Here is a 71,903-nt window from a genome sequence, read left to right on the forward strand (position 1 = left end):
CCCGTGCAGGACGGCACGCGGTCAGCCCAGAATTAGGACCTAAGGTTGACCCTACAGGTTCCCACAGTACACACATGCAGCACGTGCATGCACATGTATACAGAGGCACATGCACACACAATCATGCCTAGCCATAGAATCACACCCTCCCACTCACACTCACACCCACACACCCTCCTGCAAGCACATGCACACACACCCACACTCACACCCACCCTCCCACAGGCACGGTGCACACCCACACTCATGGTCACGCCCTCCCACAGACACAACCACACCCACACCCTCCCACAGGCACAAGAGCACACACTCCTTTCCCCCCACACTACCTGTACACCCATGGGCACCTGTGCTCTCCTGTGGTCTGGATCTGCCCTCTGTGCGCACAGCCTGCACCTGGCCCCATGTGAGTGACTCATGTGGATGCTCTGCAAGTGAGACCCAAGGTGGGTGTCCTGGCACTGCCCGGCCTGGCTGTCAGGAAGCTCTGCCAGACAGCCGCCTCCTCCCTGATGCAGGCTTCTTCCCAAGGATGAGCTCACTGATGTGTTTTCCACCAGTATTCGGTGTCCCCAGTCACCCAGGCCTGGGGCTGGACAGTGCCAGGGGCAGATGTGCCATGTGGAGAGGCCAGGCAGGGCAGGGGCAGCTTGTCCGCCGGGTGGCACCTAGACAGCTGTGTGGGGCGCAGTGTTCCCACTCTCATCACCAGCCCTCACTTTCAACTGCCTCTGAGTATTCTGTGGCGGCTGCTCTGGCTGGGGCCTCAGGTGTAGCCTGCTGAAAATCTCATGGCGTCCAGGCCCCATCCCCAACTGGCCCAGGGCAACCCTGATTTCCTACTCACCGGAGGGGCCTCCCCGCCGCCTGCCCAGCCAAGAGCCTTGTAGGAGCCCCTCTCCAGCCTCACACTACCAGCCCCTTCAAATTGCAGCACTCAGGTCCTTAGGAAAGGTGTTTTTTATCAAGTTAGCTACTTTTTATACTTATGAAGAAGTTCCATGACATGGAGCAAAGGAGAGTTGATTTTCAGCTGTGATTTCTGCCTGCAGAGCAATGTCTAGTTCCTGCTGTTTTTTTCTGATGGGCGCTGCAGTGACTGGGGGTCCCATGTGCCGTCGGTGGGGGCTTAGCTGGCCTGGTCTGCAAGTTCCTACTGACATCACAACCTGCTCCTTCTCTCTGTCCTTAAGGGTCAGAAGATGGGGAAAGGTTCATGTTTCCACTTCTGTATTCTGTTACGTTCAGGCTTTTGGGGGAGGCTTGTGGGGAAGGGGCTGTGTCCCCACTCCTTCCTTTCTTCTTATGTATATATTTACATCCACTCCGTCACCATCAACATGATTCACGGAACTCTGTCACCACAGAAGCTGTGCTAAGGCCTGGGCATTCGTGTGACATGGAGCCTGCAAGATCTGAAGTCTTAATGAGCTGCTTGCAGGAAAAGATCAAGTTTCACAATCGAGAATTATGGGGCATGATTTCTGCTGTGGCAAGGGGCCAGGGCCGTCTCCTGGAGGAAATCTGGAGAGAACATGACATAGCCAGGCCAGCGTACGCAGAGGCGCTGGCAGGGGCCCCTCCCAACCTGCCCCTGCATGTGCGGGGCTTCGCTCAGGAACAGGGGCACAGCTCCACTTCCAAAATGCGAGGGGTAGGGGCCCCGGTGTTGGACGCCTTCCGAGCCCTGGAGCCCTGGGAGGGGCTCACAAGCCCACCTGCCTGAGTCGGGCGTTGGGCGGGCAGAGTGTCAGGGCCTCTGCCCCTGCTGGCCCAGATAATTCCCTGGCCCTCCTCAAGTGCAGCTCCCATGAAGATAGACCCAGACTCTGAGCCACGCATCGGGCCAAGCATCCCAAGGTGGTGGAACCCAGTCAGGAGTCAAGACCAGAGGCCGGAACTGCCCACACCCATGTTCCTTCCACAGGGCCCGCCTGGCCAGTGGCGACACTGATACCATCCCATGGAAGCTCTGTGAAAATTAAAGGGAATGGTGCATGTTTGGAGGCCACGTGCAGCAAGTGACCGGTAAACACCCACCATTTATGCTTGGTTTTCATCACTGGGCCAGCAGGGGCAGGACCCCAGCAGAGGCCTGAAACTGGGCAGTGCCAAACCTCAGAGCCTTTTCCGACACATACATATCCACCTGTGTGGGTGTGTGGATGTGTGTGGGTGTGTAGGTGTGTGTGTACACCTGTGTGTGTGAAAATATCTGTGTTTGTATTTGTGTGTGTGTCCGTGTCTGTGACTCTGTGGGGGTGTGGGTGTGCAGGTGTGTGTGTACATGTGTGTGTCTGTGAAAATATCTGTGTATTTGTGTGTGTGTCCATAAGTGTCTGTGTCTGTGTGGATGTGTGTGGGTGTGTAGGTGTATGTGTACACCTGTGTGTGTGTGTGTGAAAATATCTGTGTTTGTATTTGTGTGTGTGTCTGTGTCAGTGTCTGTGTGGGTGTGCATGCCCATGAGTGTGAGTGCATGTGTGCGGGTGTGTAGGTGAGTGTGTCTGTGTGTGAGTTTGCAGGTATGTCTGTTTGTGTTGATGTGTGTGTCCATGAGTATGTGAGTGCTTCTGCGTAGGTGTGTGGTGTGAATGTATGTCTGTGTGCCTGTGTGGGTGTGGGTGTCCATGAATGTGTGAATGTGTGTCTGTGTCAGGGTGTGTGTCCGTGTCGGGGTGTGTGTCCATGTGTGAGTGTGTCAGTATGGGTGGGTGTGTCCTCTGTGAACATGTGTGGGAGTGAATGGTGTCTGTGGGAGGGTCATCACCATGGGCCGTGTCTCGAGCACATGTGGCCCTGCCTCGGTGGACCCCACGGGCCTGCTGGGAGACACAGCCCAGGTGCAGGGCATTCCACCGTCCAGGGCAGGCCTTGCTCTCAGCAGGTTTTCTCCCAGATCTTTGTCTCTGACCTTACCTGGGGTGGAAGGTTTTACCCAAGAGAAGCAGAAAGGCGTTCCTTTCCTCCTTGCTGCCCGCCAGCAAGAGGCACTCATTGCTCGTGGCAGCCAGCCGACCACTTGAAAGGGAGCTGGTACAGTCGGGCTGGGGGGAAACTTGGATTACAGCCTCGAGACGGTGCAGGGTCCAGTCACTCTGCCTGGAGCTAGGCACCGTGTCTGACGCACCGTTGCTGCTGGCCACTTCTAGGATTATTATTTCCGCTCTTTCCTTTCCTTCATCACATGCTCCTGGAAGGGGCTCAGAGGTGTCCCCACCTTCCCTGTCCTGGAAAGTCATCTCAGAAGGTCCTGTCCCAGTGGAAAGTGCTGGTGGCTCTGGGTGTCTGGGCCTAAACGGTGGGGTGTGGTCTGCTTTGCTCTGAGCAGAGCCCCTCCATGACAATGCCACAGCGTGCAGGGAAATGGGGGTGGGGGTGGGGGAAGCTGAGGGGTATCCCCACGCCTACTGCCTTGAGCTCAGACCGCTCTCTGCAACTTCTCTGGGGACCCCCACGGCCATGGGCCCTGGTCCAGTGTGGGCTCTGTCAGCCCAAGGGCTTCTGGATCAGAGTGTTACCAGCTTCCTGAGCCCATCCTCACCTCCTGAGCTCGGCCTCGGCCTCGTGAGCTCCTCCCCAACCTCTCGAACTTCTCCCCAGCCTCCCGACCTTCTCCTCAGCCTTCTGAGCTTCTCCCCAGCCTCCTGAGCCCATCCCCAGCCTCCCGAGCTTCTCCCCAGCCTCCTGAGCCAGTCCTCATTCTCCCCAGTTCCTCTTCAGCCTCCTGAGCCCGTCCCCAGCCCTAAGCCCATCCTCATTCTCCTGCACTCTTCCTTGGCCTCCTGAGCTCCTCTCCACCGTCCTGACCTTGTTCCTGGCCTCCCAAGTTCATCTTAGCTCAAGGAGAAGCTCTCGGCTCCTGCCTCCAGCAGCCCTGGACTAGATGCCTGGTTTATCAGCAACCCAGATCTGAGCCTCCTATCTCAGACCCTGAACCACAGAGCTGTGGGTACCAGGGGAAGCTCTGGGGCCTGCTTGGCTTAAGATAGGACCGTCGGCCCCAGTGCTAAGCCTGGCTTGGGGCCACCCAGGGGCGTGTGCCCTTCCTCACTTCCTTCAAGCCAGCATCGCAGTGTCGGGAAGATCTGCTCTGTCCTGGTCACAGCTGCCCCTTCCCGCAGGACCCTCAGAGACACAGGGCAGCAGAGAGACCTGAGCAGGTGGTCCTGGTTCCACGGGGCTCCCCATGTCAACCTGGACCCAGTAATTAGACTCCTCAGGTGGAAAGCCCCAAGGATCAGTGAGGTCTCGCGGGGTGAAGAGGTGAACACCATGATTGCCTTATCTCCCTCAAATACTCGGAGAGTGAACTCCTTCAGCACACATGGGCTGCAGGGCTTTGTGGGCCCCCAGGGCCCCTCTGAATTAGGCTTTTGCTCTGCCGTGGGTAGCAGCTAGTGCTCAGTAGGGGAAGACCAGGTGCCAGTTCATCTGGTCAGTCCCTGTGCAGCCTGTTGGCACAATGGGCAGGTGGCCAGGAGTTTGCCCACGTGTTTCTTTCTGAGTCTTTTGTCCAGCGGGGAATTTCTACTTTATCTGTGCAGGGTCTCTGAGCAAGGCTGACCACGGCCCAGGCCCTGAGTCTGGGCCCACAGAGGCCTCGCTGCCCCAGATGCCACATCTCCAGTGCCCTGAGCTCCACCCCTGGTGTCCATTTAGCTGAAAGCTGTGATCCTTCCCCTCTGCCATTGCTGGCAGAATTCTGGCCAAGGCCCACATTTCTAGCAGGGGCTTGAATGAGGCTTGCCTGGAGCAGTTTTGAGCAGGACCTGAGGAAGCACAGGGCCCCCCACAACACGGGTGCTGGGAGATGCTTCCTCTGGGCGGTGTCCTGATGGGGCCCTGGGGATGCTCTGGCCAGCGGGCACTTCGGAAGGTCCCTCTGCTGCTCTGCTGAGGACGTGACGATTCCTCAGCGTGGCCACTCAGGTCCTTCCCTTTCTCCAGTGCCCAGAGCCGTGTGCTGTCTGGGATTCTGCTCTATTACTTGGGAGCCACCAGTGCCCATGGCAGGAGCTGCAGGCCCAGGGTAGCATGGGCCTTGGGACCTTGAGGAAGTGCTCAGTCACCCACAAGCTGACCCACCTGTCCCAGGGCCATCAAGCCACCAACGGCAGGGAGAGAAGGTGACAGGATGCAGGTGGCTGTCTGGGCCGTGTCTGCCTGGGGTGTAGGAGATGTCAGGGAACACAGGCCCCACTCGGACGCAGACTCAGCTCCTAGACGCGTGGCCGCTGTCCACCAGAGCCTCTCTGTGGGCCCGTGCCTGGGGCACACAGAGCCCAGCATGTGAGCCCACCTGTCGCTGGTGGAGAGGGTACCGCAGGTGTCTAATGGGGGGCAGAGGGTGGATAATAGCTCCCTCCGGAAGTCACTGCCCGTCCAAGTCACGAAGCTTCCGTCAGTCCCCTGCTGCCATTGTAACAGGCATTGTTCAAAGCAGTGCCTTTGCCCTCTCCCGGCTCTGGAGGTGACACGTCTGCAACGGGCCTCACTGGGCTAAAACCCAGGTGTCAGCCAGGCCAGGCCTCCTGGAGGCTCCGGCAGGGTCCCCTGGTCCACTCCTAGAGGCCCCCGCATTCAGTGAGCGTTCCTGGACCCTCCAGCGGCTGCCTTCCTAGTCACGTGGGTCCCCCTGCAGTCAGATCCCTCTCGGGACAGGTCATTGCCTGGGCCTCACTCAATCCTGCAGGACGCTCTCCCCATCCCCAAGCCCTTAATGTATCCCATCTGCACGGATCCCAAGGATTCCGACGTGGACATCTCCAGGGCCATCACCCTCCTACCACAGCATCCCCTGGCCTCAAGGGCTGACCGGCTCAGTGTGGGAGACACCAGGGTCCGGGCCAGCCTTGTGGCCTCCAGGCACCCTCTCCCATCAATTCTCCATCAGGCGCCAGGCTAATCTCAACCCCCAAATCCCTTTTGGTGCCATTGCCGTAAAGATAAAACCCAGGCTGGGCGTGGTCCCCACCTCCGCAGCTGCAGCTCTGCCCTCCCCGCCGGCCATTCCCCTTCCTGCTGCCAAGCCCGGGTCATGGCCTCAGCCCCAGCTTCTCACCATTCCCAGATTTAGTGGACTCTCTGGGGCCCTGTGTCTCACCTGCTTCTCCTAATTCTTATGTGGAGTCATGGAGGATCCCCATATTGGGTTTTAGGGTTCAGAATCAAACCCAACCCAGCAGGCTCCTCTCCTGGGAAGACCCCATCAAGGACCCCTCCCTTCCCACTGCTCTGTGAGCCTGCAGGGCCCACCGTGGCCCTGATCTGACAGTGTCTCAGCCTGGTGGGGAGGGTGCCGCAGGGGAGCAGCCAGCAGCACATATCTCACGACCTCCCCAAGGCGATGTGTGTCGACGTCCACGAGTGTCTGCAGGTGCGTGTGAGCGTGTCTGCATGTGCGCATCTTGTGTAGCTATACATGTCTGTGCATGTCCACGTGTGTCTGCAGGTGCGTGTGAGCGTCTGCATGTGTGCGTCTTGTGTAGATATGTGTGTGTCTGTGTGTGTGTGTGTGTCTATTTCCATGTGTCTCTGCATGTCTGTATGTGTGCATCTCGGTGTAGATATGTGTGTGTCCATGTGTCTGTGTCTGTGTCCATGTGTGTCTGTGTGTCTGTATGTCTGTGTCCATGTGTGTCTGTGTGTCCGCATGTGTACATGCACATCTGCATGTGTCTCTGTGTCACTGTGTGTCACTGTGTATATGTGCATGTGCTTCTGTGTGCGTGTCCATGTGTCTCTGTGTGTCTTTCTGCCTGTGTCTAAGGTTCACAGGACAGAAGCCAGAGCCCCACTTCTCTCAGGGTCACGGGGAGGTCAGTGTCCTGGAAAACACGTCCCCCAGGGGTCTCTGACTCACAGAACCACTTCCTCATGCCCTCCCTGTCCCCACAGCTGGGGAGCACAGGCGCCCACAGCTCAGACCCGCAGCTGTGACTCACCCACCTGCTGGCCTCCAGCTGGGCCACTGCCCAGGAAGGGTAGCTGAGGACAGGGAGGAGCCCACGGGAGGCAGGGTCCCAGGCAGGGTCTCTTTGGGCCTGCACCCAGCTTGCTCAGTGGCACTGGGCAGCCCTTTTCTCACAGGACGGGAGGCCTCCAAAACCCTTTGTGCCTGAAGCCCAAGACCACTGGGAAGGGCCTGTGAGTGGGGCAGCCACGCAGGCCTCTCACCCTGGCCGGTGCTGACCCCCCAGTGAGCGAGACGGCATTTCACTGGGTCTCGATCTGCACACGTCCGAGTTTGCAAACACGGCTTCGCATCTGTTTCTCCCGAGGGAGATGCCCCTTCACGTCTCGGGGTCTTTTCCCCATTCTTACTGATTTGTAGAAATTCCTTACATATTCCCGAGGTCTACCTTTCGTTAGTTATGTCCCCGGTGAGTATCTTCTCATTTTTAGCTTCTCTTTCACTTTCTTTGAGGTTATTTTGACCAATAGTTTTTTTTTAATGTACTCACAGTTTATCAGACTCCTATTTCATAGCCAGGGCTTCCTATAGTGTATTTAAGAAACCCTTCCCTATGCCAAGCTCATAAATTGTCCACCTACATTTTCCAGCCAAAGTTTTAAAGGAAAACTCTGACATAAGTTCTTGCCCCGTCTGGGGCTGGCTTTGTGTATGTTGGGAAATAGGGATCTCATTTCTTTTTCCACACGGAAAATCATTTTCCCACACCCAGTGACTGCTCTGTTCTTGTGGGAAGGGAAACCCCACAGGAGAACAGGGCGGCAGGGCCCAAGGGAAGGACGAGTGAGGCCCAGCCCAGATGCTGCCCCAGGAGTTGTGAAACTCTAGGATGAGTTCAGCCTGGAATGACTTTAATCCACTCTAATCTGAGGATAAAACTCGGAGAAGTCTTTGCTTCAGGTGAGTGTGCAGTTTGCACAATTAGCCAAATGCCGTCAGTACCAGGCTTTGGGGTTTTCTGTTCTCCTCTCACAGAAAAGGGTATGGCAGGCAATGCGGGCACCAAACTGAAGGGGGTGTGCATGTGTGTGCTTCTCTACAGTGTGTCTGTATATATGTCTGTGTGTACATTCAAGCCTGTGTATGTGTCTTTCTGTGTCTGCATGTGCACGCATGTGTCTACGTGTGTGTGCATGTGTGCCTGTGTATATGTGTGCATGTGTGTCTCTGTATGTGTCTGTGTGTCTATATGTGTCTGTGTGTGCACACACATCCCTATACATGTGTGTCTCTGTGTGTGCACGTGTTTGTATGTGTATGTGTGTGCACATGCATGTCTGTATGTGTTTCTGTATGTATGTGTGCACATGTCTGCATATGTGTAGGTAGCTGTGCATGTGCGTGCCTGTATGTGTCTGCATGTCTGTATGTGTCTATATGTGCGCATGTGTGCATGCATGTATGTGTGCATGTGTCTGTGTGGATACTCATGTGTGTCCATGTGTGTGTATATGTGCACATGCATGTCTGTATGTGTGTGCATGTGTTTCTATGTGTGTGCACATGTCTCCATATGTGTATGTAGCTGTGCATGTACATGTCTGTATGTCTGCATGTCTGTATCTATATATGCACATGTATGCATGCATGTGTGTCTGTGCATGTGTATGTGTATACATGTCTGTGTGTATGTACGTGTCTATATGTCTGTATGTAAATGCCTGTGTGTACATGAGTTTGTGTGTCTCTGGGTGTGTGTGGTACAAGAGCAGGTATAGGTATGTGTATGAGTGCATGTCTGTATGTGTGCCTGTGTGTGCGTGTGTGTCTGTGATTGTGTGATGGGCTCACTCGGTGCTGTAAGGATAGGTCTGTGCTCCTCCAGGCCCTATGAGGCCCCACCCCCTGAGCGTAGGGAGACCTGCCCTCACATTGTGTGTGAAGAACAGTGGGTGGGGGCGGGCACTGGAGTGCAGATCGGCGGGGGGGCGGCCTTAGCCCATGGTGTCTGCAGAGGGGATGGGGGCATCTGCTCCCGGAACCACACTCTTTTTCCTTCGGAGGCAGATTCCATATCCTCAGCTGGAGTTCAGTGCTGAGGCTTTAAGTCCAAAACCTCAGTTGTAGGGTCAGGAGCAGGGGCTCCAGGTCTGGGGCCAGAACGTCGGCAGGTGGCTCCCGTCTCGTGCAGATGTGGTGCCTGCATCACCCCATTCTCTGCCAGGACCCTGCAGGTTCAGATGCACATCAGGGACTGTGGCTCCCACCTTCCCTGCTCCTAACTCTTCTGCCCTCCCAGGCACCCCCCACCTCCAGTCCTGGGCTCACCCCAGCCATCACTTCAGGCAGGAGAGTCCCCATTCATTCATTCAGAAAGGCTCTGGCCATCCGCCAGGCTCAGGGCAGAGTGCAGCTCTACCACTTCCAGCCAGGTGATCCTAGTCGCGTTCATGAATCTCCCAGCCTCAGATCCTACCTCTCTCAGTGAGGCAACAGCACCTGGTACCCAGGTGGTGGCCCAGGGTGGCCGTGGAGTGAGTCACTGGGGAGGGCTCCTGGGTCCTGGGCATCTGAATTGGACTCAGAAAATCCAGTGCAAATGGGGCAGAGCAACAGTGCGTTTGCGGCAATGGTCCTGGGTCCACAGCACAGTCCCGGGCATCCACTGAGTTCTCAATTAAATCAAAACCCCCTTCCACAGAAAGCCCCTCTCCACACTCAGAGGAGGTGGAGAGGCTGGAAGTGTCTCTTAATGAACTGTTTACTGCGAAATGCCTTTCACCTTCCAAGCTGCAGTCTTCGAATTAAACCTGGCATTTGAATGCAATAATGAAGAGAGGGGAGCTCCTCTGTCAGCCAGCAGGACACGATGAAAATCCAATTAAGTTGTGCATTTTAATTCCCTTGCCTGCCTGGGCTCATTGCTGGATGAGGGAGAGGGAGCACGCAGTTTTCAGTAGTTTATCTGCACAGCCCAGAGGCAGGTGTTTTACCCGCTGACAATAAAACCCAACAGAGCTGTGACCAAATGGGTGCAAAATAGCGAGTCACTAAAAACGAGCATCGTGAATGCCCGTCTTTCAATACCAGAGACGGAAAGTGCTGGAATAAAGAGATTAAGGAATTAATTGTATTTAGGATGCTCTCACTAGCAGACCCCAGTGCAGGAAAAGTTCCTGGCCACCTGCCAGGACCACACAATGGGATTATGTGGGCCCCAGGAGAAGGAACCTGGCTGGACACCCCTGTTGGTTCAGCAAGGAATCAGCCCAGACGTTTGGAACCTGAAAGCACTGAGGTCTTAAGTCATGAGACTGGGGTTGAAAGAAAGGCACAAAAATAGAAAATAAAAGAGAAAGAAAGAAAAGAGAAGGGAAGAAAGCCAACGCCCTTGCAAGGTTCTTGGTCTTCCAGGGAGAACAGGAAAATCCACCTCGGTTCATTTCTTAGAACTTAATGAGAAAACAGAGGTACTGTCCTCACTTGAATTAATTTTTACATTTAAAATCTGATAGTAAGAAGGAAAGGGTATGTTAGAACTGCAAGAAAATATATGTAGTAACTACAGATTTTATCATCCAGTACCCTGGGGCTTTGAGGGCAGGACACACCTAGGACAGCAGGGTACGAGCACCCTGCAGAGCGAGCTGCCTCCAGAATGGCCACCCACACCAGGCACGGCTTGTGCCCCCACTCCTCCTCGTTCCCTGGGAACTGGCAGGCCCATCGCTGCTCTGGGCCAGGTGCTGGCCTGGCTCCTCATGAAGGCAGCTCTGCGTCCCTCAGACTCTGCTGGAAGCGTCCCGCAGATAAGAGAATTCTGATCTCCGCCTCCAGGGATGGGGTGTCCACGGCATGTCTGCAGGTATGAACACACAGTTTGGCATGAACACGTGCCTTTAGCGTTCTCTGGGACTAGACTGGGCAGATTAACAAGGTACCTTAAAACATGGGTGCCCAACCCCAACCGTGGACAGGTACTGGCCCGTGGCCTGTTAGGGATGGGGTCGCATAGCCTCCCGTCGCATCAGCGGCGGCATTAGATTCTCACAGGAGCATGAACCCTACTGTGAACTGTGCACACGAGGGATCCCAGTTGCGCATCCCTTATGAGAATCTAACTAATGCCTGAGGGTATGAGGTGGAGGAGTTTCATCTCAAACCATCCCCCCAACCCCACCCTCATCCCACAGTCCGTGCAAAAATTGTCTTCCACGAAACTGATGCCAAAATGGTTGGGGATGGCTGCCTTAAAACACAAGACCGATTTATACTAAAGGAGCAACATGCACTGATATTTACACACAGGAGAGGAGCCACCTGACCTAAAGGAACACGGTCCATTCGTCCTGCAGGAAGTGAAATTTACACACAGGAGAGGAGCCATGTGACCTAAAGGAACACAGTCCATTCCATCCGGCAGGAAGTGAAATTTACACACAGGAGAGGAGCCACCTGACCTAAAGGAACAGGTCCATTCCGTCCTGCAGAAAGTGAAATTTACACACAGGAGAGGAGCCACCTGACCTAAAGGAACACGGTCCATCCCGTCCTGCAGGAAGTGAAATTTATACACAGGAGAGGAGCCACCTCACCTAAAGGAACAGGGTCCATCCCGTCCTGCAGGAAGTGAAATTTACACACAGGAGAGGAGCCATGTGACCTAAAGGAACACAGTCCATTCCATCCGGCAGGAAGTGAAATTTACACACAGGAGAGGAGCCACCTGACCTAAAGGAAAATGGTCCATTCCAGTCCTGCAGGAAACAATCAGTGCTTCTTAAATTTGATGCCGTTCTCACCTAGTCCAGTGGCTATTTCTCCTCCTACTTTCCTGGAAGAACACCACTGCTAGGCTCTAGGTTTCTGACAGCTCAGCCACTTTAAAGCAGGAAATCCAGCTGCCTAGGACCCATCTTGGTCTGTCCTTCACTCAGTGTGACCTGGAGGTTCCTTCGTCTTATTATGTGAAGGTTATGATCTCACACCCAGAGTGCAGCAAACATTAAAACCTGGCATTATGAATGTGGATTCTTCCACAGAACAGATTCCTAAATCATGGTATACTATCTGATTAAATGGAATATTAAAATGAATGAGCTAGAATTTATAAATTAACATAGATAATCTAAGAACAAATTAAATACAGGGACACCAGCAAGATTGTGAACTAGGAAGCCCCAGGGAGCCCTCGTTCCCCGACCTAGACACTGGTTAGTAATAATCTATGGGCAGAACAGCCGGTGTAAGAACTCCAGAATCCAATTAGGAAGTTGCAGCACCCGCTGTGAGTGCAAAACCCAGAAGCGCTACATCTGAGCAGGTAAGAAAAAAATGTCACTGCATTTTGTGCACTTGTGCCTACTGCTCCCTGGCATGAGAGGAGCCCTCAATGCCTGGCTTCTCTCTAGAGAGGGAGAGAGAAGAGTGGAACGTGTTCTCGCTTTTCAGGGGGCTTCCCATGGGACTGTATCTGCCTCACCTGACTCAGAGCACTGAGGGGAACTTGCAGAGTTTGAATGTCGGGTGAGGGGCTGCTGAGAGCAAAGATGAGCGCTTTCGTTCAGCACAAAGGAGCCTGCAGAGCCACAGACACCAGAAGACCGAGGCCTCCTGAAAACCAGGGGCAAAATTCTCACTGGGAAGTTACTTACACAAGCCCAAAGAAGATGCATCCCCAGAAAAGGCTGAGAAGTTTCCAGAATCTCTACCTGGGCTGATTAGTGAAGGTACAAAGCCAGTTAATGAAGACAGCGAGAAGTGGCAATTTATTTGAAATGCGAAAATATCAATACAAGATCACAAGGCATACAAAGAAACGGGAAGCCAAGGCCCAGTCAAAGGAACAAAATAATCTCTGGAAATGACCCTAAAGAAACAGAGATGAATTAACTGACCATTCAAGATAACCATCTTAAAGACGCCCAGTGAGCTAAATGAGAACACAGACAACTAATCACTTTCAGAATATGATTTATGAACAAAAATGAGAATATCAACAGAGATAGAAATTATAAAAAGAGAACAAAACAGAAATTCTGAAACTGAAGAATAATTGAATTTTAAAACTCAGTAGAGGAGTTCAACAGCAGACTTGGTCAAGAAGAAAGAATCATCAAATTTGAAGAAAAGTTATCTGAAATTATTGAGTGAGAGGAGGAAAAAAAAGAATTAAGTAGTGAGAGCCTACGAGACTTACAGGAAACCATCAAGCAGAATAATGTGGGTAACCTCAGAAATGTTAAGGGTTTGATCCCAGACCATTGCCATAATGTGAATATCACAGCAAAGTGAATCACACAATATTTTGGTTTCCTGGCGCATATAAAAGTGATGATTATACTATACTGTAGTCTGTTAATTGTGCAATAGCGTTGTGTCTTAAAAAAAAAAGTATATACCTTAATTAAAATCCTTTTTTGTTTTGCTGAAAATGCTAATGATCATCTGAGCCTTCAACAAGTCATACTTTTTTCATGATGGGGGCTCTTACCTCAGTGTTGATGTCTGCTCACTGATCAGCGTGGTAGTTGCTGAAGACTGGGGTAACTGTGAGAATTTCTTAAGACAACAGTGAATTTTGCCTCATCAGCGGACTCTTTCTTTCCCAGAGGACTTATCTGCACTATGTAATGTGGTTTCACAGCATTTGACCCACAGTAGAACTTCTTTCAAATTTGGAGCCAATCCTCTGAAACCCTGCTACTGCTTTACGCAATGTTCTGAATCACTTCTTGTCGCTTCAAGAATGTTTATCTCTACCAGGAGTAGATTCCATCGAAAAAACAACTTTCTTTGCTCATTCATAAGGAGAAACTCTTCATGAAAGTTTTATCCTGAGATTGCAGCAATTCTGCCACATCTTCAGGCTCCTCTTCTCTTTCTAGTTCTCTCACCGTTCCCACCGCATCTGCAGCGGGAAGTCTTGAACCACTCAAAGTCACCTGTGAGGGTTGGGATTAAATCCCTCCAGACTCCTGTTCATGTTGATATTTTGCCTTCTCCCATGAAACAGGAATGTTCTTAATGGCATCTAGAGTGGTGAATTCCTTCCAGGAGGCATTCCATTCGCTTTGTCCAGATCCATCACAGCAATCACTATCTATGGCAGCTGTAGCCTTAAGAAATGTGTTTCTTAAATAATAAAACTGAAAGGCAGAATTACTCCTTGATCTGTGGGCTGCAAAAGGATATTGTGTCAGCAGGCAGGAAAAGAATATGAATTTCCTTGTACATCTCCATCAGAGCTCCTGGGTGACCAGGTGCATTATCAATCACCACAAATATTTTGAAACACATATTTTTTCTGTACATAGGTCTCAACAGGGGGCTTAAAATATTCAGTAAACCACACTGTAACAAATGTGCTGTCATCAAAGCTTCATGTGCCATTTATAGAAGCAAGCAGAGTAGATTTGACATAATTCTGAAGGGCCTTAGAATGTTCAATATGGTAAATAAGCACTGGCTTTGACTTACAATCACCAACTGTGTCAGTAATTAGCAAGACAGTCAGTCTGTCCTTTGAAGAACTGATGCCAGGTATTAACACCTCCTCCTTAGCTCTAAAAGCCGAGATGGCATCTTATTTCAATAGAGGGCTGTTTCATCTACATTGCAAATCTGTTGTTTAGTGTCGCTGCCGTCACCAAGTGGCTTAGCTGGATCTGCCGGAGAACCTGCTGAAGCCTCTGTATTAGCATTTGCTGCTTCACCTTGCACTTTTATGTTATGGAAATGGCTTCTTTTCTTAAGCATCACGAACAGCTAGCTTCAAACTTTTCTTGTGTGCTTCCTTTACCTCTCTCAGCCTTCGCAGAATTGAAGAGAGTTAAGACCTTGCTTTGGGTTGGGCTTTGGCTTAATGGAATTTTGTGGTTGGTTTGATCTTCCACACAGACGCTAAAACTATCTTCATATCAGCAGCAAGGCTATTTTACTTTCCTATTTATGTGTCCACTAGAAGAGCACTTTTAATTTCCTTAAACAACTTTTCCTTTGCATTTATAACATGGCTACTTGGAGCAAGAGGCCTAGCTTTCAGCCTATCTTGGTTATTGACACATCTTCCTCACTAAGCTTCACTAAGGTCACTTCTGGCTTTTGACCTAAAGTGAGAGATGTGTGACTCTTGCTTTCACTTCAACACTTGGGTCATTGTAGGGCTATTAACCTAATTTCAGGATTATTGTGTCTCAGGTACTAGGGAAGCTCAAGGAGAGGGAGAAAGGTGAAGGAATGGCCAGTTGGTGGAGCAGTCAGAACATACGTAACATTTGTCAGTTCACTTCACCATCTTATACGGTATGGGCATGGTGTGTGGCTCTCCAAAACAATTGTAATAGTAACATTAAAGATCACCAATCACAGGTCACTATAACATACAGAACAATATGAAAATTATTGTTATATATGTACCAAATTATTGTTATAAATGTACCAAAATGTGACACAGAGACAAGAAGCGAGCACGTGCTGTTGGAATAATGGTGCTGGTGGACTTGCTGGATGCAGAGTTGCCACAAACTTTCCATTTGCAAAACAAAAACACACTGTCAGTTGGGCACGATGGCTCATGCCTGTAATTCCAGCATTCTGGGAGGCTGAAGCAGGCAGATTGTGTGAGTCCAGGAGTTCAAGACCAGCCTGGACAGCATGGCAAAACACTGTCTCTACAAAAAATAAAAAAAATTAACCAAGCATGGTGGTGCACACCTGTAGTCCCAGCTACTTGGGAGGTTGAGGTGGAAGGATTGCCTGAGCCTGGTAGGAGGAGGTTGCAGTGAGCCGAGATCATGCCACTGCACTCCAGCCTGGGAGACAGAGCAAGACCTCATCTCAAATAATAAACAAAAACAACAACAACAACAAAAACCCCACAATGTCTGTGAAGTGCAATAAAGAAAAGCACAATAATAAAAGATATGCCTGAGCACATATTTGGGAGTTCCAGAATAGGGAGAGAAAGAGGTGAAGGCCTATTTGAAAAAATCATGGCTGGAAACTTCCCAGATTTGAGCAAAAGAATGGACATCATAGTTCAAGAAATTCAACTAGAATAAATCCAAAGAGACCCATTATATTGAAACTGTCAGAAGTCAAAGACAAAATAAGAATCTTGAAAACAGCAAGAGAAAAGTAACTCATCAGCACAAGGGAGCTCCCATAAGATTATAAGTGGGTTTCTGATCAGAAACTTTGAAGGTCAGAAGGGAGTAGAATGATATATATTCAAAGTGCTACAAGAGTAAAAACTGCCAGTCAAGAACACTATATCAAGCAAAATTCTTCTTCAAAAATCTCCTTCCCGAATAAACAAAAGCTGAGATAATTCAACACCATGAGATATTCCCTACAAGAAATGCTAAAAGGAGTTCTTTGAGTTGAAATAAAAGGACACTAGACAACAACATCAAACCACATGAAAATATAAAACTCTCTAGAAAAGGTAAATTTATAGACAAATGTAGAATGCTGTACTACCATAATGTTGGTGTGTAAGTCACTTTTAATTCTTGTATAGAATTTAAAAGATGAAAACATTTTAAAACAAGCATACATCTTTATTAATGGTTACACAATATAAAAGATATAATTTGCCACATCAATAGCCAAGTGTGGGAGAGTGAAGATGTAAGAGTACAGTTTTTGTGTACAGTTGAGGTTAAACTGCTATCAGTTTAAAATGGATTATTATAACTTTAAGATATTTTATGTAATCCCATGGTGAATATAAAGAAAATATTTATAGAAGACATACAAAAGGAAATAAAAAATCAAAGCATGTCACTCTCTCTCTCTCTCTCTCTCTCTCTATATATATATATATATATATTTTTTTTTTTTTTTTGAGACAGAGTCTTGCTCTGTTGCCCAGGCTGGAGTATAGTGGCACAATCTTGGCTCACTGCAACCTCCACTTCCCAGGTTCAAGTGATTCTCCTGCCTCAGGGTCCTGAGTAGCTGGGATTACAGATGTGTGCCACCTTGCCTGGCTAATTTTTGTATTTTTAGTAGAGATGAGGTTTCACCATGTTGGTCAGGCTGGTCTCAAACTCCTGACCTCGTGATCTGCCTGCCTTGGCCTCCCAAAGTGCTGGGATTACAGGTATGAGCCACTGTGCTTGGCCTATAAAAATTTTTAGAAGTACAAAGGAAAGGAGTAAGAGAGAGAAAGGGAGGCAAAATGGCTATAAAACATACAGAAAACAACAAATTGCCAATAGTAAGTCTTCCTTACCAGTAATTTCTTTAAATGCAAATGGATTAAACTCTCTAATCAAAAGACATAGATTGAATTGATCAAAAATTAAAAAAAAAAAAAGATCCAACTATGTGCTGTCTACAGAAGACTCACTTTAGATCTAAGGGCATACATTGGCTGAAAGTCAAATGATGGAAAAAGATATTCCATGTAAATGATAATCAAAAGAGAGCAGGGGTAGCCAAACTTACAGCAAACAAAATAGATGTTAACTCAAAAACTATCCCAAGAGATAAAGGACAGTATATAATGATAAAAGGGTCAATTCACCAGGAAGATTTAACAAATACATGACGCAAACACTGACAGAGTTGAAAGGAGAAATAAACAGGAACACAGTAATGGTCAGAGACCTCAATACTCTCCTTTCAACAATGGATAGAAGAACCGGGCAGAAGATCAGTAGGGAAACAAAGGACTTGAACAGCACTGTAGATCAATCGGATCTAACAGACGCATGTAGAACACTCTACTCAGCAAGAGCAGAATATATAATACGTCCTTCCCAAGGGCACGTGGAATATCCTCCAAGACAGACCATAAGACAGGCCACAAAACAAGTCTCAACAAATGTAAGAAGTTTGAAATTATAGACAATATATGTTCTGATCACAAAGGAATGAAACTAGAAATCAATAGCAGAAGGAAAACTGGAAACTTCACAAATTAGTGAAAATTTAAAAACAAACTCTTAAGAAACCAAAGGATCAAGGAAGATATCACAGGGAAAAATAGAGACTATCTTAAGACAAATGAAAGCAAAAATGCAACATACCAAAACTTATAGGATGCAATGAGAGCAGTATCACGAGGGAAATTTATAGCGGTGAAAACTTACATTTAAAAAGAAGATGGATCTCAAATAAACAACCTAACGTTATATCTCAAGAAACTAGAAAAAGAAGAACAAGTTAAACACCAATTAGCAGAAAAAAGGAAATGGTGATGATTAGAACAGAGATAAACACAATAGAGAGTAGAAAACAATATTAAAATCGACAAACTGAAGAGTTGGATTCTTGAAAAGAAAATTGACAGAAACTCTTAGCCAGATTAAGAAAAAAGAGAGAAGCTTCAATTAAATCAGAAATGAAAGAGGCCCCTTACAACTGATGCCACATAAATAAAAAATATTATAAGAGAATACCATGAATGATGGCTATACATCAACGAATTGGGTAATCTGGAAGAAATGGATAAGTTCCTAGAAATATACAACCTACCAAGATTGAATCATGAACAAATAATTATCAGAAAAGACCTGTAACTAGTAAGGAGATTGAATTAGTCATCAAAAATCTTCCAATAAAGAAAAGCCCAGGACTAGATGGCTTTACTGGAGAATTCTACCAAACATTTAAATAACTAACAGCAATCCTCCTCACACTCTTCTGAAAAGCTAAACAAGAGGAACACTTCGAACCTCATTGTATGAGGCCAGCATTATCCTGACGCCAAACCCAGACAATAAAGCTACAGGAAAAGAAAACTACAGACCGATTTCCCCGGTAACTGTTGATGCCAAATCCTCAACCAAATACTAGTAAACCATAGTCCACAGCACACTAAAAGGATTCTACACCCTGACCAAGTGGGATTTATTCCTGGAGTGGAAGGAGGGCTCAACATATGAATGTCAATCAAGATAATCCACCGCAGTATCATAATGAAGGACAAAACTATGCGACCGTCTCAACTGGTAGAGAAAAAGGACTTGAGAAAATTCAACGCCCTGTTATGGGAAAAACTGTAACTCTGCATGGTTGTGTCCTGTTTGCATCCTGAAGTTCTCCAGACCTACTTTCCTAAAGGACCCAAGAGATTCAAGCCTCACCTGCAGGAGAACCGAGGCTCTTCCATCTCTGCAGGACTGGGCAGGTCTGTTCCCTGTCTGGGCCTGCCGTTCCCTTCTGTCCGGGGATAAAGATCAGCCTGGAAAGCTGTAAGCTGCACCTGCCTAAGGAACTGAAGTGTGTGCCCTTTCCCTGTGACCCTTTACTGAGCGTGTTCCAAAGGCACATGGCACATGGCAAGGCTGCTTCACCCCAGTCATTCGCGGGACCCTGGGCCCTAGGAAGCCAGCTCCAGGCCTCTCCCTAGCATCACTGATCCGACAGGCTTGGACACACCCTCCTTAACTTGCCGCCTTTCTCCGCCTTGTAAACTAGGGGAGAGTTATTTGCCTAATTATGCACGTTATTTAGTGCCTTTGTGCACCAACATTTAGTGTTATGATCCTGAGAGGCCAAGTGCTTTACAGCGTTTTCTTCAGTATTAGATTCCATGTTAGTAGCAAGCAGGCCTATTAAAGGCAGGGCTGACTTCACCGACAGCCCGCAAAAGCACAGAGGGGTCCCCGCTTGGAGGCAGCAGGCCTCAGGCTCATTAATGAGGCCCAGAAAGCTGAGGACTCCTTGCCCTTGAAGAGGCCAAAGGGCCCTGTATACAGCCCGCATGCCGGAGAGAGCCTCAGAGCTTCGTGGATCTCAAGGCAAAAGGGAGCCACACATGCCTGGATGCCCCTTTCCTGTGCCCAGGGGTTTATTTCTTCAGGAAATTCCAAATGGGTCTCATTCCCTGGGATTTCCATTGCACCATCGCTCAGTCACTCAGCAGTCACCTGTCACTCACCAAAGCCACAGAGGGGGGCCGAGGGTTACCGGTGCCATGGATACACTTGCGGATTTGTGACCCAAGTCAGGTCTGGATTACAAAGGGCCTTGAATGAATGACTGAGGTTTTGGGGCCAGATGGTAGAGAAAGGCAGCCATGGGGGATTTTGGAGAGAGGTCAGGGTGAACGGTGGGCAGACCAGGCAGGACAGTCCAAGGGCATCTGTGGAAAGGCGCCTGGGGTAGAGAGGACCCCTGGTCCCGATGAGGTGCCGCCGAGCCGCGTTGGGAGAAGCTGGCAGATGGGAGGTCACCTGGCTGTGATCAGGTCCACGCCTGGGAGGTGGCAGAAGCCAGATGGAAAACAATAAAAATCCACATTTAATGCTTCCATTGGTGTGCGTTTCTGGAATTCCCCACACAGCAGCTTAGGAGTGGGTCCGTATTCCGACTACTTCGTCTCTGGTGTAATCATGACACTCTCTGGCTACCCCAGCAGGGCACGGACCCACCTGGAGCTGGGCATAAATCTGAGACCGAGTTGTTTTAGGTTCAAGTCCAGCTCTGAGCCAGCCAGCTGTCCTCAGCAGTGCTCTTGACCCCTCTGCCCTTCAGTTCCTCATTTATAACGTGGGAGTAATGGAAGCATATCTGAAGCATGAAGCCAGGGCCTCACCCGCTCTGAGCTCTCTCAGGACGTTCCAGGCGTGTGAGGGGAGAGAGCAGAGGCCTAGACCTGAGAGCCAATCCCATGTTTCCCATCAAGAAGTTTCGACGCCAATTCCAAGTCTGAGGAAAAAGGCAAGACTATAATTCCGCAGTCAAGCGGGGACTTCAATAACACACTTTGATTACGGGTAGAACAAGTAAGCAAAAGATCAACAAGGAAATGTCAGATGGAACAGTCTGCCCACATCTGCAGAGCATGCAGGCACACAACCCAGCAACCACAGAGCACGTCACCCAGCAACAGCAGAGCACATCACCCAGCAACCGCAGAGCGCTCCACCCAGCAACTGCAGAGCACTCCACCCAGCAACCACACCTGCAGGGCACTCCACCCAGCAACCGCAGAGCACTCCACCCAGCAACCGCACCTGCAGAGCACTCCACCCACCAACCGCGGAGCACTCCACCCAGTAACTGCAGAGAACTCCACCCAACAACCGCGGAGCACTCCACCCACCAATGGCAGAGCACTCCACCCAGTAACCGCAGAGCACTCCACCCAGCAACCACGGAGCACTCCACCCATCAACCGCAACCCCCGAGCACTCCACCCAACAACTGCAGAGGACTCCACCCACCAACCGCAGAGCACTCCACCCAGTAACCGCAGAGAACTCCACCCAACAACCGTGGAGCACTCCACCCAGCAACCGTGGAGCACTCCGCCCACCAACCGCAGGGCACTCTGCCCAGTAACCACGGAGCACTCCACCCAGTAACCAGAGAGCACTGCACCCAGCAACCGCAGAGCACTCCACCCAACAACCACAGAGCACTCCACCCAGCAAACACAACCGCAGAGCACTCCACCCAACAACCGTGGAGCACTCCACCCAACAACCGCAACTGCAGAGCACTGCACCCAGCAACCGTAGAGCACTCCACCCAACAACCGCAGAGCACTCCACCCAGCAACCGCAGGGCACTCCACCCAGCAACCACAGAGCACTCCACCCAACAACCGCAACCGCAGAGCACTCCACCCAGCAACCGCAGAGCACTCCACCCAACAACCGCAGAGCACTCCACCCAACAACCGCGGAGCACTCCACCCAACAACCGCAACCACAGAGCACTCCACCCACCAACCACAGAGCACTCCACCCAGTAACCGCAACCACAGAGCACTCCATCCAACGACTGCAGAGCATGTCACCCAGCAACCGCAGAGTACTCCACCCAGCAACCACATCTGCAGAGCACTCCACCCAACAACCGCGGAGCACTCCACCCAGCAACCACAGAGCACTCCACCCAGCAACTGCACCTGCAGAGCACTCCATGCAGCAACTGCAGAGCACTCCACCCAGCAACAGCAGAGCACTCCATCCGGCAACCGCAAAGCACTCCACCCGGCAACCGCAGAGCACTCCACCCAGCAACCGTAACCACAGAGCACTCCACCCGGCAACTGCACCTGCAGAGCACTCCACCCAGCCACCGCAGAGCACTCCACCCAGCAACTGCACCTGCAGAGCACTCCACCCAGCAACCGCAGGGCACACACACTTTAGTGTGCTGGGGTTTGCTCCGGGAGGGACCACATGTTGGGCCACAGAGAAAGTATCAATAAACTTAAAAGGACTGAAATCATACAAAGTAGGCTCCATAACCACAACAGAATTAAGTTAGAAATCAATAACAGAAGGAAATTTGAGAAATTCACCAAAATGTGTAAAATAAACAACACACTGTTATATAACCAACAGATCAAAAAAGAAATCACAATGGAACTTAGAAAATACTTTGAGATGAAAGGCATTGCAAGAAAACTACAGACCAATATCCTTAAGAATATAAATGCAAAAATCCTCCACAAAATACTAGTAAATCAAATCCAGCAACATATAAAAAGAATTCTGTGCAAAACCAGATGAGATTTATCCCAGGAACACAAGGTTGATTTGACATCCAAATGCCAATCCATGTAATACAGCATGTTGATGGATTCCTACAAAACCACTCTTACAAGAAAACATAGGAGGAAATCCTCATGGCCTGAATTTGGCAATGATTTCTTCAACCAAAAGCACAAATGATTAAAAAAAAAAAAAGAGATAAATTATACTTCATTAGAATTAAAAACTGCTGCAACCAATGCCATTAAGAAAGTGCAAAGATAGCCCACATCGAGGGGGAAAATATTAGCAAATCATCTACAGTAATCCCCTCTTAGCTGCAGGTGACACATCTCAGGCCCCCAGTAGATGGCTGAGACCACAGAGATTACCAAACACTGTGTATACTGCTTTTTCCATATATACATACCTGTGATAAAGTTTAATTTATAAAGTAGGCACAGGAAGAGATTATCAAGGATAACTATAATAAAAATTGAACACTGATAAAAATATGCCATAACAAGATTTATGTGAATGTGACCTCTCTTTCTCTCTCTCAATACCTTAGTGTACTGTACTCACCCATCTAAATACCTTATTATATGGTACTCACCCCTCTTTGTTGTGATGATGTGAGATGATGGACTGGCCTCCAGGAGGAGGTGAGAGGAGGTGAGGTGAATGATGCTGGCACTGTGACGTTGCCTTAGGATGCTGTTGACCTTCTGACGAATGTCAGAAGGAGGATCACCAAGCCACAATGAGGCCAATGGCTGGATGTCAGGAGCAGGTGTAATGACTAAGGAAGAAGCAGTCTATACAGTGTGGATACACTGGACACAGGCTCACACCCAGGGGGAACAGCCTGGGCTGGCACAAGATCTCACTGTGCTACTCGGAACAATGCACAGTTCCGTGTCATATTTTCAGGCCACGGCTGACCACAGGTTACTGAAACTGAGGAAACCAAGACACCAGATAAGTAGGGCCTGCTGTATCTGATAAGGGACTCATATACAGAATATGTAAGGAACACTTAAAACTCAAATAAAATAAGGGCAAACAACCCCATGTTGAAATGGGAAAAGGATTTGAATGGGCGCTTCTCAAAAGAAGATGCATGAATAGCCAGTGAGGGCGGGAAAAGATGCTCAGCGTTATTAGTTACTAGGAAGAAGCAAATCGAGACCACAGGGAGATCTCGCCTCACACGCCAGGAGGGTAATCCTCAAAAAGACAGAAACTGGTGTTGACAAGGACTCGAGAAATAGGAACCTTCTCTGGGAAAGAAAATAGTGCAGACAGAAACAATGAAAAGGCACTGAAAATTAGTTCAACAGAGTGACCATATGGTCCAGCAATCCCACTCCTAGATGTGTGTACCAGATAATTAAAATCATACATCGGGCCAGGCGTAGGGGCTCACGCCTGTAATCCCAGAATACTGGGAGGCAGAGGTGAGCGGATCACAAGGTCAGGAGTTCGAGACTAGCCTGGCCAACATGGAGAAACCCCACCTCTACTAAAAATACAAAAATTAGTCAGGCGTAGTGGTGGGTGCCTGTAATCCCAGCTACTCGGGAGGCCAAGGCAGAAGAATCGCTTGAACGCAGGAGGCAGAGGAGCAGAGGTTGCAGTGAGCCGAAATCACACCGCTGCATTCCAGCCTGGGTGACAGAGCAAGACTGTCTCCAACAAACAAACAAACAACAACAACAAAAACCAAACAACCAAAAAAAAAAAAAAAAAACCCCTGTATATCCCAATAAAAACTTGAACACAAATGCTTGTAGCAGCACCACTCCTAAAGCCAGACAATGGAAACTACCCCAATACACGCAACTGGTGAGTGGCTACATAAGATGTGGTGGTCTGCACAACACGATATTACTTGGCCATGAAAAATAATGAAGTACTTATTAAAAAAAGAAGAAAAAAGAAACGAAGTGCTGACACATACTACAAGGTGGATGAGCCTGAAAACATTATGCCAAGTGAAAGAAGCTAGTCACAAAAGACCATGTCATATATGTTTACACTTTGAGAAATGTGCAGAACCCATAGACACAGGAAGAAGATTTGTGGTTCTTTAGGTCTGGGGCTGGGGGTAGTGCTGGTGCCTGTGAGTAGCTAAAGGGTACGGAGTTTCTTTTTGAGGTGGTGAAAATTTTTAAAAATTGCCTGTAGTAATGGCTGTAGAACTCTGAATATACTGAAAACAACTGTACACTTTAAATGGGTGAAATGCATGGCATGTGAATTATAACCCAATAAAGCTGTTTAAAAAATAGTGGGAAGCATGTGGAGGGAATGAAGAGAAGGTGGTTAACGAGTACGAATAAATAGTTTGGTAGGAGGGGTGGGTTCTAGTGTTGACAGCACAGTGAGGGGATTATAGTTAACAACAACATACTGTATGTTTCAAAATAGCGAGAAGAAAAGATTTGAAATGTTCCCAGCATGAAGGAAGGACAGACGTTTGCGGTGATGGACATCCTAAATACCCCGATTCCATCGCTACACAGGGCATGTGCATGTCAAAATACCACATGCACCCTATAAATATGTAAAATGTTATGCATCAATAAACAATTAAAAATATAAGCATTGCATAGTGTCTTCCTTCCAAATACTACTCTATAAATATGAAAAATGTTATGCATCAATAAACAATTAAAAATATAAGCATTGCATAGTGTCTTCCTTCCAAATAACATAGTATGAAAAGGGAAAAAGGTAACTTTACAGTGGAGAAAACTGGAAACCTCTGCCTCAGCCGCATCACCGAGGTTGACGTCACCACTGACAAGCCACGCAGGCAGCAAGGACCTTGGTGTGAGGCCGTGGGAAGGGTGCTTTCCATCCTCCCTACAGCCTGTGACCCTGAACTCATCACAGGAAAGAGGTCAGACAAGTCCCAAATGAGGGACATTCTACAAAATACTCAACCAGTCCTCCTCAAAACTGTCAAGATCTCCAACAATAAGGAAAGTCTGAGACTCTGTCACAGTTACAACGAGGGCCCTAAGGAGACTCGAGGACCAACTCTAACATCATCCTTTGGATGGGATTCTGAGGTAGAAATGGATATTAAGGGAAAACTGTGGAAATCTGAATAAGGTATGGACTTTAGTTCCTCCTACTATATCAACATGGGTTAATTCACTGTGACCAAGGTACAATATAATGTAACACGGTAACAGTAGGGGAACCTCGGTGTGGAGTGCACAGGAACTCTGTGCTATCATCACCATTTTTCTGTATATCTAACACTGCTCTAAAATGAAGTTTATTTTAAAAATAAAGACAAGGCTCCTTGATATCAATAAACCCCATGAAAATACATTCATGAATAATCAGGGAAGCACCTCCCCCAGGACACTCATACACACACTCAACCCAAGCACAGTGCACACATGCACACACACGCACATACCCAATCCATGCATGCACACATGCGCAACCCAAACACGTGCACACATGCACACACAATCCAAGCACGTGCACATGCACACACACGCACATACCCAATCCATGCATGCACACATGCTCAACCCAAGCATGTGCACACACGCACACTTGCACACACACTCAACCCAAGCACGTGCACACATGCACACACATGCACATACCCAATCCATGCATGCACACATGCGCAACCCAAACACGTGCACACATGCACACTTGCACACACACTCAATCCGAGCACGTGCACATGCACACACACGCATATACCCAATCCATGCATGCACACATGCTCAACCCAAGCACGTGCACACATACACACTTGCACACACACTCAACCCAAGCACGTGCACACATGCACACACACGCACATAGCCAATCCATGCATGCACACATGTGCAACCCAAACACGTGCACACATGCACACATGCACACACACTCAATCCAAGCACTGCACATGCACACACATGCACATACCCAATCCATGCATGCACACATGCTCAACCCAAGCACGTGCACACATGCACACTTGCACACACATTCAACTGAAGCACAGTGCACACATGCACACACACGCACATACCCAATCCATGCATGCACACATGCTCAACCCAAACACGTGCACACATGCACACTTGCACACACACTCAATCCAAGCACACATGTAGTTGCACGAATGTGCACACACACTTAACGTAAGCACATACTCGACCCAAACTCGTGTATACAGGCACACCCATGCATACATACTCATCCCAAGCATTGTCCACCAGGGAGAGAGGCCCAGGAACAGACTCTGACAAAACAATGAACAAAATCCAAAAAGCAATTACACTGCCAAGTATTATGCTAACACAATTATTGGAATTGCTAGTCAAAAACAGTTAATAGAATAATTAAGATAGATTGACCTAAAAGCTGATTTTAAATTAACCGGACATGTACATACTATCTAAATAATTACCCTTTCCTCTGATTTAGTCTCTCATTAAAACCAGATTTCACTGGGAGAAATTATACATTTGCACCATCATTGGGAAGAACAAGCCATGTTCATTCACCCACCGATGAAAATGGGAGATTATTAGAGGAGGCAAAATGGGAATATATTTTCCTGGCATTCCCTGGTGCAGTGTGATCTGTCCCTGTAATAAAGCACTGCTTCCTCCTAGCCTGCCACTCAGGAGGTGAGGGAAACCAGTTCAGAGGGCCTCAACCAAGGACCCCAAACCACTAGTGTCTGTGTGTGTGTCTGTGAAGCTCCCTCGCTCACCGGGGAAGGGCCCGCGGGGTGGGCAAGGAAGAGAATGAGCACTTGGAGAGGCCAGGCAGCCAAGAAGACCCAGAGGAAACTCGGTATGTCTGCACCGAACACGTCTTCATGGGTGAGAAAACTGCAGCCAAGGAAGGAGAGCGATTGTTTCCAGGCAAACCGCAAGCCCTGGCAGAAAGAGGCAGCGACAGAGGCTGTTTCCAGCATCCAGCGTCTCCTCCTTTCGGCTCACAATTTCCTGCCACACCCCAGATAAAATGAACCCCTGTGGGGGTTTGTCTGTGCACACGGCCAGGGCCGATCCCGGTCTGTGTGAACAGACTGGCTCTGCCTCCCCGCACAGAAGCCTGGGCTGAGCACCAGAGGCCCCGACTGTGGGAGGCAGGTCCTGGCCACTGCTCCCTCCACGGCCATGGCTCCAGCATGCAGATCTCAGCTGGTGTCTGAAACACGCGGGCACTAGGTCAGCACAGCTAAGGGCCTCCTGTTCATCCAAACCCGTGGAGTTACCTCGGTAACATTTTTAAAATGGATAGCCACGTCACATTTTTATAAGATAAAGAATTTCCCCCACTAAAATTATTCAGGTTCAATAATAACACATTATTAGGATAAGCAGGACATGAAAAATGCTACAAAATGGTCCGTTACTTGGAGGATTTAAAACCCTAATGAGAAAAACACTCACTACCATTTATTCATTCTCTTAGCCTTCAGCACCATTACTCTGAGGGGCAGCATGGGACTGGGGCTGGCTGCACCCACACGCATCCCTCCGATTGCTCCAGAACCTTTTCTTCAAAGAGAAATCTCTGCGCTCTGCAGGGACGGTAAGCGGCGACCCTTAGGTAGCTGAAAGCGCGGGGACGGGGTGGGAACACAGAGATGGAGAACGGGCAGCAGCACGCTCCACGCAGGTGGAGTCTGTGTTCCCCCTCCAGCAACAGCCAGAACCACTTAACTTGATGATTTGCAGACTCTTCCATGTCGTGTGGGCTTAATATTTTGTTCGTTTTTTATCAATGGGTAGAATCTCATAATATGCATGAACCACAGGTTATCAACTTGCCTGTTGATGGGCATTTGGGCTGTTGGCAGTTTGGATGTGTTACAAATAACGCTGGTGAGAATACTTGTGTCCACGTCTTTGTGTGGCAGGGCGATTTTGCTGTTCCCTGCCCACAGCCCACCCTACGGGATGGGGCCAGTGATGTCGGATCCCTGGTGTGGCTGCAGCTCCCAAGTTTGAAGAGAAATAGCAGCAAGTGGTGGCACCACTGTCCATCAGCTTGAGTGCTTCTCGGAGAAAGGAAGACAGTTCTCTTGGTGCCCAAAGACAAGGCTGTGTGTTCTTCAGGCAGCTACTGTGCCATCGGCCTCCGAGTGATAAGGAAAGGAACCTGGGCTCAATCCTATTCCTGACTGCCAGTGCTGAGGATGACCCCCGTGCCCTGCTCAGGTGCCGTGGGGCCGAGAGCTCCCCTTCCGGCTGTGGGCATTGAAAGGGCAGCAAAGGCTCTGTGCCACGCCTGTGTTCAGGCTCCAGAGCCCTTGGCCTGGTGTCTGGAAGATGGGACTGCTGCCTTGGACAAGTCCCTCCTCCCTGGTTTTCCCTGTTTCCCAGAGTGGGGTTGAAGTTAAGGTCCATTCCGATATCACTAATAATGATAGCAGGTGCCACTTATGAGCACTTCCTGTGTCCCGGTGCTGCTCTCCGTGCCGCACCTGTATTCTCTCACCTCGCTCTCTCAAGGGCCCAGTAAGACAGCCACTTCATTAGCCATCTTGTATTGAAGAGCAGACTAGCACAGAGACGGTAGTTTGCTTTCAGCAGGTCACACAGCAAATACAGGTGAAAACCAGGCTGTCCACGAAGGAAGTCTGACCACTGATTGGGCCGTGATCACTGTGCTGTGCAGACACCATCTCCATCAAGACCCTTCTGTGATGTGCCCGCCACCCCCACCCCCTTCTCTACTTGGAAATGAAGTAGCTTTCAGGGGACTCTTACCAGGTTCCTGCCTCCCCATGCTGGCCCCACAAAGCCCCAAGATAGGAGCCCCCGAGTGGCACCTTGGTGGGCTCCTTGAGGGTTGCCTCAATCATCCCAGGCACCCATAGGAGACATCTGAGGTTTGGGGTTTGTGCCACGCAACTCTGGGGCCTCCTCCGGCACCCACCTGCAGACACGGCTTCAGCCGGCCCATGCTCCTTCTGTTTCTTTCCCCAGCTTGCTTAGGTTTCATTCACAAACAGTAAAGCCCATTCATGGGACAGTTGTATACAGTCATGTAATATCCACCACAGTCAAGATGTGTAATATTTCATTCTCCTAACAAGTGTTCTCATGCCTCTTCAGATTCCCTCCTCCAGCTCCCAGCCCCAGGCAGACAATGATCGGATTCCTGTTCCTGTGACTTTGCCTTTCCTGGAAGCGCATAGACATGGAAGAGTATTCTATCTCTTCTCTCTCTTCCACTTAACTTGATGATTTCCAGACTCTTCCATGTTGTGTGGGCTTAATATTTTGTTCATTTTTTATCAATGGGTAGAATCTCATAATATACATGAACCACAGGTTATCAGTTTGCCTGTTGATGGGCATTTGGGCTGTTTGCAGTTTGGATGTGTTACAAATAATGCCGGTGAGAGTACTTGTGTCCACGTCTTTGTGTGGACATATGCTTTCATTTTCCTGGGGTAAATATTTAGGGTTGGAATTGCTGGGTCTTGTGGTAAGTGAATGTTTTACTTCTCAGATAGTGTCAGTCCATTTTCCCAAGTATTTCCATTTAAAATTCCAGCTAAATTTACATGTTTTCCAAGGTAAATTGTATGTAAATTCCCATTGTTCTATATCCTTGCCAACACTTAGTATTGCCAATCTTTTTAACTTTAGACCAGTTTTCGTGTGTGCTTCTCTGATGGCAAGTGATGCTGGTCATTTTGTCATGTGCCTGTGGGTCATATATCTTTTTTGTCCTGCATGTGTCCAAGTCCTTTGCAATTTTTAATTGCAGTTTTCAAATTATTGATTTATAAGATATCTTCATATATTCTGAGTACAAGTGCATTATCAGATGTGTATTTTGTAAATTATTCTGCCAGTTTGTAGTCCACTTTTGCATTTCCTTAACTCTGTATTTTTAATTTTGAGAAAACCTTTTCAATTTTGCTGAATTTACTTTATCATTTTTATCATCTGTGCTTTTCACATCTTGTTCCTAAAAAATGTTTATTCTAGCCCAAGTCATAAAAATCCTTCCCTATGTTTTCTTCTAGAACTTTAAAAGTCTTAGCACTAATTTTCAGTCCATGATCCATCTCAAGATAATTTTGCATATGGTGGGAGGTAAGGCCTGAAGGTCATTTTTTTTCATGTAGATATCAACTTGTTCTAGCACCATTTATTGAAGCAGCTAGTTCTGAAGGAATTAAATTTATACCTTTACCAGCAATCAAAGGACTATATAAATGTGGGTCTTTCTGACTTCCCCTTCAGCTCAGTTGGCCTCTGCATCTTCCCTGATGCTGAAACCACACGGTCGTGATTACCATACCTGCAGAGGAATTTTTGAAATCAGGTAGTGTGGGCCCCACAGCCTTGTTCTTATTTTTCAAAGTTGTTTCTGGATATTTTAAGCATTTTGTCTTTCCACATAAATCTTAGCATCAGCTGTCTCATCTATTCAAAAGGACCATAAGTGGCACAGGTAGGTGAGCAAAGCTTCCTTCCAAAAGGACCACTAAGATTCCAATGAAAATTGTATTTAATATATACATCGATTTGGTATCAACATGGAGAGAATTTTTGTCTTAACAGTATTGAGCTGTCCAATCCATGAACAGAATATATGTCTTCATTTATTGTGTTTTTCCTTGCAATGTCTTACGGTTTTCAGTGTAAGGGTCTTTCAATTCTTTAATTAGGGTTTTTTTTTTTTTTTTTTTTACTCCAATCAATTTAACTTCATTTTCTAAGTATTCATTGCTAGCATACAGACATACAATCGATTTTTCTATGGAAGTTAAATCCTGCAACTTGGCTAAACTAATTTGTACTAATAGTTTGGTTTCTGTGGTGGTAAAATTCACGTATTATAAAATTCACTATTTTCACAATTTGGAAGTGCACAATTCAGTGGCATCTAGTTCGTTCACAATGTTGTCGGCCGTAACCACTGTCTTGTTCTGGGCCATTGGCATCACCATGAAAGGAGACACCACATCAATCAAGGGAGGAACTCTCTCTTTCTCCCTTCCCCTGGCTCCTGGCACCACTAATCTGCGTTCTGCCTCTTTAGATTTGCCCATTTCATAGACCTGGAATCATATAACCTGTGGCCCTTTCTGTCAGTCTTCTTTCACTCATCATGTTTTCGATTTCAAGGTTCATCCATATTGTGGCATGTTAGTGCTTCATTCCTGTTCACTGCTGAGTAATATTCCATCATGTGAGTCGACCACACTTTCTCAGTGCCTATGCTAATTGTTTGTAGGTTTCTTAAGATATTTCCTCATACGTGATTCATGATATCTGCATAAAGAGGCAGTTCTTCTTCTTCCTTTCCCATGTTTATGTTTTAATTGTAATTTTATTTAAAGTTACCTGTGTCTCTGTCTTTAAAGTGCAGTTTTGGAAGATAGCATGTGTGTGGGTCTTATTTTCATATCTATTCTGACAACTTCCACCTTTTAGCTGAAATCTTTGGTCCACTAATATTTAAATAAGTATTGACATGGTTATGTTTGGGTCTGTAATTTTATGCCTTGTTCTCTATATACATATCCTCCAGTTTTCCCCTTTGTTCTTCATTTCTTTTTTTAGGATTATGTGAATATTTAGATGGATTTTTCTCCTCATTATGGTTTGTGAATACGTGTAAATACTTATTGATTGATTTTTCTCTTTATTCAGCTTTATCAGCATGGTGTCAGCCCAGTAGTGGAGCATAATCAGTCCGAGACTAATTTAGGCCCCACCCGATAAAGCTTAAAATCAAGCCTCAAATGTATCAAATTGTTTCCAAGTAAAGGAACTTCATCCCATAAAAGTTTTAAAATAATTTTAGGAGTGCAAAACTATCCAGGATCTAACAAGGAAAAGTACGTGATGTCTAGCATACAGTAAAAAATTACCAAGTATGCAAAGAGGCAGGAAAACATATCATGTCATGAGGAGGAATATCAACAACTGAAAACTGACTCACAAATGGCACAGATGCAGGAATTCATAGATAAAGATGGACTGTAGTTATTATCACTCTGCTCCACATGATAATGTTAAGTAGAGATATGAAAGACATTAAAAAGCCCCAAGTCAAACTTTTAGAGATGAAACCATTTTTGAGATAAAGGAAATTCACTGGATGAGATTATGAGATTAGAGAGGCACTACAAAAGGAAAGATCAATGAACTTGAAGGTGTGTAATAGAAACCATCCAAAGTGAAACACAGACAGAAAACAGACCCCTTCGAAAGCAGCAGGAAGCTAGTTGGGAGGCAACTTCAATTGGCCTAAAATTCATACATTTAGAGTCCCAGAAAGAAAACAAAGAAGAAAAAAAGAGAAAAAAAGAAGATAAAATGATCGAAATCTTTTCAAATTTGTTTTTTAAAAGCTACATATCCCAATCCAAAAAGTACGAAGTATGAAGAAGGCACATCTTAATCAAATTGCTTAAATTGGGTGAGAATGAGACAATCTTAACAGCAGGCAGAAGACAAGAGACATGCTAGGTACAGAGGAACAAAGACAAGGATGATGGCAGGTTTCTCCTTGAAAATGAGGCGAGCTAGAGGACAGTGGAACAAGCTCTGCAAAGTCCTGCCGGGAGAAGCTTGTTGATTCATGATTCCATACCTGGCAACAAAGGTAGAAACAGGGTGAGATATCAACTTTTTCAGACATATAAAAGCTAAAATATTAATCATACCAGCAGATAAGCACTAAGAGATGTTAAAGAAAGTCCTCTGGACAAGAGGAAAATGACATTATAGGAGACCCGATAGAAGCACAGGAAGGCATAGCATGTTTTGCTGGGTATAGAACATACAGAGAAATAAAACGTGTGCCCACAAGGACATGAAGGAGGGCGGGGAATGGAAGTGTGCTTCTGTAAGGTTATTAAACTGTCATGACGTGGTATAATATTATTTGAAGATAGATTGCGATAAGTGGAAGGTGCACACTATAAACCCTAAAATGTATGCACGTACACACACACTTACATATGCACAAACAGAGTTATAGGGAATAAGCCAACAAAAGTGACTAAGTGGGATAATTTAAAAATACCCAGTCCAGAAGAAGATTGGCTAAGAGGAACAGGAAACAAAAAGTAGGCAGGATAAATAAAACACAAATAGCAAGATGGTGGTTTAAATCCAACCATTATCAACAGTACCGTTAGATGAAAATGATCTATAATCATTGGTCTAATTCAACGGCAGTTTGTCAGATTGAATAAGAAAGCAAGACCCAACGAATTGCTGCCTACCCAAAATCCACTTTAAATGTAAATTCACAAATACATGAAAACTAACGGGATTTTAAAAGCTACACTGTGCTAACGCTAGTCAGAAAAAAAGCTGGAGCAGCTATATTAATATTGGACAAGGTGGATTTCAGAGCAATGAACACAACCAGCATTATGAAGAAGATCGTTTTGTAATTCCAAGAGGGTCAATTAGTCAAGAGGATATAACACTGTTTATCCCCTGAACCCAGCTGCAAGCCACTGAAGTAAAATCCTCATCTCCTATTGCACACCTGGTCATTGGGATCCATCTCAGTCGACGTTCTTTCCTCATCTCCTATCGCACACCTGGTCACTGGGATCCACCTCAGTTGACGTTCTATCCTCATCTCCTATCGCACACCTGGTCATCTGGGATCCACCTCAGTTGACGTTCTGTCCTCATCTCCTATCGCACACCTGGATATTTAGGATCCATCTCAGTTGACGTTCTATCCTCATCTCCTATCACACACCTGGTTATTTAGGATCCCCCTCAGTTGACGTTCTGTCCTCATCTCCTATCGCACACCTGGATATTTAGGATCCACCTCAGTTGACGTTCTGTCCTCATCTCCTATCGCACACCTGGTTATTTAGGATCCACCTCAGTTGACGTTCTGTCCTCATCTCCTATCGCACACCTGGTTATTTAGGATCCACCTCAGTTGACGTTCTGTCCTCATCTCCTATCGCACACCTGGTTATTTAGGATCCACCTCAGTTGACGTTCTGTCCTCATCTCCTATCGCACACCTGGTTATTTAGGATCCCCCTCAGTTGACGTTCTGTCCTCATCTCCTATCGCACACCTGGTTATTTAGGATCCACCTCAGTTGACGTTCTGTCCTCATCTCCTATCGCACACCTGGTCATCTGGGATCCACCTCAGTTGACGTTCTGTCCTCATCTCCTATCGCACACCTGGATATTTAGGATCCACCTCAGTTGACGTTCTGTCCTCATCTCCTATCGCACACCTGGTCATCTGGGATCCACCTCAGTTGACGTTCTGTCCTCATCTCCTATCGCACACCTGGATATTTAGGATCCACCTCAGTTGACGTTCTGTCCTCATCTCCTATCACACACCTGGTTATTTAGGATCCACCTCAGTTGACGTTCTGTCCTCATCTCCTATTGCACACCTGGTTATTTAGAATCCACCTCAGTTGACGTTCTGTCCTCATCTCCTATCGCACACCTGGTTATTTAGGATCCACCTCAGTTGACGTTCTGTCCTCATCTCCTATCGCACACCTGGTTATTTAGGATCCATCTCAGTTGACGTTCTGTCCTCATCTCCTATCGCACACCTGGTCATCTGGGATCCACCTCAGTTGACGTTCTGTCCTCATCTCCTATTGCACACCTGGTCATCTGGGACTCACTGCAGTTGACGTTCTTTTCTCCTAAGAATGTGTTCCACTCCATTGGTCTCTCTGTGTGCTGAGTAATCCTGAATTGGGTCCTGGACATGATGCATGTGATGTGGAGGTTCTGCACTCTGTGATTTTCCACCAACTACTGTTTCTTTTGGTGTAGTAGGTAGTGATTGTGTTTGAGCTTGAACTGCAAATGTCCTGACGACAGCCGCAGCCTGAACTCAGACTTTTTGCCTTTAGCTGGGCTTCTTTCATCTGCTTTGTGTGTGTGCAGTTCAGGGCCAGTCGGAAACATGAGTAGAGTCTGAAGTTTCCCCTTTGTAATCCGTCCCCTTCTGGATGCTCCCCCTCTCCAGTGGCCACAGCTTCCCCAATTTCATTCTGTTCCTCTTCCAGGCCATGAAGACTGTAGTCTTCCCTGAGGACCCCCAGCTCCTCATATCCTAACTACACAGGGCCCAGGATAACAGCTGCAGTCAATGAGAACGTGCTTCCTGCAACCCCTTTATCCCCCGTGTGCACCCCAGGTCCATCTTGCTGTTCACTCTCCAACGCCCACAGTAGCCTGTTTGCATTGTGTACAGATTTTGAAGCTGTTTTCTGTGAGGGAGTGGGTTTGGTGTGATCTTACAAAACCCTCACAGGAAGCAGAACCAGCAATTACCCGTCCACTTTTAGAACTGCCTTGTGCATGAACCTTTTGTCCTTTGAGTCACACTTGGAAAAAGCGTATGCTTCGTCTGTTGCAAAGGTCATGGTGGCTTCACTCCAAGAAACTTGAGACACAGTTATTGTTTTAAACAGGGCACAACTGCAGTGTCCTGAAGAGCCCTGCCCAGCCATGGAGTTTGCTGGATGTGGGACATGGACGGGCTCCTGCAGAGAGAACAGAGATAGAAAGGGACAGGGAGAGACAAAGAGGAGACGGAGATAGAGGCAGACAGAAGTTGAGAGATAGAAGGAGAGAGAACATCTGGCAAACCCATTCCACTTTCAGATTCCTGTTCTGGACAGGGAGGCCTGCTTTTCTCCATAAGCCCTCTCCCTTCCTTCAGTGTCCTCAGCAAAAAGCAAAGCAGACCCTTTTCCCTACCCCGCCCTCCTTGCCTTCGCAGAGATTCTTTTGCTGACTGGTCTCTGTGGCTGAGCTCTGCCCAGGCCCCGCTTCCTCCCTCTGCTGAGCACCGAAGCCTCCTGACGGCTCCCTGACGTCCGGAATGGACTCACCAGTGTCCGGGAATGGGCTCCCGGCATCCAGGAATGGGCTCCCCAGTGTCCCGATCCAGCCCCCACTCCCCTCCGCACTCAGGGGCTTCTCTGGTGAACACGGTCCTGGCCAGCCACTCAGCACCAGCCTCACAGGCTTCTTCCCGACACCTCCAGCCCGTGCCCCACCTGCACCCACACCCATCATTCTGCTCCGGGCTCTGCCCAGAGGCCCCCAGTTCCCTGAGCTTGCCCGTTCCCCGTCCTTCACCCACAGTATGGCCTCTGCCTGGCCTGCCTCAGCCATGTGGACACCTCCTCTCAGCATCTAGGCCCATCTCCACGCCGTCTCCGAGATGCTGCACTGCCGTCCACTGTGAAATCCGAGCCTCTCTGTTCTACACCACCCTCGACAGGCACTTACCAGGCCCCTCTGTCTCATCTGTCCTTTCATCAGATACTAAGTCCCTCAAAGCCCATCTCCCTGACCCCCTGTCCCCCTCTTTGTCTCTCCAGCAGGGGTTAGTGTCGCCCCCGACCCCCTCCGGCCTGGCCTCACCCACAGCAGCTGGCGCCCACGTTGGCCCTCCCGGCTGTGGCCTTGACCCCTCGTGTCCGTCCTGCTCAGCGCCTGGCCCTGGTTCTTCTTCCCAGGGTTCTCTTGGTGCCACCTGAACAGTCTATACTGTCTTTGTTCATCTTTTCTTTAAATATTTGTTTAGCAGAGCAAGCTGATTTTAAAAATATAAATCGGCCGGGCGCGGTGGCTCACACCTGTAATCCCAGCACGTCGGGAGGCTGAGTTGGGTGGATCATGAAGTCAGGAGTTCGAGACCAGCCCGACCTACATGGTGAAACCCTGTCTCTACTAAAAATAACAAAAACTAGCCGGGCGTGGTGGCAGGTGCCTGTAATCCCAGCTACTCAGGAGGCTGAGGCAGGAGAATCGCTTGAACCCAGGAGGCGGAGGTTGCAGTGAGTCAAGATCATGCCATTGTACTCTAGCCTGGGCCACAGGGCAAGACTGTGTGTGTGTGTGTGTGTGTGTGTGTGTGTGTGTGTGTGTATAATTGTTTGACCAAATGCAGTGATTTCTCCCAGTTTGAGAAATAACTCTTATTTATAAAGTCATGTTTTGATAAAGCAGTGCTGGGAAAACCTGTGCCACAGTGGGTGGGAGCCCACAGGAGACAGGCCCTCGTCCAGCAGTGTCCAGACAGCTGCATGGAACGGAACATCCAGCCCTCACCCTAGAGCCCTGGCCTGGGCCATGCGGGCTTAGAAAAAAAGAAAGGAAAAGACAAGGCTGGAAAAGAACTGGTTTGGTCAAGGGAAGGAGGATGGAAGTGCAGAGCCCTCCCGTGCGGGAGCCCTGGGACGGGGGCACCATCCCCCAGCCCCCGGGAGCCGCCGATCCCCCGGAGACCAGCCTGCACCTGCACATGTGGGGGGCGGGGGCCCGGAATTGTTCTGCCACAGTGGCCCGGCCGGCAGGGAGATCAGAGAAAGAAATAAAATCCTCAGACCTCATCTGGGGTCCCGAAGAGCAGCCTTTGCCCGGGGCCCTCACACAGATCCCCGCGTCGCAGGGCACCGCAGTCCCTATTACCATAAGCGATAATGCAGAAGTGTGATAAAAGCCGTCTGTCGTTCATAAAATGTGATGATGCCCTTCTGCAAAGCCATAAGCCAGCCCGGGGCTCAGCCAAGAAACGGCTGTAAAATCTGGCGTCATGGCCTCAAAGCCCAGTTTCCAATATAAAGGTTATTCCAAGCAGCTGTTTCCTGATTATTTACGTGCAATAATTTTATACTCCCAGACTCTGACACGCTCACGGCTTGACGCCCTCTCCCATCAGCCGCACTGAGGCGTCTGTGCGGAATTCTTACAACGTTGCACTCCCTCAGCAGCCTTCTGGGGCTTTGTCCTCCCAGAGTCGGGGTTCAGTCACCCTTGACACAGTTTCCAGTTCTCCGCCTACCCCCAGTATCTCAGGGTGGTCCCTCCAGACACCTGCCTTTCGCGGACTCCTCCTGGTAACCACCCCCATACAGGACAGCCCACAGGACTCGCCCAGACCTCACACCCTGGTGGGACCGCGAGGCTATCCCACTGCAGACCCCTCCCAGTCCCAGCGTGACCCCCTGGGGTCTGAGTGCACCACCCAGTGAAGGCTTCGGCCACAGCCCCTGTCCCTCTGGTTGAGTGTGTGCATCCAAGACAGCACCCCCTTCCCACCACCAGCCCTGCAAGGGGGCTGCCCTCTTCTCTCTGGATGTGTGAGTCACGCTGTTAACGCCAGTGTTTTGTGGAGTTGCCATCTGAGCCTCACCTGACCGGCACACCTGAACCCGCCTCTCCTCCCGGCAGCGCAGTCCTTTGGCGTGGCTGTCTTGGTAGGAATAACCTGCATGCCGGTGTCAGCCAGTCTCCTGTGACAGGGACACCCGGTCCCGAGTCGGACACCTCGCCCTTGGCTGTCCACGAGGACAGAGAAGGGCCGACCTCTGGAGCCCCAGGTTAGTGGCCTGGACAAGGGAGGAACGGTCACCCCGACACGGCCGCTGCCCCCCTTAGGGACGTTTCCGAGGTAAACGAGATAACGGTTGGAGTGTTGAGCTCAGCCTGGCCCCAGAGAACGTGAGAAGCCATTGCCATCGTCATCATGTGATGATCGGGAAGTTTCCGTGAACCCTGCAACACTGAGTTTAGAGGAGATCAGCAGAGGTCAAGGATCCTCAGAGGCAGGGAGGGGAGGTGGGGGAGGTGGAAGGGAAGTGGGAGCGGGGGGGCACAGATGTCCCTGAGCCGGATCCTGGTGGTCCCAGGGGGGCCAGGAGGGCAGCTTGAAGGGCCACTGGGTGCCTCACCCTAAGCCAGCAGCCCACCACCACCCAGAGGCCAGGAGGCCCCCGGAGTCCCCAGCACCCACGGCTCTCTCCAGTGGGAAGAGTGGGGTCAGCCCGGAGCCCCTGCCCAGCCTGGATGAAGGGAGGGAAGGGGAAGCTCCGCGTTTCCAGGGCTCTCAGCAGTCACTGGGCAATTTCTCAACTCTGAACCGCGTGCTGGGGGTCACGGGGCTCCTGCTGCTGACGAGGGAAGCAGGGCCCCCACCCCGTCTGGCCTCGGCCTCTGCAGACCCGGGCACAGCCCCGCACCCCCACGGTGGTTGCCGCCCCTGCGTGGGTTTTATTTTCTCCACTCAGCGTCCTGTGACCACAGAGCTGGCATGAGGCAGGGAGCGGTACGGCCTCAGCACGGAGTCCGCGGGAGGAAGTCTCCGGCTCGCAGCTAATCCTGGGTGGAGATGATAGCCGGGAGTCTCAGGCTGTTTAAAGTCTTCATAGTGGCTTCCTGGTGCCCCGTGCTCCAGCTGCATGGAAGGCTTCCAGCTGAGAGAGCTTCCCGGAGTCTGTCCCCGGGGCCGAGCCTTCAGGGGCCAGGCCGTGGGAGCTGGGTCTTCCTGTGCCCAGAGCCTCGTCCCCTGCGGACCTGCGAGGCGGCCAGATGGTGAGCCTGGCACTGAGCAGAATTCCTCAGGCCTTAGGGGGCTCTGCCACCACCCACCCATTGTTGGCAGGGCAGGGAAGGCCGGCCCACACCCAGGTCCCGCTGCCTGCACCCTCTGGGGAAACCAGCTTTGAACAGGAGAGGGGCCAGGAGCCCCCAAGAGGCAGGCCCGAGGGCTCGGAGCCACGAGAGTGCCTCAGCCAGGCCTGCGACAAACACAGCTGCCCTCCTCTTTCAGCCCCGCTGCCCCAGCCGCAGAACGTTGGCCCCGGCCACTCGCAGGGGAGGGCACTCGCTGTCCAGGGAGAAAACCCATTCCTTTCCTCTGGTTCTGCTCCCCAAAAACATGCAAATACTTTTTCCAGGAATTTTTCTAACAGCAAAGATGCACAGACCCTTGACTTTAAACTGACCTAGAGGCCCAGGAGAACCTAGTTATTTCTGGCACAGGCACCTGGGCGCGGGGTCTGGCCTGGTTCACTCTGGAGTGCCTGAGTCATGGTGGAAATTCAATATTTGTTAAGGAAATTGGCAAAAGGATGAACGAAGAAAGAACATTACATGGTGTTTTCAAAACGTCCACAGCTACATTCCACTGTAAATGCAGGAGTTTGTTCCTAGGTGGCTCCTGCACTTAGGCTGGAAACCCTACAGTCACTGGGGGCTCAGCCCGGCACACCTGTGTGGGCAGGGAGCGGGGAGCGTGGGGGAGGAAGGAGGGGCCCCGTGAGACTGTGGGCCCTGCCCACCTGGATGCCCTGCTGGGCTTGCAGCCAGGCCACCTCCCTGGCCCGGACCCCTCAGGGCCTCTGGACAGGGGCTGCAGGCTGCCTCTGGACCCTGCTCCTGGACCAGCCTCTGCTGGAGGGCAGCGCCCTGCACCTTAACAGCCGGCCACACCAGGCCACACCGGGCACGGCTGTCACCTACAGGTGAAGCCACAAATTTAACCTCAGATAAGGGAATATAATCACGGCAAGGAGCAAGGCCAGGCTTTTTAAACAGCACGTCAACAGCACAAACCAGAGGCAAGAAAGAACCAAGTTTTAGAAAGATGAATGTGGTATAATCAGCGTTAAAGTTTCCTGTTCAGTCTGGGACTCCTTGGACGAAGCATTACTGGGAGGCAACCTGAATGTCCTCGGTGTGAGTGGAAAGATGGCAGCTTCGAGGCTGGGCTCCGCAGTGGGGCAGGCCCAGCCCGGGACGAGCACGCGGCCACACGGAGGGTCCTCCTGAGCACGGTGACTCCTGCACCCATAACAGTCAGGCTGGTTCTTTGAGAAAATGTACAAACGAAAAGACGTCAAACACAGCAAATTGGCTGCCCATGGGGAAGGGTGGGAACCAAGAGAGGCACTGGCAGGAAGGGGGACCAGTCGGTGGGTGGAGGGAACCCAAGCCTCTGTGGGGCCAGCTTTCCCGGGTGCTAAGGAAGAGGACCACAGATCTCCACAGCTAAGGGCCAGGGAGCAGAGGAGGGAAGATGGGAAAGAGGGAGGGATGAGGGGGAGGGAGGAGTAGGGAGGGAGAGGGAGGGGGAGAGGAAGGGAGGGGGAGAGGAAGGGAGAAGGGAGGAGGGAGGAGGGAAGGAGAGGGAGGGAGGAGGGAAGGAGACGGAGGGAGGAGGGCGGGAAAGACAGGGAGGAGGGAAGGAGCAGGGAGGGAAGGAAGAAAGGAGAAGGAGTAGGGAAGGCGAGATGACGGAGTAAAAGGGAGGAGAGAAGGAGAAGGAGGGAGGGAAAAGGGTAGAGAGGGGCAGGGGAAGGGCAGGCAAAGGGGGTGATAAGAAAGGGAGTGATAAAGCAGACCAGGGTGTCCAATATGCATCCATTTCCTGTTAATAGGCTCCTCCCCAGTAGCAGAAACAATAAAGAGGAAAAACCATGATACTATTTTAGGAATGGAGGTAAGTATGTGAGTGGAGATTCCAAAATCATTTGAAAAAGATCAGGCAGCCTGCAGCAGTGGGGACCTCAGTGGCCCTCTGGGAACCCAGGGTCCTGAATCTGCATCGGGAGAGCCAGAGGTGGACCCTGACAGGCACGTCACACCTGGAGTGGGGAACGCCGCTCTCTCCAAAGAACTGTGAAATCTCTTCTTTAACTGGAACATACGTCAAATCCCAAGAACACTTAGACCATATTCTTCAGCCCAAATCCACAAAAGGAAGAAAATAACAGTAATCGTAGAAGCAAACACTAACATTCCAAAAAACAAGTCAGCAAACAAAATCCCTCTTGAACAATTCTTGGGTAAAGTGGGACAACAGAGTCCAAATTTCAGAAGCATCACAAAGAGCAATTACGGAATAGGATCTATCAGAACCCAAATGATGTGACTAAAACCGTCCCAGAGAAAAATTCACAGTGATAGCAATTATACCAGTCACAACTAAATACAAACAAGTAAATTATTCATTCAACTCACAAATTAGACTCAAGAAAATAAAAAGAACAGGATAAATGTAAGGACCAAGAAGAAGACAATAAAATGGGAAAAGTGGGCCGGGCGCGGTGGCTCAAGCCTGTAATCCCAGCACTTTGGGAGGCCGAGACGGGCGGATCACGAGGTCAGGAGATCGAGACCATCCTGGCTAACATGGTGAAACCCCGTCTCTACTAAAAATACAAAAAACTAGCCGGGAGAGGTGGCGGGCGCCTGTAGTCCCAGCTACTCAGGAGGCTGAGGCAGGAGAATGGCGCGAACCCAGGAGGCGGAGCTTGCAGTGAGCTGAGATCCGGCCACTGCACTCCAGCCCGGGCTACAGAGCAAGACTCCGTCTCAAAAAAAAAAAAAAAAAAAAAAAAAAAAAAAAGGGAAAAGTGTATGATTTGAAACAGTAGAATCAAAAGCGTGGTGGGTCTTTGAAATTCTTCAGTGAATAAGCCTCTAATTCAGGAAACTCTAATTCAGGAAACACAGGGATGGCACGCCACACACATGCACGCATGACACACACATGCACGCATGGGGACATATGACACACACATGCTCACAAGTTTAACAACAAGGGAAACAGTTACAATGGAGAAGCACACACAAGCGCCAGCTTACAAATTCCATGCAAATACTTTAAATTCTAACTAATATGGGTGATTATCCCAGGCAAAATTGCCCCAACTGACCAAAAAGGGACAGAAATTTAAGCAGAATATTATTAACTGCAGAAGAAATTGAGATATCTATCAAAAACCAGCGCACCCACCTCCAAATTTCCAGGCTCAGAAAAATCACAAATTCACTACTTCAACATGTTGGTGCACCAGTCTTCACAATGTGACTAACATTTCCTATTCGTGAGCATAAAGAAAGAGAACCCTGCATTCTTTTTAGGATTCCAGCATAGTATTTTTACTAAAACATTGAAAAGTCACACACACACGACATGAGACACACGGGATACTGTGATGAAGTCCTCACACGTTACTTCACGTGGCGGATTGAAGGCACAAGCAGTAACGGCCACCTCTCTGCTTCGGCTGAGGTTTTCCAAACACCTTAAAACAAATTCAGTATTAGGACATCTACCAAAATAATTCAACAAAATAATACATCAAAAACAACCACTGCAGCAGGGCAGGAAAGGCAGACAGCGTGAGCCGCGGAGCAGCCGGCCACGATGGAGCCATGTGCCATCACCTCTGCCTCTGGAGGACCCCGAAACCCCAGAAATAAACCCTAAACCAGGCCCCCCTATCCCAACAGCGCTCAGGGAGGCCTGGATGGTCACCACACACCCACAGCCACCATCGCAGCAGTGCTCAGGGAGGCCTGGACGGTCACCACACACCCACAGCCACCATCGCAGCAGCCAGGCCCCCCCCGCCCACCATCCCAGCCACGCTCAGGGAGGCCTGGACAGTCACCACACACCCACAGCCACCATCGCAGCACCAGGCCCCCCATCCCAGCAGTGCTCAGGGAGGCCTGGATGGTCAGCACACACCCACAGCCACCATCGCAGCAGTGCTCAGGGAGGCCTGGACGGCCACCATACACCCACAGCCACCATCCCAGCAGCGCTCAGGGAGGCCTGGATGGTCACCACACACCCACAGCCACCATTGCAGCAGCCAGCATTCCCCCACTGGGGATGCGCAGTATCGGCTCCTTGGAGGGTGGGATGCCTCGGACCTGGGTGGGCCTCATCCATGCACTTCCTAACAAACGTGCACCTCGGCCAGCAGCCTTCACTCCCCGAGGGGTGGGTGCCAGGGGTGGAGGGACAGCATGGGGTGATCTGCTGCTGCCCTGAGGGGGCCCCAGCCTGGCTGCTTCCCTGAGCCTGTTCCTTTCCACAGAAGACCAAAAAAAATCATGAAATAAGAGCTACAAAGGTGGGAAAGAGGCAAAATTCCCGTACTTTGCAGATGGTTGGAGGTTGATCTGGAAAAGACAGGATCAACTGCAAGGCTGCAAGAAACAGAGGCACTTAGCCTAACAAAACGCACACTAGCCAATGCTCCCCGATCTCCACTTAGGAAACAGGAAAATAAAGCGGGAAGAATCTCGTTCACAATAGCAGAAAGACACACGAAATCCTGATGGGTGGGGATTCAGTGAGCAAGGCGGAGTTGTTGAAGGAAACGGCAAAAACCCTCTTTTTAAAAGTAATAAATGGAGACTCAGATTTCAGACTAGAAAACGCAGCATCGTAGCGCTGGGAAGACAGATGTTTTTTCGTTGAGCGTATATATTTCTATACGTGGAAAAGGACCATAAAGTTATTTTCAACGAGTTACTATTATTATCGTCATTACTGTTAGGAGAGGCGAAATCTTAGAGCAGATGGTTTCAGGCAGACTCTAGCGCGGGGCCACAAGTCGCAGGATCCTTTGTCCACATCTCCTGGCCTGATCCTTTTCCCATCTCTGAGCCTCAGTCTCCTCCTCTGTGAAATGGACACAGTGATGGTGCCTCCCTCGTGGCCTGAGGACAGGTGCTCACATACATGAAGAGCCCCACCTGAGGGGCGCCAGGGAACCATAGCTCACATGCATGATGGGTCCACAGTGCTGCATGGATGGAGAACAGTCCTGCATGATGCGTCCTCAGTGCTGCATGAATGGTGCACGGTCCTGCATGATGCGTCCACAGTGCTGCATGAATGGTGCACAGTCCCGCATGATGCGTCTGCAGTGCTATATGAATGGTGCACAGTCCTGCATGAAGGGTCCTCAGTGCTGCCTGAACGGTGCACAGTCCTGCAAGATGCGTCCGCAGTGCTGCATGAATGGTGCACAGTCCCGCATGATGCGTCCACCGTGCTATGTGAATGGTGCACAGTGCTCCATGTAAGGTCCATGCTCCTACATGGACGCCTTCCTCCCCCTGCTCGGGCTCCAGCACCCAGCTCTGAGCCACTGTGGCTTCTGCTTTGACCTCCTGTTCAGATACCCACCTTGCTCAGCCTAATAAGGTTAGCACTGAGTTTGTAGGAAGAGAGTGAAAGTCAGAGAAAGCAGAAGGGGAACCATTTTGACGTCTTACGTTAATTAACGCCTGCAGAAAATGTGCACGTGTTTCTGCCACCACCCAAAGAGCTTGCAAATGCCTCATCACCAATGTCGCATATTATGTTTTAAAACATTAGTAATAGTTTCTTTTTATATTTGCTTTATTTTATCTGTGACGACAGTCTTCACGTTTGTCCTCTGGTGTCCTTGTTCATCTTTCAGTTGATACGTTAATAATTATTTTCAAGAAACGATTATATAGAAGGGAAGTAGCCTATGAAAGATTTTTTATGACTTCCCTCATACTTTGTTTTTGTCCTTATTTTTGCTATTGTCTTAAATTGTAAATTTAACGTTAATTCAAATCTTTTTGTGCACTTTCTTGCACATTTTTCTTAAAATGTCATTTTTGGTGTAGAGCCAAAGAAAGAACATTGTTCTGTTTTGTTTTATCTTCTTGCTTTTTTATGGTTTTATTTTAAAATAAAATTTGCTTAGAATTTGTCATATTTTAAGGTGATATGAGAAGATCTAACTTATTGTACATATTTTATTTTTATCACGTATCACTGATTGAATACATCTTTCTCTAGATATGTGATACCATTAGCCTCTACTATATTATAATGCAAACACATACAATTATTTCATAAATCCCAATTCTTTCAGGAGTAATCTATGTTTTCCCCAATATAATTGATAATTGCAGTTGTGCCACATGTTTTCAGTGATGATAGCTTCACACTATGTTTTAATATCGGACAGGGAATGCCCCTACTAATATTCTTCTCTGAAAATGGCTCCTGCTTCTTCAAGCTCAGTTGCTTTCCAGATAAGCTTTTGAATCCCATTAGCCTGTCTTAAGAGATTCAAGTATAATTTTGTTTTGACTCTATAAGTTCTTAAATAGGGGAGGATTAGTCTATTCACTCATCAGTCTTTGTCTCCAGGGTGATGACGTGTCTCTACACAGGTAAATTTTCTTAACCTCAGTAAGACGGGACCTTTCTTCATACGGTTCTCTGGCAAGTTCATGTGTGAGTTGATAGTATTGAGAACAGAAGTAAGTTTGTCCATATAACATTTTCTAATTACTGACTTTGTAGAGGAAGTGTGTTCATTTTATGCATTCATGTTGTCATTGTTCTTACCGTGTATTTCCTGTTCCTGCCGTATTGCAGTGGCACCCCTGGGTGCATCACTGAAGGAGACGAGGCCAGCCCAGCCCTAGTGAGTGCACAAGGCAAGAGGCTCCCCTCGAAGTAGCAGCCAGCAGCATGTTGGGAGGGTCTCCTCTCAATCCCAGTTGGGAGGACTAGGGCTGACCACCTGTGTATGTTTGTGCTGGGCATGGTCCCAGCCGTATTTCCAGCACTGCGCAGATTCACTGGGGTCTAAGGGCATGACCCACCTCTCTGTCTAACCTTCTGGCTGTGTGGCCTTGTGGGAGGCAGTCATGGGTCTTTTCCAGCCACAGACACCACTCCCACTGCTCTCTGGCCTGGCTCTGTGTCCTAGGAATTTTGCTCACAGCCAAGCATCAGCCAGGTGGCAAGTCTGGGATCCCTGGTCCAGTGCAGCAAGATGGGAGCGGGCCTGGCAGCCTCAGGAAGGAGCAGGCCTGGCCTGGCAGCCTCAGGAGGGAGCTGACCCAGAAAACTTGCCGAGTGGCCTCTGAGGAGGGTGTTCCGCAGAGGGCAGGGTTGTCCTCGGATGCCGTGCCCAGCCCTGACCCTCCCATGGCCCACCTGCTCTGTGCTCACTGGAAATTTCCCAGAATGCCTCTCTGTAGGGCCCACTCAGTTACAATGGAACAAGTGAGTGTCACGCAGATGGAAGCCTGGCACAAACGCCTCCCTTCGTTGACCATGCTTGGCCGGGGTGAGGACGGTGCTGGAAGCTCAGGGAAGGCAGAGCCCTGGATGACTATCCTTGCTCCTGTCTCAGGACACAGAGCCCTGGACTGTCTTAGTCTGTGGCCTCTCCTGGCAGAGGAAACAGGCCATGCGGAGACCCTGGCAGGCCACTGCTCCTCCCCGGCCTGGGCTGCCAAGGACAGGGGGCCCTTGAGGATGGCATTCCTCCAAGCCCTCGGCCTTGGACCCCCAGGGAGCTGTCTCCCGGCACTCCTTGGCAAGTGCGCCCCGTGGCCATGTGTGTTGGCTCCAGGTTTTCTCTCCCGTTGTTCTTCACATCTGGTGGCCAGGAGCTCTTCCCTGAAGATCCAGACCTGCCCGTAGACCTGGGCTGGATTACAAAAAAAGAGGAAGCTGGCAAAATCTGCAGTGTGTCTTTTCCTCCAAGGACATTTTAAAAATACATGTGGGAAAAATCAGAGTTTCAAAAATGGCAAGTGTTACGAAATAAAGTGCACACGTCCTCGTTTCTGCACGAAACAGAAAGCACGCCGTTATTTTTAGCTCCCGGAGCTCCACTGGGAATAGGGTGGCAGCGTTGCCAATGTGTACACAGAAGGCTTCTTTTTTTATCAGCTGCTGAAGGCTCCAAGGAGGGGAGTGTGCGATTCTAAAGGGTGCAAACATTGAGCTAACAGAGCGAACGGTGCCAGCAAGCGGCAGAGATGGGCGTCCCTGGAACGCCTCCGCTTCCCTGGTGGCCTCGCCGCACTCCCAGGCCCAGCTGCCTCGTGAGCAAGGTCAGGATGCTGATGGGAAGATCCTGGCTTCCTAAGGAGGATTTGATGAGAAGACACACGCGAGGTGCTGGCACACTGCGTGCCACACTCCACAAAGGCCTCTGTTATTATCATCCTTGCTCTCATTAGCATGGGTCTGCAGATTCCAGAGTTTAATCGCTTGACTCATTTTTTAACTTCGTATTCTGAGATAATTTTAGGCTTACAGAAAAGTTACAAAAGTGGCAAAAGTTACTTCTCCGGGGACCAACAGCCTGGGCGAGTCCCTCTTCCTTGTGGAAGCTGGCCCCATACCTCCTGCCTTGCACAAGATGTCAGGGAAGGGCACTGGCTTCGGGGACTTCAGGGAGTAAATGTCGAGGGGGTCTGCAAGAGCTTGCAATGGCCAAGCTGGAGACATTCTAGGAACAAAATAAACAATCGTAGCACAGAGGCTCACACTCCGACAAACCCATCGTAAGTTTAAAATACCCGAGGGACGTGGATGCAGCTGGAAACCATCATTCTGAGCAAACTATCGCAAGGACAGAAAACCAAACACCACATGTTCTCACTCACAGGTGGGAACGGAACAATGAGAACACTTGGACACAGGGTGGGGAACATCACACACCGGGGCCTGTCGTGGGTTGGGGGGTCGGGGAAGGAGAGCATTGGGAATATACCTAATGTAAATGGCGAGTTAATGGGTGCAGCGCACCAACACGGCACTGTATACATGTGTAACAAACCTGCACATTGTGCACACGTACCCTAGAACTTAAAGTATAATAATAATAAAAAATACCCCAGGTCAAAATGCATTGAATGCACCTCATCTTCCGGGCATCACGGCTGAGCCCTCTCACCTCCGACGTGCTCAGAGCATGGACACGAGGCTGCCGCTGGTAAAATCACCTTGCACAGCTTGAGGCTGCCTGAAGATACTCACTCACTAGCTGCCAGCATTTCCTGGGGCGGTCCTGAGAGGGTCTGCAGCTGGCGCAGGAGGCGAACGCAAGGCCAAGGACAAAATGACACAAGGAACGTGCAAGAGTTCCACTAATTCACACACAACCAGCTTCACAGAACGAGCTCCAGGCGGCCGGCGGGGGGGATGCGGAGGCCAGCAAGTGGAAGCCAGTGTTTAGAGCCACAGACAGACGCGCCCTCAGCACCTTCCCGTTTGTGACAGCCCAGAGACGCTGCCTGAGCACACCGCTGGGGGAGGCTGCCGGTCTAACCAGCCTTGAAGTGACCCTCACCAGGCCCTGAAGCCACCACTGCGTCAGGGGTCCAGCCTTCCTTCCAGGGCAGGGCCGCACGCTGGCCGACTGCAGACTCGGGTGCAAACATCCTCTCCATGGCTACTCCTCGAGGTCCTCTTGGACGTCCTGAGCTCCTCCGTGTGCATTTCCTGTGCTGCTCACAGGCTACTGCATCGCCCAGGACCGAAGGGGCAGGGAGGGGAGGAGGAGAAGGGACGCTCCTTGCTCCCAAACTGCTGGACACTCGGCATCTGCCTCCTTCCTCAGTAAAAGGCAGGCCCTGGCCAAACGTTCCTGACTACTGCAGTTGCTGGTCACTTATTCCTGTCCCACTCAGTGGCTGCCACCCTCAGCCGCCTGTGGCCTAGTGATCAGCTCACCTCCTGTACACACCGTGTGGGCAGCTCGCCAGGCCGCTCTCCCCACCACTTCCAGGAAGGGCCTGGACTCCCAGAAAACAGGCATGTTGGGGAGCCACGCAGTCACTGTGCAAAGCAGCGTGGGCGCTTCTATTCTGAAGCATCCGCCAAGGCTTGGAACATGCCCAGCCGGCAGCCGTCTGCTCCACTGGCTCTGTTCTGGGGAAGGGCCTCTGGCAGAGGGAGTATGAGGCCTGTGGCTCTGACAGGAAGAACAAGGCTGTGTGAGGGACCAGGGAGGAGGGTGGGAGGCTGTCGGGGGGCTTGCAGACCACGGTATTCGTTTCTTACAGACCCCTGACACCATGGCAGCTTGAACAACACCCATTTATTCACAGTTGGAGAGGGTTGGCTCAGCAAGGTCCTCTGCTCTCACAGGCCAAAGTCCAGGTGCCGGTGGATGGTGCTCTTGTCTGGGGCTGGAGGGAAGAACGTGCTTCAGGCTCACGAGGGGCTAGAGGACTCTCCCTGTGACTGAAGGACAGAGGCCCCACTCCCCTGAGAGCCGTCAGCTCCAGGCTGGCTGCACCCCCTTCTCAAAGCCAGCAAGGGCACCCTGAGCCCTCCTCTTGCGGAGTCCTCTCTGCCGCCCTCTTCCACCTGCAGCCAGAGGATGCTCTCTGCCCTCAGGGCTCCCCCAGAACCCAGGATAACCTCCCTAGTTTAAGGCCAACTGTCCAGGGAACAATGTGCTTCAGGGCGGCCTCTCACCACACTCAAGCTTCCGAGGGCTAGCGCGGGACATCCTTGGGGGCCTCTTAGAAATTCGGCTTTCACAGCCATGGTGACGGTGGCCTTTCCTGTCTGAGTTGGATGAGGACTTGCTGGAGGGACGGGCACTGAGAGGGGTCTGAACTGACATGTATTTTTGAAAGAAACCTCTGGCTGCTGTGTTGAGACTGGACTGGATATAGATACAGCTCATGTACGTCGTTCATTCACAGAGCACTTTCACCAAACACCCACGTTCCAGCATGGCTGAATGTGACCTGCTACCTCTGAAAGAACGGGGAGAGGATAGTTATAGCGTCATTGTTCTATCTATCTATCTATCCATCATCTATCATCTATCATCTATCTATCTGTCTCTATCTATCCATCATCTATCATCTATCATCTATCTGTCTCTATCTATCATCTATCTGTCTCTATCTATCTATCATCTATCTGTCTCTATCTATCATCTATCTATCTGTCTCTATCTATCATCTATCTGTCTCTATCTATCATCTATCTGTCTCTATCTATCTATCATCTATCTGTCTCTATCTATCTATCTGTCTCTATCGATCATCTATCTGTCTCTATCTATCTATCATCTATCTATCTGTCTCTATCTATCATCTATCTGTCTATAGCTATCTATCCATCATCTATCATCTATCTGTATCTATCTATCTATCATCTATCTATCTGTCTCTATCACCTGTCTCTATCATCTATCTATCTGTCTGTCTCTATCTGTCTCTATCATCTGTCATCTGTCTGCCTCTATCTATCATCTATCATCTGTCTCTATCTATCTATCATCTATCTATCTGTCTCTGTCTATCATCTATCTGTCTACAGCTATCTATCCATCATCTATCATCTATCTGTATCTATCTGTCTCTATCTATCTATCATCTATCTGTCTCTATCTATCATCTATCTATCTGTCTCTATCTATCTATCATCTATCAGTTGGTCTCTATCTATCTATCATCTATCATCTATCTGTCTCTATCATCTATTTGTCTCTATCTATCTGTCATCTATCTGTCTCTATCTATCTATCATCTGTCTGCCTCTATCTATCTATCATCTATCATCTATCTGTCTCTATCTATCATCTATCTATCTCTATCTGTCTCTATCTATCTATCATCTATCAATCATCTATCATCTATCTATCTGTCTCTGTCTGTCTATCTATCCATCTCCCGGTCTGTCTATCGATCCATCTGCCGGTCCATCTACCCATATGCCTGTCTGTCTATAGACTGGAGGTGGGTGGGAGGGGCAGGGCAGCCATACGAAACAGGTCTACAGAAGTCACAGGTGACAGCGGTTCCAGTGGACCAGTGACGGTGGAGGAAGAAATGGTCGTGTCTAGAAAGACTTGTAGGGCAGAGCTTCCCAAAAGCCCTCTCCATGCATCCCCCACCCCCACTGTCTTTGACACCTAGCTTTTTCTTCCATAACAGTCTGGCTTAGCTGTAAACTTCAGGGTAATTCTGATTTACAATATAGCAAAATCCTCTAAGCAAAGATGCACAAAGACTTCAGCCTGAAATTGGTGTGAAAAGAAACCATAAAGAGAACACGTGCAGTAAAGAATTTCAGCACATTTACTCTGTGCACACGTCTGCAGCCTCAGCCACGCTTCTGACCTCAGGTCCAGCCACATATCCCGCCCCCGAGGGAAGGATTCAGACCTAGGGCCCTTTTTCTTGAGGAACTGGGCAGTGGGGGGGCCCGGACAGCAGAAGGAAGTCCAAGAAGCCAAATCTGCACAACAAAGACTGAGCCAGATGCTTGAAATCACTGAGGCCCCAGAAGGCACTGGAGTCCCAGCCGGAGTCGCCAGAAGTGGCTGAGGCCCCACAGGAGTTGGGAGAAGAGAGATGAGGGCAGCTTCCACTCTGCTGGCAATGGAAATGGGGACTGAGATCCATAGACAAGGGGACAGGAGAGAGAAACAATTTTAAGAAGTTTTGGGATGTGCCACAAATGCAATCCCCTTTGATAGCTTCTTGAAAGACTGTAACAAGGGCTAGCAACGCTTTCGGATGCAGGTAATGTTTCTCGTCATGACTGTGCCAAGGCAGGGAACCCAGAATGACAGGGGGCAGCCTTCGGAAGCTCCGGTCAGAACGCCCATTTACATTTTTTCCGCGAACCGGGTGTGGTGACGCCGTTCATCACTACTCATGGGAGAAAAAATGTCGTTTTAATTTGCATTTATCCGATGACTTGTGAGGCTGAACACTTTTCCCCGGTTGAGTGGTCACCTCCATGTCCTCATTTGCAACTCATCAGTTCAAGTATTCTGTCCATTTTGCTGCTGCTGAGGTGTTTTTCGATCTTCATTGAGGATATTCATGGCTGCGCATGGTGACTCATACCTGTAATCCCAGAACTTTGGGAGGCTGAGGCCTGAGGATCGCCTGAGCCCAGGAGTTCAAGACCAGCCTGGGCAACATAGTGAGACCCCATCTCTATAGATAAATAAATAAATAAATAAATAAATAAATAAATATTAGCAGGGGGGTGTGGTGCAAGCCTGTGGTCTCAGCTACTCAGGAGGCTGAGGTGGGAGGATTGCTTGAGCCTGGGAATCAAGGCTGCAGTGAGCCTGGATCACACCACTGCACTCCAGCCTGAGTGACAGAGTGAGGCCCTGACTCGATCAATAAATAAGAGGATTTAACCTTTCTATGTAAACCTTGACTGTACAGTCCCACCAGGTCATTGCTCTATGTCTTTTGTTTGCTTGCCTGTGCTCTGTTTTAACCTTGAGGTTATAGATACAAATTCTTCCTGTCTTCTCTTTTTGTTGTATTCCAAGATAAAAGGCAGCATTGAGGAATGCTGGAATGTGGGTGTTTTGTGAAAGTGTTCCGTGAAATGAACAATATAAATGAGCAAATGTGGACCACCAGGAAGAAAAGAAGACAGGGAAGGGGAGGGAGGGGAGGGGAAGGGGAAGGGAGGGGAAGGGAAGGGGAAGGGGAGGGAAGGGAAGGGGAAGGGGAGGGAGGGGAAGGGAAAGGAGGGGAAGGGAAGGGAAGGGGAAGGGAGGGGAGGGGAGGGGAGGGGGAAGGGGAGGGAAGGGGAAGGGCAGGGGAAGGGAAGGGAGGAGAAAAGAAGGGAGGGGAAGGGAAGGGGAGGGAAGGGGAGGGAAGGGAAGGGCAGGGGAAGGGAAGGGAGGAGGAAAAGAAGGGAGGGGAAGGGAAGGGGAGGGAAGGGAAGGGAAGGGAAGGGAAGGGAAGGGAAGGGAAGGGAAGGGAAGGGGGGAGGGAAGGGGGAGGGAAGGGAAGGGAAGGGAAGGGCAGGGGAAGGAAGGGAGGAGAAAAGAAGGGAGGGGAAGGGAAGGGGAGGGAAGGGAAGGGAAGGGAAGGGAGGGGAGGGGAGTGGAGGGCAAGGGAGGGGAGGGGAGGGGAGGGGAAGGGGAAGGGAGGGGAGGGGAAGGGAGGGGAGGGGAGGGGAGGGGAAGGGAAGGGGAAGGGGAAGGGGAGGGAGGGGAAGGGAAGAGAAGATCCCAGGTTCACTGGGATCGGGCTGAGGCAGAAACGAGACTGAGGCCGAAGGCTTCACTCAGCAAATGCACTTCACATCCCCATTTCATGCCAGAAACTTTTCTGGGGTTGAGGATTCAGTAGAAAGCCAGACTGAGAGGATTCTTCTCTCATGAGCCTGGAGTCCAGTGAACAAGCTGTCAAAATGTGCTGCGTTTCAGGAGAAGGAAAAATAAAGACAAGGGAAGCTGCTCTGCGCCTTTTCACGAGGGACTCTAGGCAATGGGCTGACGGGGACAGGAAAAGAATATTTTTCAAACTGACATCGTGATTCTCATACAAATATAAAATGGACACACACCAAATATTTGGTTTTACTTGTGAGTGAACGAGGAAACCAGTCAGATGTTACAGTCAGTTCAACAAGGACTGGCACACTCTCACTTACTGGCAATCAGAATGCTGAGATGGATTTACAGACAGACGTAAAACTGGCCAATACCTACAAGGCAATAACCGGCTGCATCCTAACAGACGACACTCACTTGCATTTCAGTGGACGAGGACCATGTACACTCTGTGTCTTCCACAACTGAAGAAGTGACACAGTTTAGGGACAACGGAAGGCCTCACAGACTCTGCCAAGCCGGGGAGAGGGCCAGGACACGGTGAGCCAACGGGACAACCGGAGACTGCTTTCATTTTTATTTTTGGTCTTTGCCACGTTAGTCTTTCACTAATCTTTCACTAGTCTTTCACTAGGTGGGCGTTGTAATCGGCTCACCCTCCCGAGTGAGCTGGAGACCTCCATCCGCCTGGGCAGTCAACCACGGGGCCCCAGTAAAGGCTCTGGGACACTAAGCTCAGGTGATCCTGCCTGGGTGCCAGAAAGGACACCGTCCACAGCTCCATGGGAAGGGACAACAGGACGCTCTGCCGGTGGGAACTTCCTGGACTCCAGCCTGAGCACCTTCCCCTGGGTTGATTTTTGTCTGTGTCCTGCTCCTGTGCTAAGCCGTGACCATGAGTATATCAGCTTTCAGTGAGTTTTTCTAGTGAATTATCAAACCTGAGGGTGGTCTTGGAGACCCCTACCCTTGTAACTGGTGCAGAACTGAGGGCAGTTTGTGGATGACGGTTCCCTCTATCCCTGCAACGATGTTGACTGTAAGTACATTAAAGTATTTGTCAGTAACTGGAAAACTATATGCAAAATGTAGGAAGTGGATGCCTCTGGGCTGTAGGATCATGCATGGGAGTGTATTCTTGTGTTTTTTAATTTATTTTTTGCAAGACACTGTGATTACAAACAGCGTGAGCTCTGTCAACCAACCTCTGCTCCCACAACTCACATAATCTTGGTCAAAATGGGCTGGATGACTCAGTGAGCCCCAGGAGGGCGAGGAGCCTGCTCTCTGCTGGTCGTGAATTTCGTCAGTGGAGATGTGACCGACCAGAAGACCCTCAGGTTTGCTCCAAACCTGTTGATGCCACCTGTGATCCTTACTAGTGTCAGAGGCATTTGAACCAGAGCGACTCCGTCTTGAACAGGGGCTGGGTGAAATGAGGCTGAGACCTGTGGGCTGCATCCCTGGGAAGTTAAGCGTTCTTAGTCACAGGATGAGTAGGAGGTCGGCAGGAGATATAGGTCACAAAGACCCTGCTGATAAAACAGAATATGGTAACGAAGCTGGCTGAAACCAAGACGGTGATGAAAGTGTCCTCTGGTCACCCTCACTCCTCATTATACACTAATTATAACGCACGAGCATGGCAGTGTCAGGAAGCTACCCTATGTGGTCTAAAAAGGGGAGCAGCCCTCAGTTACAGGAATTACCCACCACTTTCCCGGCAAACTCATGAATGACCCACCCCTTGTTATCAAGAAATATCATCAAGAAATAACTGTAAGTGTATTTGGTTTGGAGCCCACACCACTGGTTTGCCTACAGAGTAGCCGTTCTTTCATTCCTTTACTTTCTTCATAAACTTGCTTTCACTTTGTGGACTCACCCCAAATTCTTTCTTGCACGAGGTTTAAGAACCCCCTTTCTCGGGGTCTGGATCGGGACCCTGTTCCAGTAACACTGTGAAACTTAATTCAATATTATGTAACCTTTTACACATCAATGCAAAATGAAAGTTGTTTCTACATAAACCTGGATAAATGATTTGGGAAATCAAGATCCAGGCAAGTTGAGGCTGCTTTAAAAATTGCTTTTGAATTAGGTATAGACTAGATGACTCCTAAAAATGAAAAATAATTGCTGAACGTTTGGAGAAATTCTGGTCTTAGATTGTTTTGAAATGTGCCCAACTTCTTGGTCCACTTTAAAAAATATGAAATTGGGTGGCTAGGAAGGAGAGTGAAGACTGGGGTTTATACTAAAAAAGAAGAAGAACTTCAATCAGTAGACCAATGCTAAATACAGCTTGTCCCTATATGGAAATATCTAGATTCAGGAATGGAGCCAGAAGTGGCCAGATGGTGACGACCAGAGGGAGGGCTGGAGGCCCAGGACTGGGGCGTTGGCTAGGAAGGGGTGGGAATATTCATGAATGGAGCCAGAAGTGGCCAGATGGTGACGACCAGAGGGAGGGCTGGAGGCCCGGGACTGAGGCGTTGGCTAGGAAAGGGTGGAAATATTCATGAATGGAGCCAGAAGTGGCCAGATGGTGATGACCAGAGGGAGGGCTGGAGGCCCGGGACTGGGGCGTTGGCTAGGAAGGGGTGGGAATATTCATGAATGGAGCCAGAAGTAGCCAGACGGTGATGACCAGAGGGAGGGCTGGAGGCCCGGGACTGGGGTGTTGGCTAGGAAAGGGTAGGAATATTCATGAATGCAGCCAGAAGTGGCCAGATGGTGACGACCAGAGGGAGGGTTGGAGGCCTGGGACTGGGGAGCTGGTTACGAAGGGGTGGGAGGGCCTCTCTGGAGTTGTGGAAGCCTCATGCATCTTGGCCAGGACGGTGGCTGCATGGCTTACATTGGTCACAACTCGTCAACATGTATGACTGAAAACTGAACATTACGTTGAATTGGACTAAAAGGCAAGACCTGAGGCAAAATTCATGTACGGAGGGATTTTGGCCGAAGCTTGAGGACTGCCATCCAGAAACGTAGATTCGAGTGGCCCTGAATACACCGCCCATTAGCAGCTGTTACAGGTGGGTTTTTCAAGGGAAAGAAGAGCCAGTTCCAAGTTGTTGACCAAGAGTTTATGTTAAAATAACATAATCTGTCGACTGGCTCTGCATGGTTAAGCCATAGGGTGTGAGCTGCAGTGTCTGCAAGAGGTTAACCTGAGGCAACAGCAAGCGATTTCAGAGACCAAAACAAAACGCAGCTCCCAGGCGGGGAGTGGGAAGTCACTGCTGCCCCATCTGAGCGCCTCTCTGGGCCCGATGATTTAAAAGGACTCGCGTTCCTCAGCACAGTTGATTTCCTCTTCTCAACTGTATGAAAATTACACCTCAATAAGCTTACTTCAGAAATTAATGAGTAGATACGTATAAGTTTTCAAGTTAAAAATATATGTAAAATACGTTTGCTCCCTTTTTAACCCATTTTCACCAGTTTTAAAAATTAACTCACAAACCATGATGTCTTTGGAAAAGTGTTCTTCCATTTGTTACTTTCATAATGAAAGAAGAAACGTATTTTAAATAACATTTAAATTTAATTTTGTCATTATCATCCGGGAAGCCCCAGCTCCGTATGAAAGGAAAACAACGTCCACTTTACAGTAAAAACTTGCTGATGGAAAAAGCGAACTCTGTAAAATATTTTAAAGAGGTTATTTCTGAGCCAATAGCAGCGACCACAGCCTGAGAGACAGGCTCCAAGGGATCCATTTTTTGAGACAGAGTCTTGCCCTGTCCCCAGGCTGGAGTGAGCAGCGCCATCTCGGCTCACTGCAACCTCTGCCTCCCGGGTTCACACCATTCTCCTGCCTCAGCCTCCCAAGTAGCTGGGACCACAGGCGCCGCCACCATGCCCGGCTAATTTTTTGTATTTTTAGTAGAGACGGGGTTTCACCATGTTAGCCAGGATGGTCTCGATCTCCTGACCTTGTGATCCACCTGCCTCGGCCTCCCGAAGTGCTGGGATGAGGGGTGTGAGCCGCTGCGCTCGGCCGCAGTTTGGTTTTAACATTTCAGGGAGGCAAGAGTCACAGGCAAAGACCTACAGCAAGGCTCAGAAGGTCGACGTTGGTTTGACCTGAAAGGGCCGGACATCTCAAAGAGGGGCTTCCAGGATTCAGAGATTCTTCAATTTGCATTTGGTTGGAGGAAGGTTCTGTCTAACACTTAGATGCTGGGTAGCAAGACTGATGACCTGCAGCTGTGACTTAACCCTTGCCTGCATGAATCCTGTTTCTAATTTGGTGTCTTATTGCGACAAAGGGTCCGTCTGTCAGGCTCAAGATCTCTGTGAACTTTAACGCTGGTCCGTGGCTGCATCTAAACTACAAAAGGGAAGGGGTGTAACGAAGCCTGGCGGACCTCCCTTCCCATCAAGGCTGGGAACTCAGCTTTTCAGGCTTCTCTGGGACCCCTTTCGGTTGTTTAAGGGGTTAGGGTTTTGTTTAGCTTACCAACTTTCCCTATTAGAAATTTAGCTGAAGTTAAGGTCACACAAATCTTCTGGAGCTTTCCCTAACTTACAGAAAATGCCCCGCCCTTTAGAATCTAAAAGGACAGAGAAAGCAGAGGCGAGGAGCCCACCCTCTCCAACTCCTGCTCTTACCGGGGCCCCAGGACCCCAGAGGAGGGGCCTGCCTGGGCCTGGAGAGGGCACCCAGCCTGTGCTCCCTGGAAGGGTGGGTAACTCCAGGCAGGCCCCTCCTGTTGGCATGGCGGTGATTCAATTTCAGTCCTGCACCTGCAGCCTCTGGCTGCAGCTGATTTGCAGGGTTTCTCTTTGTTCCCCCTTATCTTCCTCCCACCTTGTGTTCCCAGGCCTCCCAGTGGGGCTCCCAGACCCCCCAAGGGGGAGGGGAGGCCCGATTTACATTTCGTTTTCTGTGATAAAGCCTGTTAATGGGTGATTGCAGCTTTCTCTCACTGAGGACTGCCAAGGAGGAACTGGGGCGGGCTCCAGGCAGCCAGAGGCACGACTGTGTTTCCGTGGGTTTCCCTGGAAGCCCTCCAAGTTCCAGCGTGAGTGCTGTTGAGAGTCTGGGCGTCCAGTGCACACACGGGAGATGGCCACTGCCTCCGCTCCAGCCCCAGCCATAGTGCATAGGGCAAGGCTGTCTGGGTGAAGGCTGTTTGTGTGAGGCAGCGGGATGAGGGGCAGTTGGCTGCTGCTCTGGAGGCCCGGGCGGCCTTGGTGTCTGGGCGCCTCCGCCAGAACGCTGGCCGGTCGGGCCCTCATGGCCCTGGCTGATCTTGACTTAAGGCAGCTGCAGCGAAGTCTCCCACGGGTCTTCCATCCTGCAGGGATTCGGGCATGACTGGGGGTCAGGGGAATCTGATGGACAGCCCTGCTGCATGAGTTGAGGCTGGAGCGCTCCTGCAGGAGACTGAGAGCCCAGCCCTGTCCATAAGGAGGGGAAGTCTGACCACTCGCTGTAGCTGTGCCACCTACTCAGCTGCAGCCTGGAGGGAGTGCCCAGCCCCAGGGAAGGCAGAAAGCCCTTCACAAACCCTGGCGCTACGGCCGCCTGGCTGTATGGGCAGCCCTGTCCCCATCCCTCCGTGCCTCTCGGGCAAGGCTTGCGCAGGTGTCCTCTGCAGGTGCCCCCACACCCTGCCATGCATCCCTGACTATCTCCTAGAGAAAGGCGGGGGCCCCCACCCGCCCCGTGCAGCTCGTCAGGCTCCTCCTGCGCTCCTTCTCTTTAGTGCTGAGCATGGGAGGCAGGCTGGGATGCAAAGGTCTGAGCCTTTCAGAAGCACCCATCATTGTCTGGTTTTCAAGTCAACTCCGATTTTCACATCCCTGGTGATTACTTTGTTTTAAAAGGTAACCTCCTGTTTTGGAGGGTGAACTAAAAATAGAACCCTGAATCCCCCCCCACACTGACTGAACGGCCCCTTCTTGGTCAAGGAGACCCAGAGAAACCTGAAAAGCTGAGTTCCAGGCCCTAACAGGAAGGGGGGTCAGACACGCCTCATCACACTCCCTCCCTTTCGGAGTTCAGACACAACTGACCAGCAGGAATGTTAAAACAGAGATCTTAAGACGGACAGAGCAGATTCTTGGTGGCGATAAGGTACCAAATTATAACAGGACCTGAGGCCGCACCTGTAGGCTACGGATCCTGCTAGACAACACCCTTATCTTTTTTTTTTTTTTTTTTTTTTGAGACGGAGTCTCGCTCTGTCACCCAGGCTGGAGTGCAGTGGCCGGATCTCAGCTCACTGCAAGCTCCGCCTCCCGGGTTTATGCCATTCTCCTGCCTCAGCCTCCCGAGTAGCTGGTACTACAGGCGCCCGCCACCTCGCCCAGCTAATTTTTGTACTTTTTAGTAGAGACGGGGTTTCACCAACAACACCCTTATCTTAACCTAAACATGCCAAGTTTTAGACAGAGCCTTGCTCCTCTCATCAACAGGAACTCAGAGTCTCTGGATCCACCTACATCCTGTAAGTACCCTTCAAGATGTCCCACCTCCACAGGCCGAGCCAGCCTGGACCTGCCATGCATGGCTGTATGTCTTTGCCTGTAACTCCTGCCTCCCTGAGACGTCAAAACCAAACTGCAATCCCATCTCCTCGGGCGCACGTTCTCAGGATTCGCTGGGACTGTGTCTGTCTGGCTGTGTCACTCATTGGCTCAGAAGAAACCTCTTCAAAATATTTTAGAGTTTGGTTTTTCCATCAACAGAGAAAAGACTTGGAATATGCAGGGAAGGCTTGATGTATTTCAGGTCGTGGGCAGAATGCTTGTCACAGACGCACCCACCGTAAGTCTGCGCAGCTTCGTGGAAGGAGCTGGTGCCTGACGCTGGCTGTGACCCGACCCCGAAGGGTCACTCAGGCAGCACAGGCTGGTTATTAAGGCATCACGCCACCGCCCCCAAAGCAAAAGGGATGTCTGCAGGACTGTGGTGCTTTTTGTCTCAGTATTCATCAGCCTGGAAATAGAAATGTGTTCCTGTCAGGGGGGAGCCCTCCCCATTGGAAGTGGGTGTCTGGGGTTGTGTTCGTGTCGGGAGAGCCCTCCCCGTTGGAAGTGGGTGTCTGGGGCTGTGTTTCTGTCGGGGGGGGGAGCCCTCCCCGTTAGAAGTGGGTTTCTGAGGTTGTGTTCCTGTCGGCGGGGAGCCCTCCCCGTTGGAAGTGGGTGTCTGGGGCTGTGTTCCTGTCGGGGGGAGCCCTCCCCGTTGGAAGTGGGTGTCTGGGGCTGTGTTCCTGCCGGGGGGAGCCCTCCCCGTTGGAAGTGGGTGTCTGGGGTTGTGTTCCTGTCGGGGGGGAGCCCTCCCCGGTGGAAGTGGGTTTCTGAGGTTGTGTTTCTGTGGGGGGGGTAGCCCTCCCCATTGGAAGTGGGTTTCTGGGGTTGTGTTCCTGTTGGGGTGAGCCCTCCCCGTTGGAAGTGGGTTTCTGGGGTTTGCTGTGGGAAGCAGAGCTTGCGTCCATGCTCACAGCAGCACCGGCCATGATCAGTCACTGAGACCTGTGCTGGGGGTGGAAGATGACAGTGGGGCCACATGTTCCTCAATCTGGACTAGAGGTTTGTCTGTGATGAGCAGACACCGGCCTGCCAAGAGCCAAGGGTGCTGTGTTTGCATGTGCAGCAGGGCTCCCGTACGGCGCTGGGGCAGACGCCAGCCAGGCGGGGCAGGCAGGCTCTGCGGCTTCCTGCATGGGTCAGAGTCCACAGCACGGGGTCCGGTCCCTGGGCAAGCCCGACAGACATCTGTGAACCAGGAACGGTCATTCCAGGGTCTGGCGCAAAGCAAAGGCATCGTAGATTTTGGCAGCTGCATTTGTTCCAGATAACACTTTTTCTTAGGACCTAAGGCCTCAGAACTTAAAATGAATGTTGTAAAGTTTGAAGCCAAAACAAAATGCAGACAGGCTGTGCCAGCAATTCCTGACTCTGCAGTCTGGGCCTAATTCAAATACTCATTTCCACGGTCGAAACCCTCCTACAGGAGTTAACCCTGCGGTCCAGTGCTCGGCACCGTTCTCACCTGCGTTCGGTGGTCCAGTGCTCAGCACCGTTCACACCTGCGTTCGGTGGTTCAGTGCTCGGCACCGTTCACACCTGCGTTCAGGGACAGAAGCCGCTCTGGGGACTATGAAGGAAACATTCAAAGGAATTCAGCTTAAAATAAACAGAAATTGGGTGTATTTCACACCCACTAGCAACATGATTTTGGAAAGCGAGAGGCTGCCAACAGCACGTTGGGAAGGACGCGGAGGGGCTGGAACTCTCATTCCCCGCGGCTGGGAGTGCAAAACGGAACAGCCACTCTCCCGACAGCGCCCAGCGACCACGCTCCTGGGTATTTCTCTAAGAGAAATAAAAATCGTGTCTGTAAAAGAATGTTTATCAGCCTTATTCACAATATCTCCAAACCCCAATTGCATCAAATGTCCGACGGCAGGAGGATGGACGACAACTCGTGGCCCTTCATAGGACAGGCTAATTCTCAGCATGTGGGAGCACTCGTGTGTGGAAGGAAGGCCAGGCGTGTGACACGTGTGAGCGTAGCGTGGGCAGGATGCACGTGTGGGCAGTGACTGCTTCAAGGACAAATCCTAGGGACTGGGTGGGTCCTTGGAGCAACAGGTCTGGGTGAGCCTTAGTGGAATCCTCTGTGGCCTGTAGAGGGGTCTCTGCCCTCACCACACCCAAGGAGACCAGGAAACCACACGGGTGCAGGTTTTCCTGAGTTCTCTAGTGCAGGACTTCAGATTGGAAAGAAACTCTCAGCCTGGCTGCCTCACAGTACTGAGGAGGCCACAGGCCCAGGAAGGGCCTCACCGTGGGGCCCCATGCGGCAGGCTCCTGGTGACCTGCGTCCCAGTACCTGGTCTGGTTTATTTTCCCAGACTCTGGAAGGTCCCCGCTGTCTGCAAGGGGGCCCAGTCCTGCCAGGGGAAACCCCCCAAATCCGAAGGCAAGGGAACAGCCAGGAGAGGGAACCTGCTGTCCACGCTGCAGAAAGGCCCACAGTTATCCCGTCTTCACAAGATGCCTGACCGCGGCTGCGTCACCTGAAATCTTTCCAAAGCACCCTCAGCACACGAGGGCACTTCTCCCTGTATTTTGGTATCAACTCATTTCCCCTACCCTGCCTCAGTCCGATTGCTTGTGAGCTTTGCTTAGAGAATCTTCTCTTGAAGTCTGTCGAGGAACCTGGAGTGCCCTCAGACACTGTGTTCACACTGTACGTGCAGACACATGCAGCCCCTCGGCCGCCCAGGCAGGCCCAGCAAGTCAGAGGCCTGAGGAAAGAACCAGCGACCCCGAGACACTCTTGCTGGCCAGAGTTGCCTGAGTGCTGTGGTCAGGCCACACACAGAGACCGGTGCTGCAGCCTCTGGAGGGAAGGCTTCAATCTTCACCCAAAGCAGCCACGCAGTGGGACTCACCTGGGCTGGTCGGACCCGGCACAAAACTAGTGACAAAGAAATGCAGAAACTCAAAAGAAACCTAGAATGAACTAAAACCAAAATGGGGAACAAGTGGAAATATTAACTACTCGGTATGTAAAATTGGTTTTCACACTTTTTTTTTTTTTTTTTTTTTTTTTTTTTTTTTGAGACGGAGTCTCGCTCTGTCGCCCAGGCTGGAGTGCAGTGGCCGGATCTCAGCTCACTGCAAGCTCCGCCTCCCAGGTTTACGCCATTCTCCTGCCTCCGCCTCCCGAGTAGCTGGGACTACAGGCGCCTGCCACCTCGCCCGGCTAGTTTTTTGTATTTTTAGTAGAGACGGGGTTTCACCGTGTTAGTCAGGATGGTCTCGATCTCCTGACCTTGTGATCCACCCGTCTCGGCCTCCCAAAGTGCTGGGATTACAGGCTTGAGCCACCGCGCCCGGCCCACACTTTTCAATGTTTCACACATGGCACTGCCTATTACCCAGGCCCCTACTCGGCCCCTCGCTGGCCTGCTGTCTGCGTCATTCCCTCCCCTCAGCCTGCTTTTCCTCCAAAGCTCTAGCTAACACCTGAAATCACAGCATGGATTTGCTTATTGATTTATTGGGCTACCCATCGTACACACCAGCTGCAAGAGGGCAGGGTCGAAGCCTGTCTCGTCACAGGGCCCCTGGTGGAGCTGAACAAGTCATACCCTGCCGAGCGGAGCACTTTGCTCACCAGCCGCCTGGAGGGGCACACGTTTCCCACCCCATTCACCCAGGGGAGGCCTTTCTCCGTTGTGTACAGAGGTTCTGTGAGCTGGAGGCAGTCACGGGCCGGTCACACGGATGGTGGCTCACGGTGGGTGCTCATCCCTTCACATTCAGGAGAGACGGACTGCCCGTGAGACATTCTCGCAGGTGCTCTGGCATACACGCCATGGCTGGACCTGGCCTCAAGTGGCTCATCATCCTTCAGGGGATACAAATTGGATACACAAATAATTCTAATTCAAAATAAAGCCCAAGCGCAGGAATTCTGGAATATCATCATACTTGTTTCTAGAGTTATTTTAGAAAAGCTCATATTGTGGGATTTGGAGGAAAAGTCATCATTATATTCTCAGTAGACCAATTTGGGGGGCAAACTGGAGTCCTTTTGTAACACTGGTTTGGATACAGGAATTTGAATTTAAAGAATAAGCAACAGTTCTGATTTTCGTTCCATTTAGGTACAGGAAAAGCAGGGAGGTAGAAAGTCCTCTCTCCCAAACCCTGCATGATTCACACGGCAGAGTTCTGCAACTCTCGTACAAGGGAGATTTCATGATGATTCAGTAACAGATCAGAGGATCAACGACTGACTTCACTGAGGCACGGTGATGAAAAGGTCAGGGTGGTCTGGTCTGAGTGAAGTCACAGCGAGAACGCCTGCTCAGGGCCATTCTCATTGGGGACAGCCCCTTCCCTGGATGGTTCCCAGGTACTGCACTTTCCTGCCTTGCTTCTTGCTGAAGCCATTATTTCTTAATTCCCTGGGAGATATGCAGAGTGGACATCCCAAAGAAGCTAGAAACACTGACGAGCAGGGGACAGATCAAATCCTCTCCATCAGAGGAAGGCAATTCACGAGGAAAGAAGGCAAGACCATGGGGTAATTTTTTTGAGACTTGACAATGTTTGCCAAGTAAATAAATCTGCCTTTTAACACTACGATTAAAACTGTCATCCCCAGGATATCAGTGACTACTTGAGGTTTGAGGACAATGAAGACACAGTAAGATAAACATCCTTACTATCCAGAAAAGAAACAGAACCAGAAGACAGCCCTTCTTACTATCCAGAAAAGAAATGGAACCAGAAGACCGCCCTTCTTACTATTCAGAAAAGAAACGGAACCAGAAGACAGCCCTTCTTACTATCCAGAAAAGAAACGGAACCAGAAGACAGCCCTTCTTACTATCCAGAAAAGAAACGGAACCAGAAGACAGCCCTTCTTACTATCCAGAAAAGAAACGGAACCAGAAAACAGCCCTTCTTACTGTCCAGAAAAGGAACCGCAAGACAGCCCTTCTTACTTTTCTCCATCTTCATGGTGAGGAAGAGTAAAAAAAAGTTGCTTTTATTATTCATTAAAATCGAATTCTATTATAATACACACAAAATGTTTACGTAAAACCGGCCACAAAAGAATGACGAGGAACGCTACTGATCTGTCCATTCTGGGCGATAAGAACACACGTTCTTATCTTACTCTTGTTAAAAGAAAACTTCAGCTGAATTAAATGTAAAGGCGTTTAATTGAGCAATGAATGATTTGTAAATCGGGCAGCCCCCAGAATTACAGCAGATTCAGCGAGACTCCAGTGCAGCCACGTGGTGGAAGATTTATAGACAAAGAAAGGGAAGGGGAGGTACAGAAGCACCTGGATCGGATACAGGTTGGCATGTGCCTCATTTAAACACAGTTTGAACATTCAGCAGTGTGTGAGTGACTGAAGTATGGCTGCTGGGACTGGCCAAGACTCAGCGATTGTGACAGGTGCGTATTCCTAATTTAGGTTTTCAATCTTGTCTGCCTTTTAAGTTAGCCTCAGTTTGTCCACAAGGACTCCAATACAGAAGTACGGAGTCCTTCTCGGGCCATATTTAGTTCGCTTTAACAATTCCCCCTTTTTGGTCATTTTCTCAGTTTTGAGAGATTGACCATAATGTGAGTTATTGATGTCACTATCACCATTGGTCTTGAAACTCACTAGGAAGCAGCAGAACAGTGAGTTTTGCAAAGGTAGGAACAAGGACTGAGTGGAGGATACCACCTTATGCTGGAAAGTCCTGTTTGCAACAGAAAAACAAAACCTGGTCTGTTCTAGGACCCACGTGTTTCCTTAAAGTCTTAATTAAATTATGTCACATTTAGCACGAATGACGCCATTTTGGTTTGGTTTGGTTTGGTCTGGTCTGCTGGGACCTAGTGCTCAGTCCGAAACAATGGCCTCCCACCATTTTGTTTTAAAAATTCCCCCCTTTTGGTCAGGTTCTCACTTAGGCAAGAGAGTGACCAAAACTTAGGTCATCAGCGCCACTCTCCGTTACTATCATTTTGGGTTTCCGGTCTCAGCATGTCACTCACGGGTTATGGTGTCCTCGTGGTCACACATTTCTTTCAGCTCTTGTCATTCCAGTGGAAGAGACACCATTTGACATTCTAAAGATGGCTTCACACTAACATTTAAAACCTTTGAGAGAATCCAGTGCACCAGGGAGACCATTATTATGACTACTGAGAGGGCAACACCAAGGATTTGGAGGATGCTCCTTACCCAGGGTCCCCGTAAACCAAACCACCTCAACTCAAATAGACCAATGAATGAGCTAGATAAAGCTCATTCTTTGACTTAACTCAGTGATCTTTTCGTTAATTCCCTACAACAGAATCTCTGTAATACCTGATGTTTTCTCCATAGGTCCTAAGTGCCAGCAGCTGCACAGATACTTTCCTGTTTCGCCAATTCTATTATTTAGCGTAACTTTCACAAGAGAATTTAACATCTGTTGTGTAGCCGTTGCAGTAGAATCTGCTACAGAGTCTATCTTGAGGGACACGTTTCTAGTCATTGCCTTTTGTGTTCCAAACCATGGAAAAAGGACCTAACAAATGATGCCCTTCTAGAAGAGGGAAGGCCTCCCGGCAATGTTCTCTTTAACCCATGGCGTGGGTTAAGAGGAGCGGACCAATGTTCTGTTTCTGAATGATTATGAGGCACCGTATGTACCATTTAAGTTTCTCACCTATGACACATTGGGCCTTCATCTTTTATCTATCAAGTTATAAGATTATCCATGTTTAAAGCTGGCTGCAAAATCCTTCACAAATAAAAGCATAACCCATAGGTGCACACAACAGACACCCTTCTCACTTCTATTGTTCTCATGACAGTAAGAAGTCTTGATCCATGACCTTCGGAAAGAGCTGCTCACATCGAGGATGCCATCTTCTTCTGGGAGAAACTTCCCTGGTTAACTCTACCTTAATGGTTTCAATGGATGTACAGTTCCAAGAGTGTGGAGCGACCCTGCTCAGTTGTGAGATTATGACCCCAAGTTTCAAGATCCTGAGGTTTTGTTGCAGTGTGGATGCCAAGGGCAGTTTTTCTGATGTTCTCAGAAGATCCCATCTTTGGGTTCTAGACTGTAAAGGGGTTGATTGTCCTCAGTGAACCATAAAAAGCTCTTTATGCCGAGCACGGTGGCTCAGGCCTGTAATCCCAGCACTTTCGGAGGCCGAGGCGGGTGGATCACGAGGTCGGGAGATGGAGACCATCCTGGCTAACACCGTGAAATCCCGTCTCTACTAAAATTACAAAAAATTAGCTGGGCGTGGTGGCAGGCACCTGTACTCCCATCTACTCAGGAGGCTGAGGCAGGAGAATGGTGTGAAACTGGGAGGCAGAGCTTGCAGTGAGCTGAGATCATGCCACTGCACCCCAGCCTGGGCAAGAGAGCGAGACTCTGTCTCAAAAAAAAAAAAAAAAAAGCTCTTTACCTGGTGAAATACACTGAAGCATGGGAAAGCTTTCATACAACCAGAACACATATATTTAAAATGACAACTGAACGAAATCCCTTTATAAATGTTTAAATGGCTCACCAGGTAGCCAAATGTACATGAAGCTTTGTCTTCCTAGGAATACGGGTTTGACAAACTAAACATTGGTTATAAACTATTTTAACCATTTATAAGTCACCACACCAATGCATTTAATTTGGATCATTTTATCTTTTCCAGGATGAGTCATGGAATGCATAACTTCTAATAACAAAAGCTTTAAGGACTCAGGAAGGACAAGGTGGCCGTTCTGGTTCTCCATGAGTCCATGACTAACATCAGACTTATGTGCTCTTGGGTGCCAGCTGTTTCTCCAAATTGGGTGCATACCGTGGATAACTGATGGGTTACCACAGGTAATTTGACTTAGACCACGGAGTTCACTCAAATTGTATATCTAAACAACTTCAGTATTGGCTGATTTAGTATGCAAACCTGGTGAAGTATTTCCTCGGTATTCAATTAACTTTTATTCTATTTGGGTTAGCAGTTTTATAAGCCAGTCAGTCTTTTCATTAAAGTTTCAGCAATTCTCACCCAGTCCAAATGATGGGATTCTGAAGTTATTAGAAACCTGTATTCAACAGTGCTTTTCAGGGTCCTTCCCATCCTTTCATGAACCTCCTAAAAGACACCATGTTCTAGGATTTCGTGTGCTTGTGAAATTTTCAGAAACTATATCAGCATGAAGCAATTAACTGTGGAAATGACTGTAAATACTCATAAAGACACACTTGACAAGGAAATTTGGTTATTTCTGTGGTTCACAATAACAACTTAATAACCATAATTACGATTGGTAGCATATACTCAGACAAATTAGAATTTTAGAAATCTCATACAACTTTGGAATATATATTAATATCAGTCACTAAAATATAACCTGAAGAAGGTTAAACTTTTTTTTTTTGACACTCTTCTGTTTCAAAAAGTGCAAACTGTTTCTTAAAAAGTAAAAAAACACTGGAGTAATTAAAGGACACTTTCTGTGCAGGGGATGGAAATCTCAACAAAAAAAGAGGCGCAGAAGGGCGTGGCCAGGCGGGAGGACATGGCCAGGCCCCCAAGCGACGCGAGGGCACCTGCCAGAGACGGCACCTGCCAGAAAGAGACCCGCAGGCCCAGCCGTTGAGACGCTGGGGAGGAGCGCAGGGCGGCCCACGACACGCCGGGGAGGAGCGCAGGGCGGCCCACGACACGCCGGGGAGGATCGCAGGGCGGCCCACGAGACGCGGGAGAGGAGCGCAGGGCAGCCCTACGGACTCGGCGGCCATTGCCCCGCCTGCGTCTGCACCTGCGCCGGCGCTCCTCCGCCCCGCGCTTGCGCCGAGTCCGGCCGCCTCCACATTGCGCCGGCGGGGGCTTCCTCCACACCGCGCCTGCGCCGATGACAACCCGCCTCTGCAGCACGCCTGCGCAACGCCCCAGTCACCTCATCTGCTCCGTGCACATGGGAGTCTCTCTCTGGTCGACCACGTGTTCCTGTCGGCTCCCAGAGGCCGCCTCGGGGTCCTCCCCCAACGGCTTCCTCACACGCTCCGCTTTTCCCGGCGCTTCACTCCGCGCGTGCGCAGGAGTCGCTCGCTCCTCTCTGCGCCTGCGCAGAGGCCCCCTCGTCCCCCGCCTGTCCGCTCCCTTGACGCCGTCTTGGGCCTGGCGTCTACCCCTTCTGTTTACGCATGCGCAGGACCCTACGCATGCGCAGGACCCGCCCTGCGCGGGTGCGGGGCTGAGCACCCGTGGCCTTAGGTTTAAAGGCGCGCACCACCCACGCAGGGACAAGGGCTTTTAGTCGTTTTATGTGTAGCGTAAGGTTTTCCTCTTTAGCAAGTAAAAAAAAGAGCAAGTTGTGCAATAAATAGTAACCGTCCTTATATGTACTCGGGAAGGTTCGTCCTTTAGGTTTTCTCCCGGCGCGTGGGCACCGCCGGTCATCTCGGGGCTCCCTGCCTGGCCTCGGCGGGGACGCGGGACCTGGGCCTCCCCCCCCCCCGGACCGGGCCTGACCGCCCTGGCCGGTCCCCACTGGCGGTCCTGAGGGCAGCGAGCAGGCTGGACTCGGGCTGTGCAGGGGGAGGGAGCAGGACGAGGACTCCCGGAGAGCGGCCTGGAGAGCGCGCTTCGGAGGGCGCGGGCACCCCTGCCCTTTGCAGATGGGGACGCAGGCCCTGGGGGCCGTGGAGGGGAGAAGGGGACAGGGACGCTGGGGCAGAGGAAGCTGAGTGTGAACTTGGCCCCCTTTTCTCCTCCCTGGGCCCTCGGGCTCCACAGGGCAGCCTCCGAGGCCCACGTGCACGCTAGGTGACCCACAGTCCAGACACTGGCAGGCCGGGGACTAGGAGCGGCCAGGTGTTGGCCTGGGGGTGCTAAGTGGAACCCGGACTAGGAGAGGCCAGGTGTGGGTGCATGGAGAGGCAAGGTGTTGGCCTGGGGGTGCTAAGTGGAACCCCAAGGTCGCGGAGACCGCAGGGCAACAGCAAAACGAGTTATTCGGTCCAGGGCGGGGGCCTAGAGTCCTCCCCAGGGACGGGCGGCAGAGAAGCCCCTGTCCAGGCCCTGCTCACCTGCAAAGTGCTCCCGGGCTGCTGTGCTCCCACCAGCAGTCCCGGCCCCGGTGACACCCACGCCTGTCACCCGCTGGGTTTCTTGAGGTCTGAGGACTGTGGCTGAGGGTGCATGGGCGCTGGGATGAAGGGGGATGTCCTGTCCCAGACTGCACTTGTTCAAGAGGGCAAGGCCGCCTTTATTCAAGGGGGGCTTCTAAAGCGAGATGTTGGCTTAGGAGAGGCAGATCCAGCTCAACTCCAAATGGAAAAAGTGGGACTTGACATCCCAGGCGTAGGGTCGGGGGATGGAGAGAAAATTACTAAGAGGAAGGATCAGAGGCAAGGCGGGTTCTGGCTGCATAGACAGGAGTTTTGCCGAAGGCAGGCAGCGTGGTCACAGACCAAGGGTGGGAGTTGAGGACTTTGATCAGGGACCAAGGGTAGGGGATTTTCACTAAACCAACTCAGCAGGATTCTTGCTAAATCGGCCTAAACCGGCCAAGGTCAGGGACTGGTCACAGGGAGGGCTCAGAGGAGCCTGACTTGAGTGTGTGAAAGGAGAGGGTCTTTGTCATCTTTTAAGAGGCGAGAGTGATGTATTAGTGAGAAACAGTGAAGGGATCATGCCCAGGCCAGCAGCCCCGAATTTCAGATGAGGACAGGCTGGGTCTAGAAGGGGCTGCAGGAATAGGGGCACCTGGGCCTGCAGAAAGGTGGGAGCCCGGCACTCAGAGCAGGACCCCCTGGGCAGACCTCAGTGTGTCCTGCCCTATGGGAGTGGCAAAGCCAGACCAAGCTGGATGTGAACCAGTCCCAGAACACCACCTAGAATTTGGATTGTAATTTGTTATAGATGATATTTAATTTGTTATAGATGATACTGCGTCTTGGTCTCTCTCCTTCTCTTCCTCCTCGCTCCCCCCCGACCACCATCCCGGCCCAAGATGGAGTCTGGCTCTGTCACCCAGGCTGGAGTGTGGTGGCGCGATCTCGGCTCCCTGCAACCTCTGCCTCCCGGGTTCAAACAATTCTCCTGCCTCAGCCTCCCAAATAGCTGGGATTACAGGTGCGTGCCACCACACCCAGCTAATTTTTGTATTTTTGGTAGAGACAGGGTTTCATCGTGTTGGCCAGGCTAGTCTCAAACTCCTGACGTCGTGATCCGCCCACCTCGGCCTCCCAAAATGCTGGGATTACAGGCGTGAGCCACTGCACCCGGCCTCTACAGCACGGCCATTGTGGCTACATCAGTCCCGGCTAATAGAGATTTTAGTGCACTCAGATTCTGTTGGCTAGTAAGAATTAATTATAATTCTGGGGTATTTAACGGTGTCGTTATGCAGTTTTCATTGTTGCAGATGGAGAATGAAATCGGGTGCATGTGACAGTAACGTGACCTGTTCATGCTCCCTCACTTAAACGGAGTTAAGTAACATGGCCCTGGGCAGGAAGACCCGGTCACTGGGGCTCCTTCCCCACTTCTGTCC

The 71,903-nt window shown here is 49.9% G+C and overlaps 2 long non-coding RNA genes across 7 annotated transcripts; both read right to left on the bottom strand.

Moving 5' to 3' along the window:
- Window positions 1-10,468: 10,468 nt before the first annotated feature.
- LOC126950554 (uncharacterized) lies at window positions 10,469-15,997 on the bottom strand. Its single transcript, XR_007724218.1, has 2 exons — window positions 13,410-15,997; window positions 10,469-10,775 (listed from the first exon to the last, which is right to left on the bottom strand). It is a non-coding gene; the product is annotated as an uncharacterized LOC126950554 (long non-coding RNA).
- A 13,118-nt stretch (window positions 15,998-29,115) lies between these two features.
- LOC126950547 (uncharacterized) lies at window positions 29,116-36,069 on the bottom strand. 6 transcript variants are annotated; one of them, XR_007724205.1, is made up of 4 exons: window positions 34,787-36,069; window positions 34,432-34,674; window positions 34,264-34,375; window positions 29,116-34,095 (listed from the first exon to the last, which is right to left on the bottom strand). It is a non-coding gene; the product is annotated as an uncharacterized LOC126950547 (long non-coding RNA). The 6 variants fall into 6 exon arrangements; XR_007724202.1 differs by having other exon boundaries at window positions 34,208-34,375; XR_007724204.1 differs by adding an exon at window positions 34,675-34,730 and having other exon boundaries at window positions 29,116-34,375; window positions 34,432-34,618.
- Between the last annotated feature and the right edge of the window lie 35,834 nt (window positions 36,070-71,903).

Source organism: Macaca thibetana, chromosome 3, assembly GCF_024542745.1.
Source record: "Macaca thibetana thibetana isolate TM-01 chromosome 3, ASM2454274v1, whole genome shotgun sequence".
Classification (NCBI taxonomy): domain Eukaryota; kingdom Metazoa; phylum Chordata; class Mammalia; order Primates; family Cercopithecidae; genus Macaca; species Macaca thibetana.